The sequence below is a fragment of the Ziziphus jujuba genome, chromosome 10 (assembly GCF_031755915.1).
Source record: "Ziziphus jujuba cultivar Dongzao chromosome 10, ASM3175591v1".
In the NCBI taxonomy this organism is placed as follows: domain Eukaryota; kingdom Viridiplantae; phylum Streptophyta; class Magnoliopsida; order Rosales; family Rhamnaceae; genus Ziziphus; species Ziziphus jujuba.
This window is the reverse complement of record NC_083388.1, coordinates 16,544,671-16,616,759: the sequence shown is the minus strand read 5'-3', so window position 1 is coordinate 16,616,759 and position 72,089 is coordinate 16,544,671. Positions and strand designations below refer to the sequence as shown.

The 72,089-nt window shown below is 29.9% G+C and overlaps 2 protein-coding genes and 1 pseudogene across 2 annotated transcripts; 2 read left to right on the top strand and 1 right to left on the bottom strand.

Annotated features, from left to right (window-relative positions):
* Window positions 1-29,605: 29,605 nt before the first annotated feature.
* Window positions 29,606-30,818, top strand: LOC132799681 (uncharacterized). Its single transcript, XM_060812125.1, has 4 exons — window positions 29,606-29,723; window positions 29,920-30,012; window positions 30,247-30,363; window positions 30,424-30,818. The coding sequence occupies exons 1-4, from the start codon at window positions 29,606-29,608 to the stop codon at window positions 30,816-30,818; spliced, it is 723 nt and encodes a 240-aa protein (XP_060668108.1).
* Window positions 30,819-36,364: 5,546 nt separating this feature from the next.
* Window positions 36,365-46,446, top strand: LOC107404185 (ABC transporter G family member 28). The gene is made up of 14 exons (XM_016011129.4): window positions 36,365-36,757; window positions 37,070-37,146; window positions 37,955-38,230; window positions 39,506-39,569; window positions 39,663-39,809; window positions 40,047-40,081; window positions 41,326-41,399; window positions 42,019-42,911; window positions 43,320-43,616; window positions 44,223-44,714; window positions 44,844-44,992; window positions 45,168-45,457; window positions 45,558-45,691; window positions 45,785-46,446. The coding sequence occupies exons 1-14, from the start codon at window positions 36,531-36,533 to the stop codon at window positions 45,939-45,941; spliced, it is 3,312 nt and encodes a 1,103-aa protein (XP_015866615.3). The 5' UTR covers window positions 36,365-36,530; the 3' UTR covers window positions 45,942-46,446.
* A 351-nt stretch (window positions 46,447-46,797) lies between these two features.
* LOC107404184 (ATPase GET3B-like) lies at window positions 46,798-50,864 on the bottom strand (annotated as a pseudogene).
* Window positions 50,865-72,089: the final 21,225 nt, after the last annotated feature.

Sequence of the window (72,089 nt, the reverse complement as noted above, 5' to 3'; positions counted from 1 at the left end):
AAAATTCTTTTTGCCAAGTTTCGTTCCATTACCAAAATTATATCTTCATACCCACATATTATGAAAATTTTTAAAAATCAAGATTAAATTTTTCCTTCCAAACTTTATGAAAATTGTGGAATTTTTATTTGTGGGAATATTATTTATGTAAATTATTTGTGGAGATGTTATTTATATAAATTATGCTAAAACCGTTTTACACGTTATTGTAAGGATTTATAGCAGAATCTTGATAATACCCACACGCTATGAAAATTTTTAAAAATCAAAATCAAATTATTCTTTTTAAGTTGTATTAAGATTATGAAAATTTTCGAATAATTTTATTTCTGGATTCAATTTTTTTTGTAATGCTTTTGTAAGAAAATAAAATAAATATAAAGATGATATATGATAATGATTTTACAATTGTGGAATTTTTAGATAATTTTATTTCTGAATTTTAATTTTTTTTTAATGCTTTTGGAGGAAAACAAAATGAATATAAGAATGACATAAGGTAAAAATTTTTGCTCACTATCTTACTTTTATATATTATTGTATAGACTTTTGCTTGATTTCTCGAATTTAATTATCCACCTATAGCCTTCTATTAAAAGTGGCCTACATAAATTGATTAGAAAAATAACAACAAAATTGTTGAAAACAAGATAAAATTTGACAAAAGAAATATTTAGATAATAAATCTATTACAATATATATGGTAGGTTTAGATAAAAACTATCATATTAACAAAAAATTAAATAGATAATTTCAACTAGAAAATTTTAAAAATTTAACATTTGATCATAAATGATGATTTGATATTTACAATGTTAAACTAGAATAAAATTAAAATAATATTATATTTTCATAAAATATGAAAAGTGAACAAAGATGATGATGACTTATATATATTTGGATTTTGGTTTATTAGCTCTTATAATCTTTGAACTTTCGATTTTGGTTTATTAGCTCTTATAATCTTTGAACTCCGGTAAAACGTACATGAAAAATAGTTTAATAATCAAAACGCAAAAATATATATATTTTAGACCAAACTTCAACTAACTTCAACTGTCTTCAACTATTTCACAGTTGATGGTTGACAGAATTAATATTTTTTTTTTTAAAAACTTAAAAAGATATTTAATAATTGATCTAACAACTCTTAAATATTAAAAAAAATTTATGTAACTTGAGAAATAAAAGTATTTATGAAATTTTTAATAAAGACTATGTGGATCGTTGAATTAGATGAGATCGATAAACTATTTATATACAAACTGGATGAGATCGATAAACTAGATCGATTTAGATCAGTTAGTGCCCAAAAGTACAGAGGAGGTACCGAGAGGATAGGAGACGAGAGGAGAGGACCGGTAGATAAATAGCTCTCTTTGTTTTTTCTCCGGCCAAAAAAAGGTGTACATGGCGACAAGGAGGCTGAAGGGACGGATTTCCTCCTTCTAGCCAAATAAATACATGTCGAAGAGGAGGCTGATCTTGAAAGGGAAAAACAGGCTGAAGGTAGCTAACTGTTTAACTTATGTATTTTTTTTTTTTTTTTTTAAATTTATTTCTTCTTAATGTTTTATTATTATTATTATTATTATTATTATTTTACTTTATTATTATTATTATTATTATTATAAAAGCAACATATTCATAGTTTAATTTTCTATTTGAACATACGAATTTTCTCCTGAGCTAAAAAAATACATGTTGAAGGGGAAAAATAGTAAATACATATTGGAGGGGCAGATGTAGAAGGGGAAAAATTGGGGGCTGAAGGTAAGCGTTTAAGTTCTGGTCTGTTGTGTTTTTTATTCTTTTATTTAATCATGCTAATTTGAAGGTATGAATTTTCTCGGTCTACACAAAAAATAAAATAAAATAAAATAAAGAAAATAAACCAGTACTTTCTTGAAAATTTTCAAAAAGGAAAATTTTATTATAGTCCAGCCAAATAAATACAAGGCTGTTTTGTGTTTTGTTTTTGTTTTAGAGAAATTTTTTTTTTTTTTAAAATTTTCTACGTTGGGCAGTTTAATTTTTTATTACAAAAAAAAAAAAAAAAAAAAAAAGGTGAGTTGAAAACACGTTAATTAGCAGGTGAAGACAACCTAAGTAGACTACCGGATGAAATTGTTGGATCAATTATGTGTTGGATGACGGTGAAAGAAGCAGCGAGAATGAGTGTGGTTTCTAGGCGATTACAAAAGATTTGGAAGTCCACTATTCCGATCATGCCTAGGTTGATCTGAAATTCGCAGAACAGTTGCCTTCAAAGAAGTTGAGGGATTTTAGAGACAATTGCATAAATGAGGTGTATCAAGTATTGAAATTGCACAAGGCACCAACACTGGATGAATTTTCATTATTTGCTACCAGTTTAGTTTCAAAGGTAGATTCTCATCATACAAAGACATGGTTGGATTTTGCTGCCAAAAAACATGTCAAAAAGCTCTGTCTACGTCTTGACAATCCTACGAGTTACGATGCTAATTTTCTTGCCGATAATTTTTATTGCCTCATTGTATATAAACGGTTTATATATGACTCAGAACGTTATTAACCGTTTGTTCTCTAACTCTCCGTTTCTTGAACGGTTTTCTCTTTTACGTGCGGGTAAACTTGATTAGTTGAAAGTTATTTCGGCTCCCAATCTTAGATACTTGGAAGGGAGAACATGAATCTGCAACACCTTGAATTCTCCTCTGAAAAGAATGTTCTCAATACAATAAAAATAATTGGTGCTTTTCCTATGCAAAGCATTAACATATCTTCTGCTCCAAATCTCTCCCATCTAATTCTTGGCATCGACTGTGGGCATTTGAAATTTGACTCTTATCGAACTCCATTGAAACAAATCAAAAGACTTACTCTGCAGATTTTGGTAGGTTGTTGTTGTTGTTGTTTTTTATTTTTATTTTTTATTTTTTATTTTTATTTTTTATTTTTTATTTTCATTTTTTTTTGGTGTTTTTAGTTTTAATTTTAATTTTTTATTTTGTTTATGTGTAGGAATATAAAAGTTTAGGACTTTTCGGAGGAGTCTCTTCAATTTCTTTGAGTTGGTAAGTTTGAGCATGTGGAATTGATTATGAGTCTGGGCTTTCAAATATCAAGTCACCGTTTGCTGGTACCTAAAGGCTGGTCATTTCTTGAATACTTTTTTAGTCGAGGTCAGTACCAGTATACAAATATTTATTTATTTAATCTACAAATCCAAACAATAGGCGTGCATACTTTTGTTTCGCAAACGATAAATCTTAGTTCAAGTGAATTTATCCTTTTTTATATAATAAAATAAAAAAGTGATTTAATCTTATGCGATACCATGAGAAAAATTGTGAGTGGCATAACAATCTGTTATGTTTATGTTTATGGCAGTTCGACAAATTTGGACTTCCCGGTAAATTTTAATGGCCTAAAGGTAGTCGCCATATATTTTTAATAATTTGATATATTTATATATATATATATATATACGCGCACACGCACACGCACACACATCTTTACGGTGTGAACATCCTTACTTCTTTTTTAACAGTTTGTTTCGTCTTTCTAAAAGCCGCAGGATATCAGTAATTTTTATTTTTATTTTTGCTAAAAGAAACGTGTATTGAAACCAAAACCCAGAAAAGCTACAAACAGCTAACAAAAGATGAGGTGGTTTAAGAACCACACTCCCGGGAGGCTAAGGACAAAAAGACATGAGGAAGAATATTAGCGTCCACTGCACCAGAAACTCCATTCCTAATGCACCAGTTACAAACAAAATCTGCAATAATATTAGATTCCCTGGGAGACCATTATATATATATATATATATATATATGGTTAGTTTAAAAAAAAAATATATATATATATATATATATATGTGGTTAGTCTCAGGTCAAGATAACTTTATAACAATCTGATTTTTTTTCCATTTAGGTTTTGAATTCTGACTTTTAATTTTATAAATTTGGGTTAAAAAATTGTTAAGTGCAAAGGATCTAAAAAATCAGGTTGTGAGACAAGCTTTATTCTCTTTATATATATATATATATATATATTATATTTATTGTATGGAAAAATTTTGAAGTGATTTTTTATTTGAATATGGTTATGACAGTTGTTACATAAACATACTTCTAACAAAGCGAAGAACAAAGTGAGGGAGGTGAATGGGAAGCAATCATTTCTATGCCTTAAGGTGATAGAGTTTAATTGTTTTGGTGGGTGCCTGTATGAAATTGAGTTTGTGCTGCATTTACTCAAGTATGTATCAGCGGAGAAAATAATCATTCAGCTTATGCCTTCAAGTCTTCGGAGAAAAAGAGAAAGATGGTGCGAGGGTAAAGATGAATTTGATAGTCGACATGAAGAACATTGTCTCGGGTGTGCCCAGCTGATCTGAGAACCAAAATACTTGAGATGCATGGTAGTGCAAATGTAATTACAAAATTTTGATCATGGACAAAATGCGTTTTTATTATTTTAAACTAATTATCTAATAAGGTAGTTTATACGGTCTTTTGTTTATGCAAGGATTGAGATTTGTAGATAAGAGTATGTTTGGTATAGTGTTTTTTAGTCAAAAAGTACTTTTTGTTTGTCAAAAACTTATTTTTAAAAAAATTAAAATGTTTGATAATAATTAATAAGTATTTATTGATAAAACATAGTTTATTTTAAATTATTTCAAATCGATTAAAATTTTGAACTTCTTTAAAATGTTTTTTTTTTTAATTTATATGGAAAATCTAACAAACATTCAATGTAGTTTTTTTTATTTATAACTAAATATATATTAGATTTTCAGTAAAAGTTTTTCTTTTTTTTTTTTCAAAATATTTATTATGAAAAGCTTTACAAGGAAAAGATTTAATTTGATAAACTATATCAAGCAGATATGAAGTGTAAGAAATATAAAGGTTAAATTTTTTATTGTTATTTAATCAATTAATTACTAGCTTAACTATAGAAATTGAAAAAATATTGAATGTATATTATAGTTATTTTAATTAAAGAATTTAAGTGCTATATGATATTATTAATATTATTTATGAAAAAATATGCAAAAAAAGTATATATCAAATACTAATCTCTTAATAATTAATTTTTTAATCTATACTAAATATTAATAACATTTTAAAAAAATAAATTTAATAAATATTTTTGATAGAATTTTTGAAAATATTGATAAATATTATAAAATTGTTGACTAAAATGTAAATGTATAAGAAAAAAAAATGTGCTTTTAAAGTATGCATTGAAATCTCTCTTCTAGTGACCGGTATCCACAAATAATTGCCCTTGGTAGGAGAAATTATGCCAAATTTCGATCGAAAATAAGTTTAGGAATCTAGATTTCCTATAGTTGAAGAAATATGTTGGATATTATCAATATAATACATATGATACAAAGTTTCGGAAATTTTGATAAAAATTATAATTATTATTTTTTTGATCAATGGAAATTATGTTTTTAAAACAAGATAAATTATCCATATTTTTAAACCGTGGTTCAACAACTTGTCGTACACACAACACAAAATCCAAGGGTTTTGACTAATTATATATATATATATATATATATATATGTATAATATATTCGATGAGATCGATAAACTAGATCAGATCCAGCAGTCAAAGGCCGAAGGAACAGAAGAGGTGCAGAAAATATAGGAGACGAGTGGAGAGGGAAAGGTATATGATTGTGTTTTTCTCCAGCTAAAAAATAGTACCTGGTTGTAAGAATTGAAGAGGGAATGGAATGGAATGAATGGAATGAGGTATGGAATGAAATTAAAGGTGAAAGATATTATTTTGACAAAAATTATCCTTCATTGTTATTTATTCAATATAAACTAGATTAATTAGACTTTAATAAAAATGAATTTCCACTTTCTCTATCTACTTTCTCTCTCCACATTCTCTCACTATATTAAATCGCTACTTTGTCATTGTCTAATGATGCATCCTTGTTTTGATCTCAATATATATATATATATATATATATATCATATTTATTGAAATATTTAATATCAAATTTTTGTTTGGGGCTCTTGACAAAGGCTTGGTCAAACATCAACTAGACATTGTTGCCGGACCTACACAACCATATTCAAAATGGTTATCCCCATTTCATGTGATTATAAGAACCCAACTCAAGCTGAAGAAAAACTATGCACAAACAAATGATTCAGAGAAAGAAATTAAAAATAAAAATAACGATTCATAAGAAGGAAAAGAAAAAAGAAAACGAAAGAGATAAAGAAGAACCCAATTTTCAACTAGAAAGAACATTTACCAAAAAAAAAAAAAAGCAGAAAAAGCTAAATAGACAGTTTACATATAAAAAATGTTTATTTATAGGAATACAAACTTAGACAGTTATGTTAGATTTTTACGGATTTAAACATACATAATAAATTGCATAAATCATAAATTATTAACTTTCAAACACAGTCATTGATAAATTAAATTTTTAATCCTGCAAAATAGAAAATAATGTAAAATAGTGTATCTGGACACACTACTCTCAAATCACTCTCAGATCTTTAAAAACCCTAATATTAAAATACCGTATGGCATCTATTTGTTTGCTTGCCCTAGACCTTTTATAGTTTTTGCAAGTCACACTTACTCATTAATTTTAACACACACAAAATACCAATAATTTAATAATATAATACTACTAGAAAAATATGGATAAGTCAATGGGTTTATAAAGAGAGTTGGTCCTCCAGTCCAATAGACCAACTGGAGTCTTATAGAGAGTGTGTGACCAAGGGCCCTATTACAAAATATTCAAATAAGTCAGTCCTATTAATGACATAAATAGGTCATGTAAGTGAGTAATTGATTATGCTAAGTCCACAATTATTAATTTATTTAACATTCTCCCATTTGGACTGCATAGTCATCATCATATATATAATCCAAACTCACTTACTACAGAATCTCCCGAACCATAATGCCATTTCATCTAAATATATAGCATACCGATAGGGCACAACAATATACTAGACCAAGCAGTAGAGATTCTCTCAGTAAATCTTCCAAAACATGATACCATTTCAACTGAGCACTTTGCATGTCATAAACTCAGTCTAGGTAATAGAGATTTACCTAACCATGTGCGATCCCCCAACACACAATACCATTTCATCCGAGCACATTGTGTATCGACAGAATACAACAATATATCCAAACTAGGTAGTAGGGACTCACCATGGTACCTGTGGATCAACATACACATATATATAGACTAATAGTCTCAACAGGCCTGTAAACATAAGAGCAATAATATGTGTAATAAATCATCTTATAAATATATAATGATCCACATACATCAATGTATCAAAATACTCAAATAAATAAATAATACTTAACATGGATATTACTGCAGAAATTATAACAAACTCCCACTGACCCACAGCAGTCTCAGCTCTCTAACAATCCCATACGGGACACATGCTCCTCAAATATGTCTACGGGTAAGGCCTTGGTTAGTGGATCTGCCACCATGCTGTAAGTAGGCGTGTGAACTACAGTAATGAGGCCTTCTTCAACTTTCTCCTTAACCACAAAATACTTAACATCAATGTACTTTGCACCAGGAGTACCTTTTAAATTATTGGAGAAAGACACTGCTGCAGTATTATCACAATACATCATAATAGGCCTCTCAATGGATTCAAGCACTCCCAAGTCACAAAATAAAATTTCGAAGCCAAATTGCATGACTAGTAGCCTCATAACATGCCATATACTCTGCCTCCATAGTCGAGGATGTTGTCACTAACTGTTTGGCACTGCGCCAAGATACAGTACCTTCTGCCATGATAAATATATACCCAGTGGTAGATTTCTTATCATCCGACAGCCTTCATAATCTGCATCACTATAACCAACAACATCTAGGGAGTTGGTACGTTGATAAGTCAACATATGATCTTTAGTACTCTGAAGATACCTAAAGACCTACTCAACTGCTTGGTAATGAATAGGACCAGGATTGCTCATAAATCTACCCAGCACAACCACAGCAAAAGCTATATCAGGCCGTACACATACTTGAGCATACATCAAACTACCCAATGCTGAAGAATAGCGAACATTTCTCATCGCCATCCTCTCTTTATCATTCTTGGGACATTGATCCTTACAAAATCTTTCACTTTTTTATGATCGATACACTTCCATGAGAACAATTATACATATCAAATCTCTTAAAGATTCTATCAATATAGGCTATTTGAGACAATTGCAACACATAATTAGTACTATCTCGAACAATCTTGATGCCTAAAACAAAAGAAGCCTCTCCAAGATCTTTCATATCAAAATGGTTGCACAATATCTGCTTGGTCTCAGCCAACAAATCAATGTCATTAGTAGCTAGAAGTATGTCATCAACATACAACACCAGAAATATAAAATTGCTCCAACTAACCTTTATATATTTGCATCTATTAACAACATTCTCCTTAAAACCATTTTGGATGACAACCTCATCAAACTTAAGATACCATTGCCTCGAAACCTGCTTAAGACCATAAATTGACTTCTTAAGCTTACAAACCAATTTACTTCTCCCTGTTTACTGGAAGCCAACTGGTTGAATCATATACACATCTTCAAATAAATCACCATTCAGAAAAGCAGTTCTGACATCCATCTAATGCAACTCTCAGTCATAATGTCCCACAATTGCCATAATGATTCTAAAAGAATCCTTTGTGGATACAGGAGAAAATGTCTGTGTGTAATCAATTCCTTCCTTTTGGCTAAACCCTTTGGCTATAAGTCTAGCCTTATACCTCTCTACTTGATCATTAGAGTCTTTTTTAATCTTAAAGACCCATTTGTACCCTATAGGCTTGCTACCCAATGATAACTCAACCAAGTCCCAAACACCATTTGATGCCGTGGATTTCATTTCATCTTCCATTGCATCCAACCGAAAATTTGAATACGAACTGCTTATGGCTTCCTCATAAGTGACTGGATCTTAATCATCACTTATGTTAAAATCATGCTCCTGCAAGTAAACCTCATAGTCATCAGGAATAGCTGACCTCCTAGTCCTTTGTGACCTTCTCAAAGGCACATTAGCATCTACAATAGCTAGGATATTTTGCTCCTCAATGATGGGTTCATCCTGATCAACTACTGGTTTATCAGCTACTGGATTAATAATATCTCTATCAGGAACTACAACACTGGGAGTGAATACATTTTCTTCTCTAAATTGAGGCTCTCTTGGACCATTACTATCATCAAATCCAAAATCATCTTCAAAATAAACAGCCCTGTATGATTCAATAATTCTCGTGGTGTGAAATGGACAAAAGAATCTTGAACTCCTAGATCTTATACAATAGCCAACAAAATACCCATTTATAGCTTTAGGATCCAACTTCTTAATTTGGGGATTATAAATTCTTACTTCAGCTTTGCAGCCCCATACTCGAAAATGATGCAAATTAGGCTTTCTCCCTGACCACAACTCAAAAGGAGTCTTACGAATGGATTAACTTGGAACTTGATTCAAAATATAAGCAGCCATCCTTAAAAAAACCTCTCCCCATAAGTAATCTGGCAAGCTAGAATTTGCCAACATAGATCGCATCATGTCCAACAAAGTGCAATTTCTCCTCTTAGCTATGCCATTCTGCTGAGGTGTACCAGGCATTGTATATTGCGCATCAACGCCACACTCACGTAAATAAATTGCGAATGGCCCTGTGTTCGGTCCAATCTCATCATATCTGCTATAAAATTCACCACCTCTATCAGACCTCACAGCCTTTATCTTCTTATTCTTTTGAAGCTCCATCTTTACCTTAAACTCCTAAAAGCAACTAAAGAATCTAACTTCTCACGGATAAGCTCAACATGTCCATAACGAGAAAAATCATCAATAAAGGTAAATAAAATACCTATAACCACCCAAAGCAGTTGGAGTAAAAGGTCCACATACATCAATATGGATTAATTCTAAAACATCTCTACACCTTACTATCTTATCCTTTCTTACCTTGGAAGTTAATTTCCTTTTTACACATTCAACACAAGTAGACAAGTCAGAAAAAAAAACAAGATTATGAAGTATTCCATCCTTCACTAATCTTTCCATTCTATGCCTATAAATATGTCCCAAACGCTTATTACCACAACATTGAAGAATTATCATTAACTTTTGGATGTTTAAAAGCAACAATAGGGGCAACAATAGAATCGGCAGAATAATTAGGACTATTATTAAATAAATCAAGCCCATATATAAATTGCCACATAAAGTTCCCAAACCAACAACTTTTCCATCCTTATATACTTCTCAACTTTATTATTCCCGAACAAAAAATTAAAACCTTGATTATCCAAAAGTGAAATAGATAACAAATTCCTCCTAATTGAGGGTGCATATGAAATTTCTTGTAATTCTAAACCATATCCAGTGGCAAGCTTCAACTTGATTGTCCTATGATATCCACCTTCACTCTTGAGTTCTCTCCCATATAAACATGCTGCTCAAGATTGGTTGGCCTCCTTTGCCTTATCATCTCCTGTAATGAATTAGCAACATGAATTATTGCTCCAGTATCAAACCACCAAGTATTCATAGGCACATTACTAATATTGGTCTCAATCATTAAAATATTATCTTTCTTCTCTTGCTTTTCCTTTAAATTCCAACACTCTATCTTTTTGTGTCCAACTTTATTGCAGTAGCCACGCCTTTCATTGAAGTACTCTTTCCTTTCTCCTATCTAATAAGCATCATCATACTTAGTATTATTCAAAAGGTTCAAATAATAATGCTTCTCATTCATATCAAATTTGATAAATTTCTTTCCTATCTCCTCAAGAAGTTCCTTTGCTATATCAACCTTAAGAATACTAGCATATATAGCTTCATCCATGTAATTCTCCATCATCATCATGCAGCACTTGTTAGAATGCTTCTAATCCTCATAAGTTTCCTAATTAATGCACTACTATCATTAGTTAGTATCTTGGGTGAATCTATCTCTAAAAGCAAATCCAATTTCATAAATGTCCAATTTATAACCAAGGTCTTTTTCCACTTCTGATAATTTATCACATCCAATTTCATCATGGGAGTCATAGGTAGAACATTCGGGGTGCTACTAATTGTGAAAATAGTAAACACAATAAAACATTTAATACATATAAAACAATAACTATTTTCCAGCCCCTTAACACAAAACATAAAATATCAATATCGTTAGGGTCTTTATAGCACTAAAGATACCCTTTCGCGGGCCAGGGACAATCAACTGCATTGAACTGAATCACCGACAGCGCAATTCAGAACCTGCGATACATGGCATTTAATTAACTTTCACTGCCATTTCAGGCGTCATACAAAGCAGCTAAAACCACTGACAGGATAGTTTAGTTACCTGTATAAACCCTGATTAATAAGTGGGAGAAAATAACACATTGGCAATTTCATGAAATAGGTAAATAAAAAACATCTCATCCACTATGCCATCATACATTACATTGGTACACATAATGTAGACAAAATAAGTTTCACAACAGGTGAGTACCTAAAATTCCACACTACTATACCAATTAGACACAAAGCCTCTTTAGGGAAAGCTAACTTGTTCCAATTCCAAACATATATACTTACTTTTAATTCAAGCAAATTGGAATAGAATAATTAAACAAATAAATAAATAAACAATAAATAAATAACATTTTTTTTAATAATATTAAACAATAGATAAATAAATAAGCATACAAATAAATAAATAAAATAATATATCTATATATATTTTTTTTATTATTATTATTTTTATTTTTTTGAAATTTTGGCTATTGACGTCAGCAAGAGGATGCTGACGTTAGCTTTCTCCTTCCTTCAGTCTTGTCGTAGGTCGACCCGGTTTTCTGGTTAACGGGTCGCTTGACCCGCTTGACAAACCCGCCTATAAAACACAATTCCGATCACCATTTTCTACAATACCGGCGCCATTCTTCTCCTTTCGGTGTGGGCAACAATTTTAAAGTATCAATTTGGCTAAAGGAGAGCTTAAAACAAACACCCAAACTTAAGATTATAATCGGCCAAAACTAAAAAATAAACAACCATGGAATCACAAGAAATTCCAGAAAATTTTGAGCAAAATAGGTGCTTTTTGATTCGTCTCCTCTTGAGAAAGTTTTGCCCCAAATTAATTTGGTTCAAAAATGCAGAAAAATAAACACCCAACACAAGAATTATTTCAGCCAAAACTCAAACAAACACCCATGTAATTCCAAGAAAATTGCAGAAAATTTTTGGGCAAAATTGATCCCGTTGTTGTCATAGCATTGTTGGCATCAATTTTGGCCAAAAATTAACCAAAAACAATTCACAAATCCAGGTTGCATTCGGCCACAGTTTTCTCCAATTTTTTTTTAAGGCTTTTTCAGGTCCAATTCAAGATTTTAAACAATACAAAACACATTGAAAAACAATTTTCCACCATGCCCAGGTCTTAATTCGAACTAAAACGAAGTTTACATATTGTGCACAAATTTGATTTAAAACCCGATTACCACTAGTTTCGCAATCACAATTTTTTCTTTTTTTGTTTTGTTTTACAAATAACAATCGAGCATGTATTATGTTTCTTCACACATCAAGATTATAGCTTCACAGATCCATGCACACAGAAAGAAAAATAAAATAAAGAACATATATTTGAATCCCACATATCATTCAATGGCCACATACAGTTCAATCCGATCATCATAGATACAATGAAGACTAATCACAAAAAAAAAATTATTATGCATATTAACCACGCTTTGATACCAATTGTTACACTTTTATGGATCTAAATAAATTTCATAAATCATAAATTATTAACCTCCAAACGTAGCCATTGATAAATTAAATCTTTAATCTTACAAAATAGAAAACAATGTAAAGTAGTGCCTATGGACACACTACTCTCAAATCACTCTCAGATCTTCGAAAACCCTAATATCAAAATACTGTATGGAATCTATTTGTTTGCTTGCCCTAGATCTTTTATAGTCTCTATAAGTCACACTTATCCATTAATTTTAACATACACAAAATACTAATAATTTAATAATATAATAATACTAGAAAAATATGGGTAAGTCAATGGGCTTATAAAGAGAGTTGGTCCTCCAATCCAATGGGCCAACTGGAGTCTTATAGAGAGTGTGTGACCAAGGGTCCTACTACAAAATATTAAAATAAGCCAGTTCCAGTAATGACATAAATAGACCCTGTAAATGAATAATTGATTAGACTAAGTCTACAATTATTAATTTATTTAACAAGTTACATCAAAGAACAATGTACACAGGAGGCTTAGGCAAAGCAACAATTGTTCTTTGGCATGTTATCTTTCAGCTAGATCCAAAACAAAGAATGCCTGCCAAAAAAGCAGTCAGAGATTTTGATGTTCTTTTGAGAAGGATGTGGAAACAAAAAAAAAAAGGATTGAAGTTCGAGATCACGAATCATCAGTATTCCTCCGATTACTCCACATGCTCATTTTGTCGCATCCAACGCTTTTTCTTCTTCTTAGTCTCAAATGTGGGTAAATATAGATATTAACCACAAAAATATATAGCATCGTGATTTTACGAAGAGTCCAAGGGTTCCAAACATGATCAAGTTTGCAAGACATATGTGGACTGAGCACAATCTGAAAAGACCAGTAAAACCAGCCACAAGTGCATAAACCACAAATAAGGACTCAGACGCATGTAAACACTCACACCCATACACACGCAAACACATTATGTAGATAAGACAGCGGCCAAAGCCAAAGTGCCAAACCATATATCCTGTGCATTCAGCTACTTGTTCGAATTAAATTTGATTCATTTCCAGGTTATTAATGCAAGGTGTTGGTTTTGGATCTCTTATCTCACATGTCTCATCCCATCAAAATTATCGTATTATTTTGCTTTTTCAACACCTTCAACTATTCTTTACATCCTTTGAGCTCACTTTCCATTGCTCTGCTAATAAAGGAGATAGACAATTCTTGATAGCTGGAATGAAAATTCATAATTAAATATATTTCACAGCATTGCCTTCACTTACGAGATTACATGCTTTCACTTTATGCACATTCAGCATCTTAGATGCAGTTTTCTTAATAAATATTTAGCAGTTTATATAATATATCTCCAATGCTTGTGTTTTAATTCCCTAACCAAGTTGACCAACATTTGAGACATGCAACATGCAGTATTAGATACTATAACCTTGAGCTTGTGGTAATATTTCTATATGTATATTTATATATACTCTTTTGTTCCAAACAACCATTCAAATCAAAAAGTAAGCAAATAACTCCCTCCCTCCACTGCAACATATATGAGATTTTATAGCTTACGATTAAAGCATTTTAAAAAAATGCTATTACCAATATAAAACACTAGCATTTTTAATTAATTTTTTACATGTTAAAATGTGTTGGATAAAATTGTACTTTTCAATAACATTTTCAAATGCTATGAAAATCTATGGCATTTTCAAATGCTATGAATATACTTAAATAACATTTTTAAATGCTATCAAATATACTTAACATATCATTTATAGTTGCTATTAAATTGATTACTATACAAGAAAATCCTAATAGAATAACACTTATTTTAGCATCAATTTAATACAAAATGTCACAAATTAAATATTAATAACTAAGGTGAATTAGCCATAACAAAATACAAATGAGTCCACACTAATTTTAAAATTTCATAACTGATAATAATTTATCCTTTCTAAATCGGTTTCAGCATTAAATAAAAACTTAAGATGGAGTAATATCACTAAGGAGGAGAATAAAATGAGTACAAATATATGTAGAATAAATAATAAATATAATATTTGGTTTGTAATTTGAGCTCTAATAAAACAACATAGGAACCTATATACTTTATTCATATTCTCTGTAACAAGCACTCTACATATTTTATCTCTACCCTAATATATTCTCCAATACTCTTAAAAAATTCAAATTTCTTTTTCAATTTGCCTATCTATTCATCAACCCTTTGGTTTTTTTTTTTTTTTTTAATCCTTTAGTTACATTATATTTATGTCATTTCTATGAGTGTCATTGATTTATTAAATATCATTAAATAAATTATTTTATAATATTTTAAAGTGTCATTGGATTATTATTTTTGAAACAAAGTCATTGGATTATTATTTTTGAAACAAAGTTTTTCTTTTTAATCTTGTTAGTTGTATAAAAAGAAAAATAATATCAATTGAAGTTGTTAATTTTTCAAAACAAAAAATTTAAATCTTTTTCCAAAATTCTTTCCAAAATTTTAAAAATAATGTCATTTCTATTCTACCACTGTCGTTGTTGGGTTCAACTATGGTTCTCTTGGTACTTGTTTCTTAAATAAACTTCTTACTTGGATTTTTTTTTAAATTTTTTTTCAAAATTCTAAAGAAAATTGTGAAAATATATATAATTATTATGTTTCTATTTTTATTTTTTATTTTTATGGAATTTTGAAATACTCAGCTGGGGATGGCAAGCTCTTTGGAAATGTTATGTGGGATAGCTTTTGGTGCCAAGAAGTAGTATATGTTACACATATGTAGTATTCGTGGATTGTTCTATTTATTTGCTCTGCTTTGCTTTTACCTATGTATTTCTCTGCCTCTTGCTGTCCTTTCTGCTTTTACCTCTGTATTTCTCTGCCTCTCCAATTCTAAAGCTTATAGGACAGCTTTTGTTTTTTTGTTACTTGCAGGTCTTTTAAGAAGAGCAATAAAAGATGGAGTCATTAATGAGGATTAATTTTTTGCAATTGTTGTTGTCATTTGTGTTCCTAGATCAAGATTAAAAGATCGTTTTGTAATTGTTGCAGATGTAGGAAAGAAACTTGGTTGTGTAAATCTTTTTTTGTTTGCCTCATATATGTAGATAATTTGGATTATCATATGTACTTTTGTTTATCTTTTGAATGGTGATAACAATCTATTAAAGAAATCAATTATAAATTTTTTATTATTTGTTTATCTTTTTTTATAATTATTGTTTTTCATTATTATCAACTTTAAATTTACGATAACTTTCACTAAAAGAAAAAGAAAAAAAAGAAGAAACAACTAGGTGCTATCGATTAAATTCATAAAACATAATAAAAGTATTATTAAAATTAAAATTTGAAATTCTCTTATAGATAATGAAATTAATTTTTAGTTAAAATGATTTAAATTATTATTATTATTATTATTATTATAATATTTTTTTAGTAACATTTGAGAACTAACATAATCATATTTTTTGGTATTTTTAAATTTTTATATTAAAATTAATATTTAAAATTCAATTTAATATCATTAATTATTTTTTTTTATATTTTCAAATGTCATTAGTTGTCCTTTTTAGAGCTATTTTTAATTGTCACTATAATTTTTAATGATATTTGTAATGATTATCATTTGCTAATTAAATGTTACTATAGTATAACTTTAGGAACATTTTAAAATGTCATAAATTTATTTTTTTGTTATTGTGACATAGCATTTCCAATGCTATGAAATCTATTTAAAATAATATTTTTAAATGCTATAAAATATATTTAATATAGTATATTAAATGCCATAACATAACATTTATAACTATTTTCAAACACACAATAGTTTAAGACAAATGCTATTAAATGCTTATTTATAGCATTTAGTATGACATTTCAAAAATGCTATAAGAAGTTGGACTTTTTATAACATGGACTATCATGACATTTCTAAAAATACAATTATATATCTTTTATAGAATTTTTGACATGTTATAAAAAATAATATTTATTGTAGTGCTCTCTCCCTCTCTCTGTACTTTTTTGTTCCAGACAAACATTTAAACCAAAAATTAAACAAATAACTCCTTCCCTCCCTCGTTCCCTCTCTCTTCCCATTTCTGTCTAAGCAAGTTACAGTGAAATTATATCTTTATCTAAGGTATCAATAAATCTAGAAATTCTTTTGTTCCAAATAACCATTCAAATCAATAAGTAAGCAAATACTCTCTCTCTCTACCCATTTCAGTGAAAAGATATCTTCATCTAAAGCAAATACTCTCTCTCTCTCTCTCTCTCTCTCTCTCTCTCTCTCCCCGTTTTAGTGAAAAGATATCTTCATCTAAGGAATCAACAAATCTATCATTTCTTTATTCATTTAAGGAATCAACAAATCTGTTATTTCTTTTGTTCCAAACAAGTAAGAAAATAACTCCCTCGCTCCTTACGTCCCACGAAGGAATCAACAAATCTATCATTTCTTTTGTTCCAAGTAACCATTCTAACTAAAAAGTAATCAAATAACTCTCCTTCTCTCTCCCCCCCATGTCTAAGTAAGTTATCGCGAAAAGATATCTTCAATCTCAAATATCAACAAATCTATCATTTCTGTACTCTTTATTTTTTCTTCATTTCTCACTCTCTCCATTTTTGTCTAAGCAAGTTACGAAGAAAAGATATCTTCATCTTAGGTATCAACAAAACTATCATTTCTTTGCTCTTTATTTTTTCTTCATTTCTCATTTTTCATTTTTGTGTTCTTAACAATTGTTTTCTAAATTTCCAATATCAATCCTTTAATTTTCTTTAACAAAAAATCATTAAAATTATTTAAAAAAATGGTTCATAACCTATTTATATAGGTACTCATATATAGGTACTCACCAACTTTAGGATAAATTGAGCTGTAGTGCAACTCTGCCCAAAAGCTTAACCAAATTACTGCAAAAAAATCCATCAAATCATTAAAGTTTACCCCAGTTGTTTATGTCTGTACATCATGGATGACAAGAAGGTTCATGTCGAAAAGTGTACGTTATACTTTCTACCCTCTTTTACAGTGCACAACAGCTTAAATGAATTTCAGTAATTGCTTTCAAAAACTACTAGAAGAATGATTTAAGCTCAAAGAACATGGTCTTGGCTGAAGAAATTATGTTTTTTTTAATACAATAAATCCAATAACTGTTAATCAAGTTAAAAAAAATTAAGCCTTTAGCAGCCTAAAGGTTTGTTAAAAACTTTGTTCCAAAATTCCTATTATTGTAAAATTGGAATAAAACACTGCCTTGTCCATTATTTTGGCTCCATCTGGAGAAGTGAAAGGAAACTAAGAAGGAATGGAGGATAAGGAATAGAGGACATTAGCTATGCAGTAAAGATGAGGAACAAGAAAGGAACAAAATAGACAGGGGAGGAAAAAACTTAAAAGTAGAAAGATTTCTAGCTCGCCACTCTTTTCTTGCTGCTTTCATCTTCTCCAGGAAGTAAAAAAATATAGGTGGACTGATTTCCTTTCAATAAAACAAATGTATAGAAAAAAAAAAATAGCCCCATGTATAAAAAATGCGGCATAAGATAGGATGCTAGTCATAATGACTTAGACAATATATGAAAACCTTAGAAACAAAGAAAACATCAAAGCCCTACATATTCACCAAAAACTCAAGATAGAATAAGCAACCAAATGAATGCACAAACCTTTATCCAAAACTTTCGCATTCCAGAGAGCCAATGATGGACAAATTCATGTATCTACTAGTATTTATCCTTCCAAAATTTTCTAATTTATAGACATTGAGTGGATTTTCCAATTTTATATGAAGAGGATATAATGAAAAATAACAAACCCTATACATTCACCTTCAACAAGGACCCATTAAGGTTATTAAAATTTATGGTTTATTTAGGAATGTCTTTATCTAAGTATTAAGTGATGACATAAATTTTTGTCTTTCTTTTTTTAAGACAAAAAAGTGATCATAAACATCCTCATGCACCCAACAAACATGCATATCTAATAACTGTACTAGGTCAAGAACAATATTTAAATATTTAAATATTTAAAAACTAACAAAAATATCATAATATTATTTTCAAAAAAAGAAAGGTTATGAAAACATGAGATTGAAGCAAATGGATTATGCAAAGAAAGTTGGAAAGAATAATGCTTATACAATTTTATGAAATGGAAAAGTTCAAAAAATAACTACAATACCTCATATTAATCTTTCAACATCAGGTAGACTCCCAAGGTATTTAGTGTCCTTGAAAGATGCCATGACTAATATTTTGACTCCATACTACAAAAGATTGTGAACATGAGTAAGATGGCACACTTCATTATACCACTGATGCACAAAATATTATAAATAAAGCTTGTCGTATTCACAGTGTCATAACAGAAAAATTGTATGGAATTGACAAATTGAACACAGAATGTAATGCAACATTAGCCTAAAAGCAAATTATATATTCCGTAATATAAGATTATACATTCCATCTCAAAGTGGGATGCATCATGATCAATCAATATACTTCAATACAGATTTGACCATAGCATCCTATATCACAATTCTTCATTCGATCCTACATTGTGGAAAAACTTCAAACCTTTAAGCAATACAATAAGGGTCAATACATTCTAGTTCCACCAGTTTGGGCTGGCACTTTTCATTCTTCAATTCATTCGGGTTTTCTTTTTTTTTTGCTTCCAAAAAGTTGTTTTGAGAAAGAAAGGAAAATGTCTCATTTTTGTTTTCAAAATTCCCACCATCACCCCTTCTTCTTCTAAAACAATTTCTATGTAATATATATATATATATATATATATATATGTATACATATGTACATATGAATATTTTTAGAAAAGGAAACAAAGTGGAGAAAAAGTGAAAGGCTTTGTGTAACAATAAATGGCATGTAATACTTATTCCTTGAACGTGCCTCAAACATTCAAACATTTTTTTTTTTTCACTCCAAACCATGCCACCTGTGAATGAAAGAAATGATCAGGCTCTATAACATTGCATTTTAGAATTAGAGTGCATTTGCATAGCCTTTTGGTCTCACCGATAATATTTGTAAATATAATGCCTCCTACTTCACAAAATTTGATTTGAAAACAATAGAGGAATCTTAAAAAAGTTATAACCATTGATCCTTCAAGAGCATCAAATAAAATTGGAAGTTGGAACATTAATTTCCAAATATTGTTCCAATTAATCACTTGACATGTTTGGAAGAGCCTACATTATATATAAAGATGAGTGCACGGTTTAAGAGACATGGTTATTTTGTAATACTATTGGTCAAAGATCTATTCAGTTTTGTCCTAAAGCTAGTTAGCTGGCCAATGAAATGTTAAAGTCCTATGATCATCCATCAACCACTCAAATTTTCACTTATTAAAGGTGTAGAATGAACAAAGTTCAAATAAACTAAATAAGATCCAATTCCCAAATACCACCATGTAAAAACTAACTGGAACTAACAAGTTTATAAACAAAGCTACATCAAATAATTGTTATTATAAAGGGCAAAAAAAAAGTCATACTGGCAATAAGCATCTGTACAGCAAAATTAAAAAATAAAAGTAAATAGAAAACTCATATACTCAGCGATAAATACATACATGTATATACAAGGACAAAAAAAAAAAAAAAAGGTTCCTAAAACATACTGAATCTGTGGGAGCTTGCAATGTAACATGATCACCTAATCACCACTCTTCTTTTCATCCACGCAATTGAAAAAATATAAAAGCAAAATATAAGTTAAACCAACAAAATAAATGGTCAAGTAAAATTAGGAGGAAAAGAAAAATACTTGGATATCTTCTCCAAATAATCACCATAAGCCATGAGGGAACATATCCCTAATATATTTACGGGTATGATTTAAGTTGATCATGCAAATTGTCATCATATTTATATCACTTGCATCAAAATAGAAATAACAAACAAATCTGGAAACTAAAAAAAAGAATGCCTGCATAAAGGAAACTAAAATTTTAAGTCTCAAAAGCTAAGATAGCCAACTTGATTCACAACTTGTTTTCTCACAAACTTGTGTTATTCAGGAGGTCAATAAAATTGATTTGATAGAACACAAACTGGAAACATTGTACCAAAAATAAGACACCATGTCTTGTGTACAAATTATATTGATCAGCATAATATATAGAAGGCACACTAAATTTTTTTAACCTAGTGAAAAAATTTAACCGGACAGTTACCATCTCTTTCAACCTTACACTCAATCAACCCAAATAACTGCAACCTGAAGAAGAATGAAAAATGATTTATAGCATAAGTTTAGGCTGTAGGTAATATTTGCATTAATGGCATAATCATCTCTTCAATTACAATAAGATACTACCATGTACACTATTATGTTGACGACCAACATTTAGATATTCATTAAATTGTTCAATATCATAACATCTATGGATAAGTGACATACACTAATAGACCAAATTAGAAAATTGTCATGCCACTTGTAAGTAAACATCAAGAATAAAGACTTAGATATTTGGTTATTGGAGCACATTGGGAAGCTAAGATCTGTATTAACCATTATGTGCAACGCAATTGATTGATATATCATAAGTTTTAATAGTCATAACCTCAAAAAGCTTTCTGTAGTTGGCAAACACAACGATAGCTTATAATTTTTTTCAACACCAGAAAAATAGCAAGGAGACATGATACAGAGGGAAAAAAAAAGAAGAAAGAAAAAAGAAAAGGAAACGAAAGGGAGATGGGGTGGAAAACATCTAACAAACATTGGGTACTAGATGAACAGAAAACAACACCTGTCCAGAAGCCTTTGGTGATCCAAAATTGCTTCGTCAACAAAGGGTATTTCACCACTGATTCTAGGAACATGCAGCATAAAACCAAGAAAAACTACAGTCAAGGATGCTATAGTCCAGAAGCCAAAGAACTTCATAAATATGCCCCATCAACAGGAAAAAATAGTATGAAGTTACCTTCAACCATTTTATACTTAGTGCATGTACTGTCTCATTTTCTATTTTATTTTTATGCTTGATACATAAGATACTATTGGACTACTTAACAATAAAATGTTTAATATATACAACATAGAAAAATGTGTCTCCATAGTCTAAACAATTTTTACTAGAGATCAGAAGGATATAATGATATTAGGTCTACAATACATAACAATTTCAAATATGTTATGATTGCTATGATGAATATCACAGTAAGTCATAAAAAGTTCCTTGAAGAGAACAAATGACATTTCAATCTAATTTTTTAGGAAGACCAAACACTTCTTGATGCCACTTATAAGAATGGACAGCATCTGATTCAAACTTTTTCCCACTTCTCCATCGAGAGCATATCCATCTGTCAGCTTTAGAGAATATGATTCATCATCCCTACAATATGAATTCTCATCAGGGCTTGAACATGAATTAGAAGGTACCATAGCATTTGTTCTTTCATGGCCAGTCTCCTACCCTACAAGTTACATGCAAATGAAAACAACACAATTAAAGCGCATGTAACCTAATAAAGTAAACAAATTAGACACGATTTTTCTTCAACTTTGCAAGTACCAGAACCATAATTTTCCAAGGATTAATCCAGCCAATCTTGTGAGCAAACAGATAATCGAAAATTTTCTACTTCATTTGGAGATCCTGGTGCATTATATTGCAAGTTATGATAGTTTTTCTTCAAGAGTATGAACCATGAGTTCGTCATTCTGTACATTACTACTACATGTGTCATATGTATCTTCCCTAAAATACTGCCCATGATAATAATTCTCATGATTTTAGAGAATAGTTCCAGAGTACCCATAATTAGAATAAAGATCACTGTCAAACAACTAGAGACCCCACTAAAGAACATTAGGATCCATAAGCATTCCCAATATATATAACTTGATAGCTTCATAGGTATCCAACCAAATGAGTCTAACTGAAATAAAAAATGTAATAGTGGTGCTTAATGCTTCTGAAATCTATTATACTGATCCACATTCAACCATGGTCATCTTGCGACACAAAAACATCACCAAAAGCTTTTTACTTTACAACGGAATGCTATAACATGCACCAAATATTCAAGTGAGCCAATAAATTTTATCCATAAATTATTTAAATACAAACATAAATGTCCTTTTATGAAGTAATATGAATATACAGAGAGAGACCCATACCAAAGGCGGGAATTCATCACTTAAAAGTCAAACTACTATTACAACCCAACTCAATATCCACTTAGAAGGTTAAACAAAAAATAATAATAATAATAATCCAAGGACTTTTTGAAATATCTAAGTAACAAAAAAAAAAAAACAAAAAGCCGCAAAACCACTAATTTCTCATTGTTCGTTTGCTCAATTACATTGTTTATAACTTATAACTGCCTGATAAGGCTAGTAACTTGACACTCAACATATCAAGAGCTCAGTTCATGAATCAAATAATTTTTTAAATTGAAAAATTAGCATAAAACAGTAACTTGGAAAAAAAATCAAATTAATAAAATGATGTAACAAAATGTGCCTAATAGATTTGACTAATTCTAAGAAAAGTAAATTAATCAAAATGAGAAAAACAGTATTACAGGGTAAATTACAATAATCTTGCAATAATCTTTGGGATTGGTCAACTTTCTTATTACAAAATAAATTACAATAATATTTGGGATTGGTAAACCTTTCAAGGTAGAGTTTATGGAAGCTTAATTAGTGGGAGCTATTTGCCATCGTTACTTTCTTAATTTCATTATTTTTTTGTGTAGCAATTTTTATTTTTTCCGTATTTAATTAGAGGTAAGCTTGAATATATACCTACACAAGTTGTACAAAATGATATTAAGGAATAAAACAAAATTATTTTTTCAAATTTTCACCCTTCTTTTCATGGTATCAAAGCATAGATCTTTTCTTGTTTTTGGTTAATTATTTTTCTACTCTTTTCTCAAAGCCATACTATTCTCTTTTATCAAGGTCATACTTTGTTTTTTTCTTAAAGCCATACTCTGTTTTTTTCTCAAGGTCATACTTTGCTCTTTTTTCAAGGCAAGATATGGTTTCTTCTAATCCAAGTATTTCTAATTCAGATATTCTTTTCCAATCCATACACGTTGCATCACTATGATAACCCAAGTATTGTGCTTATGACTCCACCACTCAATGAGGACAATTACAGTACTTAGCATTGATCAACACGTATGACTCTGAAGGCATGAACAAATTAAGCTTTGTAGATGGAACAAAAATCTGCTCCGAATTCCAACTCTTTGACTTATCAACAGTGGGTAAGAGCCAATAACATGGTTACTTCGTGGCTTATGAATTCAATGGTTCCGGATCTTGCAAGAAGTATCATTTATGCCGATACAGCTCAAATAATTTGGGAGGACCATCAATAATGTTTTCTTAACCAAATTGCACAAGGATTTATGAGGTGAAAGAAGTAATTTCAGATTGTAAACAAAGGAATCTTTCCATCACTGGTTATTATACTTGTTTAAAGATTTTATGGGATGAATTGTCATCTTATATAACTATTCCAAGTTGTTCTTGTGGAGCTGCAAATGAAGTTTCAGATTTATTACAACGAGATCGTGCAATGAAGTTCTTACAGGGACTCAATGATGGATATTTTGCCATTAGGAGTCAACTTTTACTACCAAAGTCTACTTTTACTACAGGAGCATCTCCCTACTGTAAATAAAATATATTCTTTGGTATTACAAGTAGAGAGGCAGCTTTCAGAACCTGTCCAAAATTTCTCACCAGAACCCTAGATAAGCCCTGATCCTAGGGAAACCCTACCGGACCCTCCAATGGAAAATCCGGCAGAACCTCCCCTAAACGTTGGACTTACCACAAATTTCCTACACTGAAAACACACTTCTATATTCATCCCCTTATTCCTCCCACATTACTACAAGTTGATTCCATGAATTTACAGCACTCCAAATGAATAACAGTAATCCAGTGCATAATTAATACATAAATGTCCGAGACAGTATACAGAGCTTCATGAAGTACTATTAAGCATAGAATACAATAAGGATGGAAGAAATATTACAATTGAAATAAATGAAAACAAAGGTAACTGCTCGAACTAAGATAGCGACGGAGATTAGGTTCGCTCTGGAAGAATGTTTACCACCCCTTGCACCTAAGGGAACAGAATTTAAAAATATGATATGCTAATCATCTCAATGAGTGACCCTATCTACTGAACACTTTTAATTTCTCTCAAAACCCTCACTATTCACTCCGTTGGAAATGTTCCCTTTTTAAAACATTTTCACAAAACCCGTTATTCATATTTCCCGAAAACCAAGGGATCAATAAATTTAATAAATAATAATTAAATAATCCAAATATAAATAAAATGTAATAAAATATAATAAATAATTTTTGAACACTTTGGGGTTTGAAATTTCTATCTGAAAATTTATACTTGATGCACCACACCATATACCAGTGATGCCCTCCGATACCCAGCGTCCCAAGGACCGAATGGAGGGGAGATTAAAGAGAGAAACTTGCATACGATCGCTTCGGCGTCCCAATAGCGCCGCTGCTGAAACCGTCATCCCGACCACGGAGGGGGGCGGCTGATGCGCAATATATAAGACTTGCCTGCCCTCGGTCCAATGGCAACTCAAGGGAGACATAATAACTTGCGCGCTAATCCACATATACAACCAGAAAACCAATACTGTATGAGTGCGTCTAAAATAAATAACCCAATTTTCCAAAACTTTATTGTGGGAATTATACCATTTTTCGAACTCAACCTCCCACATTTTTCTTTAACATTTCCGGTACAAAACCATCGATAACAATATACAAATAATTTTTCTCGTATCACAAAGTCCATCAAATAATATTCCACGGGCATAATTATAAAATTTGAAACCACCAATTTAAACAAATATTTTTCTTAAAATATTTAAACCAATTATGCCCAAAAAATAACATAAAAATCCAGACACAATTAATTAATGAAAATACCTTGCTCATGTGTAATAAATACAATTAAATCACAATAATGATAAAAAATCCATTAACAAACCCAATTTTCATTTAGCAGCAATAAACATATACGTACTTATAAAATAATATTTTTCCACAATTATAATTAAATTTCCATCACATGAGCATAATTCCAGATATCAATTTAACACCAAATAAATATAATTAATCACCTCAAAATAGTTTTCAAGGTGGGTCACTCACCTTAAGCACGCATATGAATTAAGATCCTCCGCAGGATCAACTCCACTACCCACACGTGCACCTAAAACATCCGCAATACACCAAACCAAATATATTAATATTTTAATCGGATAACACCCAAATGGGTACCCGGAGAGTGAACACAAACGACAACCAAAATTGACGAGTAATATACCGAATCGAAGCTTGAGTGACGAGGATTACGAATCCGGTCTTACTTCCCGGAGATCAGATTCGAGGTGGCCGAAATCTCACCGGAAAGCTTTCGGGATTTAACTCTTCGATTCTCTCAAACCATCACGAATTGGAGGAAAAGGACATCGGATTTGGATTCAAGGGGTCGGAATTAGTGGAGAGGGACTGGAGACGGGACTGGGTACTCGCCGGAATAGGGATTTCTCCGGCGAGCAGTCGCGGTCACCGGCAACCGTCGCTGCCGGCGGTGCGTACGGTGGCTGGTGGCTGATATTTTTGGGGGTTTTGTAGATCGAAGGGAGAGGGTCTCAACGATACTGGCGATGACAAGAATGGAGGCCGGAATGTGGAGATCTCGGCGGTTGAAGGAATCGGCGCGGCCGCCAGAAAAAGCCCCGATCCGGCGCATCGCCGGTCGGTTGGCCGTGAAATTTTGGGGTTTGGTCGGGAATGGAGAGGCGCTCCTGTCTAGCTGGCGCGTGTGGCAAGAATCGACTGGAAATTTTCGCAACTTCGGTGGCCGGCGATTTTATCTCTCCTTCTCTCTCTCCTCTATCTCTTCCTCTCTCCTCCCCTGTCGTTTTGCCAAATAAAAGCCATCATGGGTGACATTGTTCACCCACGTGGACCTCTCAGATGTCGACACGTGGTATCACTGTGCACTTAAGCCAGATATAATAAAATATTACGGTATTCGAAAAACTTCATATGTCCATAACCTTTTAACCAGATGTCCAATTTAAGCGTGCCACTAGTCTATGAACTCGTATCGACGAGTGCTTTACAACCATATGAAAGTCAAAACAAAATTCTACAACTATAAAAAGTCAACTCCCGGCACCTTTTGGACAGTTTGAATCTCGACTTGTTTTGCCCATAACTTTCAAACTGTAGTTTCGTTTTCAACGTGCTACTAGTCTATGAACTCGGGGCATCATGTACTTCGCCACGATACCATGGTCAACTAAAAATTTCAACTGGAACAAAAAGTCAACTTTTGACCCACTCGATCAACGGTCAACCTCAATCAACTTACGAGAATTCCGATGTGGTTTGGGACGGGGTGTTACACAGCGACTACTCAATGCATTATCATCTACTCAACAAGAAGGGTCAGTGTTAATATCTTAAGGTACCAATTACTACCAGAGCATAAAATCAGGTTCTAATTTAAATCATTAAAGATCTAGAAAGAGGATTGGACAAAGACAATATTCAAAACATGATTGTAGTCACTATGGAAGAGATGGTCACACTATTGACAAATGTTACAAAATATATGGATATCTCTCACACACCACCAATAATTCAGAGGCTTCTCATTCTCAACCTCATAGTTTTATAACAACATCTATGCAGTCAACATTATCAAAAATTGAGCAACCTGCCATTGCTTCTCAACCTACTATTGCTTCTCCTTCTACAGTAACAAAGTAGCAATGTGATCAAATTCTAGCCATTCTCCAACAAGGTAGAAATGATGCCTTGACAAGTTTTGTAAGTATTACTTTAAGCTTTTACATAATGACACCTAGATAATTGATAGTGGAGCCACAAATCATATGTGTTGCTCACCACAATTGTTAGACTCTTATACCAAATACTTCTCTTTTTAGTGTCTAAATGGCTGATGGTTTTACTGCTCAATAACCAATATTGGTTCTACTTCCATTTATTCTCTCAAGCTTGATAATATTCTCCTAATTCCTTCTTTTAAATTTAATTTGTTGTCAATTTCACAAATCAAAAAAGGTCTTAATTGTTCAGTAACTCTTTTTTTCCCCCTAATTATTGCATATTTCAGGACCTGACCACCAAGAAAACGATTGGAGTGTGTAAATATTGGAATGTCAAATCAAAAAAGGTCTTAATTGTTCAATAACTCTTTTTTTCCCCCTAATTATTGCATATTTCAGGACCTAACCACCAAGAAAACGATTGGAGTGTGTAAATATTGGAATGTCTTTATCGTATTGTCAATTTCACAAATCAAAAAAGGTCTTAATTGTTCAGTAACTCTTTTTTTCCCCCTAATTATTGCATATTTTAGGACCTGACCACCAAGAAAACGATTGGAGTTTGTAAATATTGGAATGTCTTTATCGTATGCAGCATTCAAAAAATTCTTTATGGTAATGTGAGTCCTTCATTTGACATTTGGCACTAGAGATTCGATCATCCTGCTGCTAATCTATCCAATTATATTTCTGCAATTGACTCTAATGTTCCTTTTTTCCAATAAAATTTGTGATGTGTGTCCTTTGGGAAAACATATGAGAAATCATTTTCCTTCAAGTAACACAAAGACTACTTCACCTTTTGAATTGCTTCATTGTGATATTGGGGGAAATTTTGCTATTCCTAATAATTCTGGTGCACACTATTTTTTTTTTTTACTATTGTTGATGATTTTAGTTGTTGTACTTAGGTTTTTTTAATGAAGCATAAAAATGAAACTCAATCTATTTTGAAATTTTGTTTGTTTTGTTTCCACTCAATACAATACCAGGATAAGGAAAATACAAACTGATAGTTCTCTTGTTGAACCCATTAATGAATTGCATTCTGCTTTTCTATCAAAGGTGGTTGCACTAATAATGGAACAGAATTTCTTTCTAAAGATTTACAAGATTTTTTAAAAACTCATTGGGTCTTCATCAACAAAATTGTGTTGTCATTCCACAACATAATGGTATTATGGAGCAAAAGCATCATCATTTACTTAATGTTGCTCACCTTCCTTTGAACTTTTGGGGGGAATGTGTCCTTATTGCTATTTATTTAATTAACAAAATTCCATCACAAGTCTTGAACGACAAAACTCCATATGAAATGATTTTAGATAAACCTCATACTTACTCTCACCTTAAAGTCTTTGGTTGTCTTTGTTATGCCCATGATCTTTCTCCTCATTAAACTAAATTTGATGCTCATTCCAAGCCTGCTATATTCATTGGTTATCTTTTTGGACAAAAAGGATACAAAATTTATGATAGTGAGTCTCTATTCGGTCCTTTCATCATTTGGTTATACCACTGCCAATTTCTGAATATTATAATGATCCTCTTGTTGTTCTTCCAATTTCAGTGCATCATAATAAAACCAATGCAAATTTTTTTCCTTCGTTATCTCATTTATCTTCTAATGATGTTCATGATTCTAATAGTCGGCTTGTTCGCACACACGAAAGGCACTAGGATATTTGAATGATTACATATGCAACACTACTATTACAACTTCTTACCCACATCCATCGTCAACTTGTGGTATAGATACTTCTCATCCTTTATCCAAAGTCATTTTTTACACTCGTTTGTCTAATAACTAAAAAGTTTTTCTTATATCTCTTAACTCTAAGATGGAGCCAACAAATTTCTATCAAGGTGTAAAAATTCCGGAATGGAGAAAAATAATGTTTGCAGAAATAGGTGCTCTTAAGAAAAACAACACTTGGAGTATCACAACTTTACCACCTGGTAAGCACTCTATTGGTTGCAAATGGATTTATAAGATCAAATATATTTCTGATGGTATTATTGAGGGATAGAAAGCTCATTTGGTGGCCAAAGGATCCACATAAATGGAAGGGATTGATTATAATGAGACTTTTGCTCCCGTTGCTAAGATGACTATTGTTTAATTTTTTATTTTTTTATTTTTTTGCCATTGCAGCCATTAAGGGTTGGTCTTTGCATCAACTTGATGTTAACAATGTATTCCTTCATGAGAACCTTACTGAGGAGGTCCACATACAAATGCCTCTGGGTTATTCAAACAGGGGGAGTCAGAAAATTTTGTTTGTCGCCTTAAAAAATCCGTATATGGGCTCAAACAAGCAAGTCATAATTGGTTTTGCTAAATTAAGTCGTTTTTCTTTTTTTCTTTTTTTAATTTCTGTGGGTTATTCTCAATGAAAGGCAAAGTACACATTTTTTTTAAAATAGATAACATCTGGTCCTACCTTTGTTTTTATTTATGTTCATGACATTTTGGTGGCAGGAGATAACAAAACTCAAGTTGTAACCTTAAAGAATATTCTTAATGCTAAGTTTAGTATAAAGGATCTTAATTTACCCAAGTATTTTCTTAGGATTGAGATTGCACATTCATCTGCAGGTATCTTTCTTTGTCTAAGAAAATATCCTCTTGATATCTTACATGATATGGAAATGTTAGGGTGTCAGACTTCTATGACACAAATGGAACAAAATGTCAAATTTAGTGCTGAAGATGGAGACCTGATACTAGATCCATCTACCTATCAACTACTTATTGGTCGTTTGATGTATCTGAAAATCACTCGACCTGATATTCTTTTTACTGTTAATGTATTGAGTCAATTCATGCAAACACCACGACATCCGCATTTCAAAGCTGCATTATGCATTCTGCTTATTTCAAAGGGAGTATTGGCAAAGGCATTTTTTAATCATCTTCTAGTCAGCTACCACTCATGGCTTATGCTGATTCAGATTGGGCAAGTTGTCCTGATACCCGCCGTTCTACAAGTGGTTATTGTACTTTTCGTGGATTCAATCCTATCTCTTGGAGAATCAAGAAGCAAAGTGTAAATTTTTGATCTTTTGCTGAAGCAGAATATAGATCTATGGCCCAAGTTGCTTGTGAGTTACAATGGTTAAAATCTCTCTTAGCAGATTTCAGTCTCACTTTTCTGGCGCCTACAATTTTATATTGTGATAATTAAGCTGCGGTACATGTTGCCTCCAATCCCATATTCCATGAACGAACCAAGCATATTGAAATAGATTTTCATTTTATTCATGAAAAGATTCAAAGAGGGTTACTTCAAACTTCACATGTATCAGTAACAAAGCAAGTTGCAGAAATTTTTACTAAACCTTTGGTAAGTGACCTCTTTGCTCGTCTTCTTAGCAAGCTGGGCATGATTGATATTCTTGCTCTACCTTGAGGGGGAGTATTACAAGGTCAATTGCAATAATTTTGCAATAATCTTTGGGAATGGTCAACTTTTTTATTACAAAATAAATTACAATAATGTTTAGGATTGGTCAACCTTTCAAGGTATAGAAGCTTAGTTGGTGGAATCTGTCTGCCATCATTACTTTTTTAATTTCATTATTTTGTTACATAGCAATTTTTATTTTTTCCATATTTAATTAGAGATAAGCTTGTATATATACCTACACGAGCTGTACAAAATGATACTGAAGAATAAAACAAAATTATTTTTCCAATTTTTCACCTTCTTTTCAAAGAGGGAAAAAAAAAAAAAAAAAAGTCATCAATGTCCATGTGTGAAGAAGAGTGTGACTGGCCCATTACTCTCAACTCAAACCCACATACTCAAGCTCAAGTGAAGTTTCAATTCAAAATCAATTGACTATGGATGGAGTAAACTACTTAGGTTATATATGGTATTTAGCTCAAATGAAGTTCCAATTCAAAATCAATTGATTATAGATGGAGTAATCCACTTAGGTTATATATGGTATGCCCTTTATATTCCTACCCATATCGGACTTTGGCTTGCATACTAGACAATGCGCATATTTTTCTATCCTATTATTATACCATTTGAAACACTGTCATCAAGAGTGGATTGTCTCACACTTCATACATTTTAATATTCAATGAAGGAAAATGACCAAATGAAAGTCATGGAAAAAAGCATATGATTCTGCTTCATATCTTTCCTTCATTTTCTTCGCAACCAAAAATACCATTGAGAAAGCGGGGAAAAAAAAATTAAACACTTTTTTTTTTTTTAACTGCGATCCAATCAAAGAGGAGAGAAAATAAATGAAAGATCGAAACAGTATCATATCGATAAATGTTTCACCTCCGATTCAGATCGAGAGCAGGAGTAGTTGGGCTTCCAAATTCCAGTTTAAAAGAAGCTTGTTTTTTAGAGCATAAAATTTATAAAAAGGAGCAGTGAAATTAATACTTATTTATTTATTTTATATAACCCAAAAAAAAAAAAATATATATATATATATATATATTTATCAGAGAGAGCGGGTTCGAGAAGCCACAAATGGAAGGTAAATGTGAACAGCGTGGGGGAATTTGAGGGCTTAGCGGTGGCCCAAAATTGGTACTTGCTTGACGGACGTCACAAGGTTTTTGTTCAATGTTTCAGAGATGCTTTTTCTATTTTTTAATTAAACTCCTCCAGACACAAGAAACTTCCCATTCAAGAAAAAATGTTTCTAATTTTTTTTTTTATATCACACTAAAATATTAACAAAATTATTCCATTTAATATGTTATTAATAAATATATAGTTTTAACATTATAATTTTTTTTAAAAAGAAAATATTATAAACGGGATTTGAAATGCAATCATTATCATTATCTAAGTAAACAATCATTTTACAACAGCTTTTATAGATATTTTTTATTAATAAATGTCAGATACTATAAAAATAATATCCATTGTAATTAACTATATTGTATTTTATATATACACACACATGTTCGAGATTCAAAACTATTGGCTAAAAAAGGTGGCAAAGCCTCCTGTTTATTCCACATTGACAATTAATAACATTCACCAAAAAAATAAATAAATAAATTGAGAATTAAAATAATTGATAAATTAGCATTTTTTTTTCCAAAAAACAATAAATTATGAAGGGATAATTTTAACACCAAACTTTGGATCAAGAATTTAAATCCATCTAAATTGCTTCAAAAGGTATAAATTGTTGGGAGAGAGTGTGGAAATAATGGTCTACCAAAAGCATAGTCTTGTGATTAAAATATCTAGTTTAGATTAGACTACTGACTTGTCGGAGGTTTATTTAATTGGCGGTAATGACACTTTGTATGAGAATGTGACATATTTATAATAGGTTCAAGACCCTACCAATAGTGACCCACTAGTGATGCGCGAGTGCCTATCGGATTATTTATCCCTTTTGGGAAAAAAAAAAAATTTGTGAGTGTTTCTCCGCTCATGTATTTTTATATAATGTTTCTATAAATTTTTAACAAATAGTAAAATTTATTGATATGATTTTAAAATAATTGATATAATTTAATATTTTTAATTTTTTTTATTATAATTTTTAACACGTCTAAAAAATTTGTAAAGGGACTATAGTTGATATATCCTTTGAGAGAGAAAAAAAATATATTGTGATACATTATTATTTTAAAAAGTACAATTACTATTCCATAAAAACGTATAATTAATGTCTTTATACTCAAAAAATAAGATTTTAATACTTGTCTTCATTGATAATGGCTATCAGTGGAATCATGCAACTATTAATTGAGGACACTGAATTATGTTTTTAATTTTTTAATAGTGAAAATCTAATAATGAAAAAAGAAAATTTAATAATAGTTAATTAAATAGCCATTTATCACGTAGATTTTACTAATATTCCATCATAGATTTAGAGAAATAGTATTTTTGAAAAATATATGTATAAAAAGAAAATTAATGAACTATTTTTAATTTTTTTGGTCAATTAATAACATTTTTATCACTTATGCAAATTAGGAAAAAATTTACGTTGAGTGAATTAATGCAAAACCATAAAAAAAAAAAAAAATTCTATTTGTCATAATTGATAATCATCATCAAAACACAGACAATTTATTATTATTATTATTATTTTTTATAATAACATATGATAATTTAATTGATTACTCTTTACTGTTCTATATAGTTTTATAGATTTTTTTACACCAATGTCCGTTAACCTTTAAGATTAATGGCATTTTCCCCCTAATCTTTAAAACTGGCACTATAGGTGCCTCCTATAATGGGTAAATTATGTTGTTAGTTGTGCCCCAAAACATTGATTTCATTTGATTTCAGCATTAACTCGTTATGAGCTATGCACGTGCAAGCTAACTACAGAGAAGAAAGGGAGGCTTTTTGATCATTTAGCAAATTAAGATTTAGCCAAATTCCATTTTTTGGCTCATGGTTGAGACACTTTCAGTTAACATTGGACCACGGAACCATATTGATTACATAAAGCGATGACAGCCTACTGATTTTTTGTTTGTGCTGGTGAGAATTTATTCATTGGAAATGGCGATAGACAAAATAGGTTGCTTGGGTGAGTTTCGGATTGTTTGTTAATGTTAGTTTAGGTGGTTTTCACTGGGCTTGGATCAAAAGACGACTATGCATGGTTGCCTAGATCTACAATGTATAAATATCTTTTATGGTTATGGTAAGATTTTACACCTGAAGTATAATAATGGCCAGACTGCATGATTTGGTTGAGTTTTGGATTTGTTAATGAAGTTGGATCACAAAAGATGGTAGTGGTAGGGTCTCACTAGTCGAAAGTAAAGACAATCGAAATTGATAGTTTTGGATGAGTTTGGAGTTTAATTTTTTATTTATTGTTATTATTATTTTATGTTTGTTAAGGCGGTTTTTGATGGATTTTTCAAAGGAGTTGGATCACAATATTATTATGGCTACTTAGATTAGTGGTAGTGCTAAAGTCTCATTCGTCGTAAATGGTGGCTACTTAGATTAGTGGTAGTGCTAAAGTCTCACTCGTCGTAAATGGTGCTGGTTAGAGTTGGTGGTTTGGGTGAGTGTATGGTACATTCCAGCTAAACCATTGATAGGTTTTAGTATCATTTGAGAGTAAATGACCAAATTAACCTTGTCACAAAAGTTTCACCCTTACGCTCACAGCATGCACATGCCAATTTTATGCTCTCAAAATAAATAAAACCTATGTTGTGGGGCAGAAAAACACGGTTTCTGTAACATCTGTTGTCAAATTCAAAAATATTATCAATTTTAAAGGTTATGAGGCATCGATGCTACACAAAAAAAAAAAAAAAAAAAAAAAACCTAGTTTTGTAGGTTTCACAAAATCAGTAAAAATTTAAATAGATTAAAATTGTTATATCAATAGGGATCCTTAATCATCAAAATAATGAAAAGTAACAATTTTTTTAACATTATGCTTGCATGATGACCTTGATTGATCTTCTATAATAAAAATAAAAAAGGAAAAATGGGAAAAAAAAAAATCAAAAAGTAGGTGTAGTTTAGTAATGTATTAGTTTTTTATTTTTATATTTAATTATATAATAGACATATGCAATAAAATGATTAGCTCTGTTAGTTTTTGAACTATGTCTATAGTTACACTTTAATCCCGAAACCTTTTTTTTGACACATTGGTCTTTAATTACTTTAAGTCTACTATTTTTGCGACATGTACTGTGCATTGAAAAGCTTTAATAGTAAGTGAAGTTGTCTAATCTTGCAATTTTGTCTTTTTTTTTTTTTTTTTTTTTTGTGTTGCAATAAGTGTATGCATATCTAAAATAGTAGTGCTATAAAAACCAAATGATTTACTAAATAATATAGAATAGATGATGTATTATTATCTTATTAATTAATAAATAAATATAATTTAAATATAGATAAATGAACCAAAAATAATTATAACTCAAGATAAATCAATAAAATAATATCACATTATTTGGTAAACTATTTTGTGCTTTTAGTATTATTGTAGCTCAAAATGTTAACAATTAGATTAAAAATAATTTAAGGACTAATAATAATGCACAAAAAAAATTGAAGTTTCATGATTAAAATGTTATAAATATATATATATATATATATATATATATAAATATGTATAAGGATCAAATTTCAACTATAGGCATAGCTAAGGGGATTATATGAATATGGAGGAATGAAAAAAAAAAAAAAAAAGCAGCATGAAATTGTGTTTATTTTATTATTTATTTTTACCAGCATAATATTGTGTTTATTGAAATGAATAAATTATACACAATTACATAGAAAAAATTAAAACCAAAAATAAAAAATTAACATGTTATGGAACGAGAACTGAGTTACAAAAAAGGATCCTCTTGAAAACCAAGTGTCTTTATTTATTTATTTATTTTAAAGTAACGTGAGAAAGACCAATAGTTCGATTTGATCTGTTGCATTTTGAACTTCGATCCAACGATCAGAACCCCTCGTGCTAGACGACCAACTCCTTCCCTCCCTTTTACCTCGCCATGACTTCCTCCCCGCCATTTCTTGCTCCGGAAAAAAACCACTCCTTTCCATACCAAACGAACTCTCTTTGCTCTCTCTCTCTCTCTCTCTCAATACCCTCCCTTTTCTCCATTTCCCATTTTCCATCTCTTTCTTTCCATTTTCTCTCTCCCCAAACACTTCTCATTTTCTTTCCTTGTTTTTTGCTTTCTTACACATGTATTGCAAGTCCTTCCTCACACCCTAAAGTTGCCTCTTTTACCTTCTCTGGAGATCATCACAGATCGATATGAGCAGGAAAAAGGCTAACGCGTGCGAGGGTTTCTCTGTTCCTGTGTTGCTCGTCATCGTTTTGAGCTTGCCTAGCCGCGTTGCAAGCCAAAATGCCGAAGATCTCAATAATAATCACGCGGCTCTTGATATGTTCTCTGGGCTTATCAATTCCCAGATTTCCAACTTTACTTACGTTTTCTGGGACGACATCAAGGAACATTTCGGTTTCTGCATAACCGACGTGTGAGTCTTTTGTGTGTGTGTATATATATGTATATTTTTTTTATTCTTTTTGAATATGAAAATTCTCCTATCTAGAAATTTTTTTTCCAAGATTATTCGGGACAACGTCACACCAGAACTGGTGTCTTATTGAAATTTTGTCTGAACGTCATACATTATCGTTATGACAATCCCAGACAAAATTGTCCGGATCAGAGAATTGCCCTCTCTTTATATGTTTACACGCACACACACACACACGAGTGACTTCTTACTTAATCAGAGAGCTGTAAGGTTTAATTTTGTCTCTCCTCTATCTTTATTTTTCTTCAGGAATGCTGATTATAATGCTGCATTCAATTTCTCAAAAGATATTACATTTATTTCCAATTGTGCTAAGAAAAACAGAGGTACCAACAATTACATTCGTTATTGTCATGATTCTATCTTTTAACTAGAAGGTGAAAGCGGTTTATTTTTATTCTATTTTTATTTTTAATATCATTTAATTTAATTTTTCTAATTTAATTCAGGGAAAAAATTATTTTGTCCCCTACCCCTCCCTCCCAACTCCACAATTTGGGTCTGAGAAATCAGTTTTTCATGTTTAGTTTGGAAAGGAGTGTTTGAGAAACTACTGTAGATGTTTTATAGGTTATGATCATGTATCATACAAGGAAAACTTTAATGTAATTTCACAACCATAATTGTGGCAGAAAAAGGCAAAATAACAATGTTTTGCTTGAACCAGCGAGAAAAAAGGGCCCAAAAAAAAAAAAAACAAGAGGACAAAATTGTAAATTTTTGCTTGATTATTTTAATTTTCTGCAGAGAAACACGTGAGGAGTTTATTTTTGCCTTTTTGGTTTGGCTATGTCATTTTAGAGTTGAACATTGTGTTAATAAGGGTTTAAACTGTTGGGAGGGATAAAATTGAAAAGTCTCGATCAACTATATAGATATTAAAATTGAAAAAAAAATAAAATATAGCTCTGTATTTCATAGCTGTCTAATTCAGAGAGCTCCTTGTAGATTTAAACTTGGTTTACCAAAAATTTTTATTTCAATAGTGCTATACAGAACCCTTCTACCTTCTTGAAACTTGGTTTACCGAAAAATTTTCATTCAAACTTGGTATTTATTTTTTCAATCTACAATTTTATTATAAACTTATGACATCTATTCTGAGATTTCTGATGATGCTTTGGGTGAACCAAGATATTATGCAGCGGATGTGCACAGCAGCAGAAATAAAGTTCTATTTCAATGGTTTCTTCAGCAGTGATTCATCATCAAAGAAAACCAATTACTTAAAACCCAACAAGAATTGTAATCTGACATCATGGGTTAATGGATGTGAGCCTGGCTGGGCATGTAGTGCTGGTGAGACAAAGGCTGACCTTAAAAATGCAAAGGATATGCCTACCAGAAGTACTGCCTGTGCACCTTGTTGTGAGGGTTTCTTCTGTCCCCATGGTCTTACTTGCATGATCCGTAAGTATTTGGTAATTCTTCTAAATAATCATGTTCTATATACAAGGAGAGTTTCTGAAATTGACATCACTGGTTTATCCATTCTCTTGTTGGTTTTTTTCTTTAAAATTTTCTGTGGATATAACTTCGATGTAAAACTTTCTTCGTTTATTTCAATTCTTCCTATGTATTTGCGTTATGACTATAGAGGTTCTTGCTACTAGTTTAATCTCTTATATTCCATGTAGTAGTTATTCCTCCTTGTACCCTTCCAATGTAAGTAAATTTCATAACTGAAATTATAATGTTAGTTGAAATACAAGTTGCATTTTGCTGCTTAGGTTGTTTAAATAAGCTCACTGGTTAGCTTTTGGTAGACCTATCATGTAGCAACATTTCACTCATCCAAGATGCTGGAAAGAATTAAAAACACTAGTACTTGAAAGTAGAATTCATATGAACATTTTAATTGTAAATCCATGTGAATTAATTTATTTTAGGTTTTCAATTTCTTTTTAAAGCATTCCTCCCTTTATTGGTAAGACAAAGAAAATCATTATGAGCTTGTGAAACATTGTAAATCTAGAAGGACCTTGTTACAATAAAAGAATTATTGTTCTTCTTGATTATCATGTTATTGTCCAATTAGCATCTACTCTAGTCTTCTAGAAATAGCATTGCTTAAAGAATGCATTAGCTTCTCTTCTGGTCACTCTTGATGGTTTTATTTACCAAGGAGTATTCCTAAAAGTTGCCTGATTCTGATAAAAACTCTTGTCTTCCTCCTTTGTTTCGATCTTCATCAGCCTATCTATTAATTTTCAGGCTCATCAAAACAATTGAGTAAACTTTTCCTGCTGGGATAGGATTATATCATGATACACAAATTATGTCTACAATCATCGTAGTTCCACAGGAAATCTTTTGTTTATCAACATATTAAAGTTGGAAAGCCTGTGTTCAAAGGGGATAGCTTGTTGTGAAGGGCTCTGCTTTTCCTTTTCGTATTTCATAATGATTGGCAGCAAGGAAAGAATAGAATATATGAAGCTGGGACATTCTCCATAAAAGAAGCTTTGCATGTTTGCTTGTATTTTTTTTTTTTTTTTTTTTCCCCTTTACGTGGTGCCTGCTTACACTATAACAACATGATTTTTTCACAATAGACATACATATTTATAAATTGTTACTCAGATTTCATATTCTAGGCTAGACTTCACTATCATGCATTCTTCACGACTTTTTCCTAACTTATATCTTTTTGTTACTGCTTCTAATCTCATCTAATCTATGAAGCATGCCCTCTGGGTGCTTACTGTCCACTTGCAAAACTCAATAAAACTACTGGCATATGTGAGCCGTAAGTTCCTGTTTTGAAAACTTCTCTTGTTGCTTCTCGTTTTCTATTGATTTTATCGTGCATTAATATTTACTAGCAGAACTTGTTTTACAGATACCATTATCAGCTACCTCCTGGTGAACCAAACCATACTTGTGGAGGAGCAAACACTTGGGCTGATATTTTGAGTAGTAGTGAGGTATTCTGCTCGGCAGGATCATATTGTCCGTCTACTGTCAAAAAAAATCCTTGCAGTAGGGGGTATTGATAATTATCCCAGATCTTCTAGCAATTGTCCATAGATTTAGATGTTCTAACTTTATTTCTTTGCTGCATGTATCAAAAACTTGATATTTCGTGTTACATTTTGGTGTTTTATCATTATATTGTTGTTTTTCTTATTTGTTTTATTATCAGCATCATCATTGAATAACGTCAAATGAACCATATATTACTTATTTTTAATACTAATGCCATTTATTTTGTCTATTAATGCAGACATTACTGTAGGACAGGTTCTACATCTCAGCAAGGTAATAATGCAAATTCAATCATAAATATATAAGAGTATTTTCTCTTAAATAGCCATTCACTACGGGTGAAAATGTGCACTTTGGTTTTCAATTGACTATTATGTATATGGTTTGGAGTTCAGAAAACAATAAGGACATAGCTTCGGTATCAGATGCCCAAACAGGGCAATAATGTTATAATTAGCCTATCTTGTTCATTAGAAAAAGAAGTAAAAATTTGTAACATCAACTATAAAATCAAATCAACCGGTAGGACAGGAGCATTAATCCATGAGAATTAACCTATTGCCTTTCTGGTATCCTGTATGGAGGTAGTAAATAAAATTAATTTCCATTATTGACTTAAACTTCAAGTCATTGATTTAGTGGCTGTTTAAATATTCCAAGCATTGTGTTTCTGAAACTTAGCCTTTGTTTTGGCCATGTCCTAAAAATTATTTGATGATCATAGATAATTTCTTAAGAAATATTATTTTTAAGATCAAAAGATGGATATTTTACTTCATGCCAAACAATGACTTGCATTCTAGTTTCCTTTTGCAAACAGCCAAAGATTTCAGTTTAGGGTATAAATTAAATTTAATATGACTTTATAGTATTTTCTAAGAACTGATTTAGGACCATTTAGAGTACCTATGCTTCAATAGAGAGGAACTTTATGATGATACTGACTCAAGAAAGGTCATACACTGTGGTTGCCAAGAAAGGAGTCTGGTATATTTGCCAAGCTAGCCATGTCAAAGTTTCATGAATGCCATTTACTATATTGAAGATCAACTCAAACTAACAAACTAGTTATATGTCCATAGCATCGTATTTACAATTTTTTTTTTTTTTTTTTTGGGTGAATGTGCTTGTATAATTAGTATGTCAAGGAAAAGGACTTATTATTGCCTTATCATAGACTTTTGACAAGAAAAACTGAATCTTAAATTTTGAGAGCATTAGGATTTATAAATTGTGTTGTCAAGAATGAAGAATGTAGGTTGTATGATGCCAAAAAAAGGAAGGTACTGTTCTGGACCTTGACAATAGAAAGAGCTTGTAAGATTGAGAGATATTTTTGTTGATTACCTCTATTTCACTAATCTTGAATTATTGCCTTGTTGACGCATGTAAATCTCATCAATAATAGCATTTCTAATCAATAATGCATCCAATCTATATAACTGAAGTAAATTATCCTTTTAGAAGATGGTGGTTTCAGGGCGCTGGCACTAATAATCTATATTTTATGCTTTCAGAATGTTTTCGGATGGCAACTTGTGAACCAAAATCAGCAAACCAGAATATCACCGCCTATGGTGTCATGCTTTTTGTGAGTGTTCTTTACTATCTAATTTGTAACAATTTAAATGACAACAGTTATGAGCGGCAGTTCCATTATTGGTTGAGTTTATAAAACAAACTAATTTCTCAAATGACTGACTGGAGCCAAATATGGATATTGGCTGAGGCAACTCAGCTCTCTTATCATTTATAACACCCAAAGTCTCTATCAAAGGCACTAATTGAAAAATAACTATCAAAGGCACTAATTGAAAAATAATCTTTGCACTTGTGATAACATTTATTTACTTTATATCTTTGCTTGTTAATGTATAAAAATGTTAATAGAACTACAAAAATTCCCTTTATCATTTAATTCCATTTATATATGATGTAAGGATTCAGAAAATACTGGATCTCAACCTACACTAGCAAAGTTGTTGATAAAACTTCAAAAGTTGTATCGATTGTTTTTTTTCCTGAGCTTTCATTCCTCAATCCATTGTTTCCTACCTTCCCACCCATAAAAAGTATTATAAAGCCTATAAAACAACAAGTTACTATAATTTCTTCATTATAGATTGACATCTTCTTCTAACTTAAAGCACACCTCTGAATTGCATGCATGCATAAGATTGTCAGAATTGAACCTTCACTTGTCAATGCAGGCTGGATTGAGTTTTCTGCTTGTAATTATTTATAATTGTTCGGATCAAGTTCTTGCAACCAGGGAGAAAAGACAAGCAAAATCCAGGGAAAAGGCAGTTCAAAGTGTAAGGGAGACTGCACAAGCACGTGAAAAATGGAAATCTGCCAGAGACATTGCTAAGAAACACGCGATTGGATTGCAAACACAATTATCACGTACATTTTCTCGCAGAAAATCTTCTTCAAGGGCAGCATTTGGACTAGGTAGAGGTGGATCAGATTCATTGCCACCTATGCCACCGCAAAGTGCGGTAGGACCATCTAAAGGAAAGAAAAAGGAAAAAAACACTCTCACAAATATGATACATGCAATTGAGGCAGACCCAGATAGTCATGAAGGTTTCAATCTGGAGATAGGAGATAAAAATATCAAAAAGCAAGCACCAAAGGGCAAGCAGCTGCATACCCAAAGCCAAATTTTCAAGTATGCATACGGTCAAATTGAGAAGGAGAAGGCTTTACAGGAGCAGAATAAGAACTTAACCTTCTCTGGGGTTATTTCAATGGCCAGTGATATTGAAACCAGGAAAAGGCCAACAATAGAGGTTGCTTTCAAGGATCTAACTCTCACTTTGAAAGGGAAAAATAAACATCTTATGAGGTGTGTAACTGGAAAAATATCACCTGGCCGGGTTTCAGCTGTCATGGGTCCATCTGGTGCTGGAAAAACAACATTTCTTTCTGCTTTGGCAGGAAAAGTGAGGGGATGTACCATGTCGGGTTTAATTCTTATAAATGGAAAAGTTGAATCAATCCACTCCTACAAGAAAATTATTGGATTTGTGCCACAAGATGATATTGTACATGGGAATTTGACTGTGGAGGAGAATCTTTGGTTTAGCGCAAGATGCAGGTATACCTTCTTTGGGTCCATCCTTCATACATGTTGCTAATCTTTACTTCTCTTTTAAACTATATTTCTATTTCTTTCACATGATTTTGGGGTAACACATTACCAAAACAGCATGTCTGCGAGGACTATCGATTAGGAGTATTGGTTTATGTTTTATCAGTTTTCTTAGAGCCCATGCATAATGCATTCACACGTTCATACATAAATCAATAAGCTGGCTGGCATTCAACAGTAGGTTTAAACCATTTGTTTTAGTTTCAATTTGTTCTTTACAAATACTCTTTGATGTGCTGTAAACTTTGTGTACTTTCATTTGTTCTTTTTTTTTTTTTTTTTTTTTTTCTCTACTGTGACTATATCTAAGTGCTAAAAATAATTTTCCTCTTCATGGATCTCGGGCTACTATAGACTATCTGCTGATTTGCCAAAACCAGAAAAGGTTCTGGTTGTTGAAAGAGTTATAGAGGCATTGGGGCTGCAGGCTGTGAGGGATTCGTTGGTTGGGACAGTGGAGAAACGAGGAATCTCCGGTGGTCAAAGGAAACGGGTAAATGTTGGGCTGGAGATGGTCATGGAACCTTCACTTCTGATTTTAGATGAACCCACATCTGGTTTAGATAGTTCATCTTCTAATTTACTACTTAAAGCTCTTCGGCGTGAGGCTCTTGAAGGTGTGAACATTTGTATGGTTGTTCACCAACCAAGGTAAATTTATTATCCCTTATATTTATACATCTATGACATGCTTTTTTCTCCTTTTCTATTCCATTATTTAATTATAGACCAAATTATGCATCAAGTACTGTGTCCCATTCTATGCCTTGTGCTCAATCATGCTGACAATAGAAATTGTAACTATGGTATGTAAAGTAGGTAGAAATTCTTACATTTCCTTTTTATTTTTTTATTTTATATATATATATATATATATATATTTCATAATTTTCTTTGGAAAAAACAAAGAAATTTTCCTACCTTTTTTTCGTATAGAATACAAACACCAAGCAGCCGTACTGTTTGATAATCTGCATCTTTTAACTCTTCAGGCACATCTCATTCTCTTGTTATTATTAGAATTTCTTTCATTCTTGATTGCATGTGATCTCTTTCTTTTACATGTTTACACCTAATTGTTTGGAAAGAGCCTGGTAGTTACAACTATTAATCACTAAAATGATATGGATATTAAAACATTATACATTCATCTATTCTATGCACAGGTTGGGAATAGATGCATAGCTTATATGTCTTAAGTCTTAATTTGCTTCTTCTTCTTCTTCTTTTTTTTTTTTTTTGGTGGGGTTGTTTCAGCTACACCTTGTTCAGGATGTTTGATGATTTGATACTTCTAGCTAAAGGTGGACTTACAGTGTATCATGGCTCTGTAAAGAAAGTTGAAGAGTACTTTTCTAGCCTTGGAATTATAGTCCCTGAGCGTGTCAACCCACCGGACCATTTCATCGACATTTTAGAGGGCATAATAAAACCAAGCACAAGTTCAGGTGTAAACTATAAACAACTACCTGTTAGATGGATGCTTCACAATGGTTACCCAGTTCCAATGGATATGCTTCAGAGTGTTGATGGAATGGCTGCCTCTGCAAGTGAAAATTCTGCTAATGGAGCAAAAGAAGGTGATGCTGCAGTTGATGGACAGTCCTTTGCTGGAGAGTTTTGGCAAGATGTTAAGTGTCATGTTGAGTGGAAGAAAGACAATATACAACACAATTTCTTGACGTCTAATGACTTATCCAATCGAAATACCCCAAGTGTATTTCAACAATATAGATACTTCCTAGGGAGGTGAATACTGAATCTATTTCTTTTATATCTTGCCATATCTCCATTGATGAATGCCAAGCATCTTTATTGGTCAAGCAGGGTTGTAGTTTTGGTTATCAAACCTTATTGTTTATCGTTGGGACTTTGCAGAGTCGGTAAGCAACGATTACGAGAAGCTAGGACACAAGCAGTAGATTTTCTGATTCTGTTGCTGGCTGGAATCTGCTTAGGAACACTTGCTAAAGTGAGCGATGAAACTTTTGGGTCGCTTGGTTATACATACACCGTTATAGCAGTTTGTAAGTTAATATCTATATGCAGTTTATTTTTCATTCTTGCAATGCTTCTCCTTTAATCAAATTTTAACATTATGAATCTTGGATGTCTTGCTTCCTAGTGCCAAAGCATTATCTTTCTGGTATTGTAGGGCATTTTTCACTTCTCACCATGTCCACATTTTTGTTTCGGGTACAGCTCTTCTATGCAAGATTGCAGCTTTGAGATCTTTTGCACTGGATAAGTTGCACTACTGGAGAGAAAGCTCTTCTGGGATTAGTAGCTTGGCTTACTTCCTTGCAAAAGATACAATTGACCATCTAAATACATTCATCAAACCTCTAGTTTATCTTTCTATGTTCTATTTCTTCAACAATCCTAGATCATCTGTCACAGATAATTATGCAGTTCTCTTCTGTTTGGTTTATTGCGTGACTGGTATTGCTTATGCTTTGGCCATCTTTTTTGAACCCGGTCCAGCACAATTGGTGAGAATTTCTTTCTCACAAGTTAATTTGATTTCATTATACTGAAAGAACAAAAAGGGCATTCAAAGGAAAAGTCACAGGTAACTTTTATATTATGCAGTGGTCAGTGCTCCTTCCAGTCGTTTTGACTCTCATAGCAACTAATAATAGTGACAGCAAAGTTGTTGATTTCATATCTGACTTGTGCTACACCAAATGGGCTTTGGAAGCATTTGTTATAGCAAATGCTAAGAGGTTTGACAAAACCAACTTAATCTAATTGTGATTTTCTGTGCCATTCTTGATGTTAATTTTTTTTTGCTGCATTTTGTGTCCTTATACTTCTAGATATGATGGAGTGTGGCTTGTAACTCGATGCGGTTCGCTTATGAAAAGCGGCTATGATCTCAATCATTGGTATCGTTGTTTACTCTTCCTCCTTGCTTTCGGCGTGCTTAGTCGTGGGGTTGCATTCTTTTGCATGGTAACCTTCCAGAAAAAGTAGATTCAATACTTTGAAACTGGTCTTTTTGTACATGAATGAAAAATTCTATATAGAGGCACTTTAATCAGTTGTCGGCTCATACCCTTTGAAGATTTTTGGAAAATGAACATTCTCTAAGGGATTGACACTCTCAGAAACTGTAGCACAAAAGAAATATGCAGTGACAATCTGCAGGTCTGGGTCGGGATGAAAGCGGCAGTCAATATAATTATTTAAGACATTTCTTCCTACTTAGCGTTTGGTGTTACACCACTTCTGTAGGATCACTTGGCTACTCTTTGATTTGTACTTGGAGTTTCTCTCCAATATTGTGAATATTACATGTACCATTCTAACCTGTAAACTTAGGATTACAAAAACCATACCCTCTTCTTTTTACTTTTTTTTCTTTTTTTTAAAATTCTTTGGAGAGCTTAGTGGATGAGAATAGAACTTTTTCCTACACTACACCGGCAATTTATCACATCTTTCATTTTTTATGACATACAACTTTGGCTTCAGTGCATTTAAGTAGATCAGAGAAAACAAGCACCGAATCCCCCAAATATTGTTAACTACATTTTTTAGATCAATTTCTTGTTTGTTTTCTGTTCATGGGTTTTCTAGATGATAATGAGTAGATGATAAGTGAATTTGTGAAATCTCTCAAAAGTTTTGCCATGATGGGTGATGGTGCCCATCTTATGGTGTATATCTCACACTAGATTACATGTATCTTGAGATAATATACCCCACGAATTACCTGCAAACAGGCAACAGGCACCTAACATATGTGGGCACATTGCCCATCATAGCAGAACTGGTACATATATATGTGCTTCCTTGGAGCTATAGCTTGCACAACAACCCCAAAATTCCTCACTATTCATTTTCTTTCTGCATTTTTCTACCACTAGAAAAATACACCAAACACATCAACAAAGCACTGATTACAAGGTTTTAAAAAGAGGATAGTAAGTTTTACAGCACCAGTATAGTTTCCCTGGATGGCCTGAAGTGAACAGACAAATATCTAGAAACAGAGCTTCATCATCTCCATACCATATCCCTCAAAAATTTAAGAGCCGGGACGCCCCTTATCTCTACATCTACCAAGGGTGCCTAAATTTGTCTCAAACAGCCAAGCTCTATATCATTTTGGATCATTTCAAGGGCACGCATCTGGTCCTGCAATTTTTAGCAAGTAACGTCCATGAGGCAGAACATTTGGGAAGGTAAGGAGCAGGCTTTTTTATTCAGCAGAAAATCCTCTTTTTTCCCATCATATTTTGAAATAGTATTATGGAAGGAAATATTTAGTTAGTATTTTCTCGTTCTGACCTATAAAACCAGAATTGAAATATTATTGAATTTTTACACCTATTAAGTACAACAAACAATTTCTATTGTAAGAAGTCATTTATATTTTATGTTAAAATTTTCAAACCTTACAAAACACAAAAATTATATACATATAACATTAACAAAAGGAGTCAATAGTCATATATAACAACCAAACATCCGAAACTCTAAGAACCACCTTGAATTGTAGGACTGTACTACTAGACTAAAAATTGTACGGTTAAGTTCTGCATTTCGAGACAAAGGCCAGATTAAGGTTATCATTCTTATGATATATAAACCTGCTATGATCCCTATTGCATAAAAGGGAAGGAAAAATAGTATATGTACCTTTCTTCTCATTACACAAAACTTGCAGTCGGACACAGATGGAGGTAGAACCTGATTTATAACAAGCCTTTGAACTGTAACATTTTCCTTCCTCAAGGACGTTCTCAACCTTGATGACTCACTTATCGCCATAACCTTAGATGGGTGCTAACAAATAATCAAATTTTATGGCATTGTAAAAAAGCAACGACCTTCAATGTTCAGCTCTAAATTTAGGATTTTTCAACAAGCATTTCTGTTGGACTGGTTTTATCATATATGAAGACAAATCAAGTAATGTGGATAATCATGTACTTGAAAAACAAGCAAACAAGATTTTTAATGCTTCCATGTTTAAGAACTGAATCCAACTAAACATAAAAATATTGTTGCAGTTCTCTCAAATATGTTTAATGTAGATAATGATATGGACCAATGTAATAATTTTAGGTGTAGACATAACCGCATATGAAATAAATTTATTAATAAGCTTTAGTTTAGCCTCAAGTGTCTAATTTAAATGGCCAGCATAACGGAAAACTATGCAATATACAGCATAAACTGTTAATTATGTACATGAACCAATAGATGATAATGCAGATTATCATGTTTCATATTATCGGTATCACTTAGAATTCCACATTCTGTTTTATAAATGCAAGGAACTCAGAGCATTACTATAGGAATGGTCACTATAACAAACTCTGTAGTATCTGAGTTGTGGAAAAGGTCTCGCACTTTTCCCATCCTCTCCTTTAGTTGCTCCAGTTTGTCTGGCTGTGGAATTAATGTAGAATATGTAAGAATTTAAAAGTAGCAGACATTTCAAAAGCAAATGCAAGGCTTACATAGTTCTCTTGTGTTTCTTTTTTCTTCCCCAAAACAAATTTGATAGCTGAAGTTGCTGAAACCATCTTCTTTTTTACCTGAATTGTTTAAATGAATTTGAAAGTTGAACGTAAGTAAAGTAGTATACAGTAATAGCCACTACATAAGAAAGTATAAAACTTGAAAACAGAGCTTTCCTATAGGAAAATTCATCAAATTACAATTTAACCCGTTGTACATGGAATAAAAATCACTAAAGGTCCAATACGGAGTTAGTTCTTCTATTGGCTAAAGAATTGATCCAAAATTCAAATATTCTTTTTTATTTTACTTGCATCTACTGTTCACACTCTTTGCAACAAGAACAATTCTTGTTTTTCTTTTATTTTATTTTTCTAAGAATGACCGGCTATATTCTCATAGAAAGCTTTGATTTGAAGACCAGATTTAGCTAGTAACCCATGCAGAGAAATAGATGAAATTCATACCTTCATCATTTTGCCAATAGATGCATCCATAAAGTCGGGCAGGGACAGAAGCCGAAGTGTATGACCCTAAAAGCCCAATTCATAACAAAATTAACAAAAATCAATAAAAGGAACTTCTGAAGCAGGTGAAATCTCACTCACCGTGGGTGCCGTATCAAAAACTATGCGACTAAACATACTATATTCTTCTGACTGAAGAAATTGCATGACCTGGGTGCAGCAGCAAATAAAGGAAAAATGAATGAAATCTCGTACAACAAATAACATAAAGAAGAAAAAGGAAAAGAATAAGAAGAACAAAACATTCAATAAAGGAGATAACACATGCCTTGGAAATTGCAATAGCTTCATCCACACCTAGAGGAGGAGTGTCCAATAACTCTCACATCCAAATCCTCTAGCTACAAATGAAAATGGATAAACATAAACCGTATTGGACTATAATTCTAAAATTGAACCAACATGCCTGGTGCAAAGAGAAAACTTTATATTTTGCAATACACCAAATGTAGAGAAAATAACATAATTCACTTCAATTTCCAATTCCATAATGTGATCATAGACAACTTTCTTACTTATCACCTAATTAAAACATCAAACCAGCCTTACAAATTTAACATCTTTAGGGCATAATGAAAAAGTGATCCAAAAAGGTGACTGGGGATTTATAAACAAATATCATAAATTTGGAAAGGTATTTACACAAAGTTTATATTGATAGGTAACATTTAGCAACAGAATCAATCACCTGATCACCAAGCTTTCCAAGTCCCATGCTCCTCATTAATTCTTTAAAACCATTGCTCCCATATTTTTTAGTAGCACAATGGAATTCTTCTCTAGCTTTCTCTAGGTTCATCTATCATAGAACTTAAGGGTTGAAATCACTAACCAAACTGTATGTAGATGAGGCAACTGACCAATCATGAAAGGTATCCCATTGTAAAGAAAAATATATACACACTCACTACCTCCAGTGCAAACAATGGAGAATCCACTCCTTCAACGCGAATGAGTCTCCTTCTTGCCAAATCCTGGAAGAAAAAGAAGAATCAAGAAATTGTAGATACCAAAATTATCCTCCACTGTGAATTAAGACAACAAATCTAAGAATTTAGCAAGAATATGAGGCAATTTCAGTTTCAAATAAAATAAGTAAATAAATAAATAAATAATATTAGAGTGACCTGAGCAAAAGAGTCACTTAAAGAGTAGGCAGGGTCAGTAGAGACGATTAGGGTAGGGTGTCCATGGTTTGCAAATTTGAAAGCAAGGGAAGAAGCATAGCTCGTCTTTCTCATACCACCCTTCCCACCTAGCATGTAATACTTCCTCTGGGTCCCAGCAACTATCTCATCAAACCCAGCAGTAGCTTCAGCATTATCAACTACTAATCTTCCTGCAAGAAATCAAGGTGGGCCAAATAATATCAAACATGGAGTTGTGCTGTTAGGATTCATCTTCTATGTTAAATTAATCTATTCGAAAGGATTTACTCTTCCAGTTGGACCAAAGTAACAGCCTTTGTCTCTGTAATACTGTAACATTGTTCTTCTCCTCTTATTTTATTTTCTTCTTATTTTTCTGGTTCAAGATAGTATCAAAGCCAACAGCCTCATAAATTTGATATTTGTGCTATGTAATGGGCATTCCGCACTACTTTAAACTGATAGAAGCTGGTTTTTACATTCTAAAAACACCACTAAAAATATTTAAAAAAGAAAAGAAAAAAAAAAGTGATTGAACATGATAGTCATTGCATGCTTAGAAGCTATATGGGCTTATATGCACTTATACAGAGAGGGTATGAGACAGAGGGGTTTGAGTTACCTTGAAAAGGAGTTGCGAAGAGTTTTGTAGAGATTGGAGAAGTTAGAGAAGTAAAGCCTCTGGTAATATGGAGAAGTGAAGCTTTGTCGAACTGGGTTTTGCATTTCCAAAGGACCACGCCCGCCATTGCCATTCAACTCTCTGATGAAAGAGGCACGTAGCAGTTTTTCATCAATTTATGAGTTCTTTGTTTGTTTGCCTAATGTGATACAACCAAAGGATATTGTTTTCATGAAACTTAAAAGGTAATCTTGAGTCTAATGGAGTTAAATTCATACTTAGAATGAAAGCTTTATACCCTGCATTGCTTCTCGAAATAACCTTGCCTTCTTGAACATGATTCCCTAGTTTTGTATGACTAGTCTAGTCCCATTGCACAACCTTAAAGAATTATCAACATTTCTTAATAGTATAACGAGAATACCAACCTTCAACTTCAATTGATGATCAGGCATCCCTGAGTATTTTGTAACATTTAAAAATTCTTATATATAAAGATCTCCTATAAGATCAATGTTGGGATTCAATATGCAAGTTGCATAAGAATTTAAATATGTTCTTTTCCTTAGTTTGATTACGGAAACCCATGTAATCATTTACCGGTTCAATAATCTCAAGAGTAAGAGCAAGCATGACTCTTTTTTGCAAATATGATGGCTCATTAACATTCTTTGAGAAAAAAGGATACGTGTTATTTACAATAGATGCAATTGAATCTTCTAGATCCTTTACAAAAGGATGATTGGGTATATCAATTGTTACATGACTATCATTCGCATGTCATTGTTATATCTTCAATACTTGATATCCATTATGAAAAAGCCTTTAATTCATTATTATCAATGTTTGAGTGACTTTGAAGTCTCTTGTTTTTTGTCAATTTCATAACTTTATAATATTTCAAAAATATGATGAGTTGATAGTTACGAGTACAATGTCTTGCCCACTTTCTTTTGGTATGATAGGTAAAATATGCCTGAAATTTCCTCCAAATATGACAGTTTTACCTTCAAAAGCTTGATCCAAACTTAATGGATTGCTAAATCTTAAAATATCTATCATCCTTCTACCCAATGCTTCAAAACAATATATATTCATCAAAGGAGCCTCATCCTAAATGACAAGTTCAATTTTTGACAATCAACTTTGCAAGATAACTACCTTGTTTAACATTACAAGTTGAATCTTCTTTTGGAGTAAGAGGTACAGCAAACCCTAAATGTGTTATCCTACTTCCTAGCAAAAGAAGAGATACTATATCATTCGATGCTATAGTTAATACAATTTTCACCTTCGACCTCAATGTTGCTGATAAAGTTTCTAGACAAATTTTTTCCCCATACCTCCATATCCGTATAGAAAGAATATGACACCTTCGATAACAACCATAATTGTTTCATACAACATTCTTTGCTCAGTTGTGAGATTTGATACAAATTTGTTGTTTTCTTCAGCCAAAGCAATTATATTGTAATATAGCTCATCCGTATAAACCTATTTTGATGGATAAAAACATCGACAATATTAAGGAAATGCATGGTTGGAAAGTTAGAAAGACTTTTTCCATTGCTCTATAAGATCTTTTCAATCTCAAGAAGAGTATGATTTTTTTATCTTTTCTTTAGTTAATTTCAATCTGTGAAGTGGAATAAATAAACTAACAAATTATACTAATCATTTTATTATGTAAATAAAAACATTAATGAATGCATAAAACCTTGGTGATGCAATTTGCCTGTAGAATATATTCACTGATAGATGCCACCTACTTTGTCCCCAATCATATTCAGGTCTCATCAATGAATCCAATAACAACAAAATTGCAAATAGATTTCTCAATTATGCATATTCCAAATGCCTTGCTTTAGCTATCCAATAAAAATATTTTTTATCATCGTCTAATAAACCAAGTGCATAGCAGGCATCTCTCAATGAATTATATTGAATGCCATTTATATTCATTATATTTTCAAAATTTCTTGGTCCCCAAACTATGTTAAGAAGTATTCTTAAATATTACATGTCACAGCATCCTGAACGCACAATTAGCATTCGTTCAACTGAAAATCCATTCTTCTTCGGATGCCACTCCCTTTCTGATACAAATATAGTAGGAAATTCTGTATAAGTCAGCTCTCTCACTTCAATTTGCATCCATCCATTCTTAAAACATCGAATTGCTCATAGTATTCCGATTCATTACAGCATCAATCAAATTAGTATTTAGACTAAGAATTCAAATTCAGTATTTTTTATGAAATTCAAATCCAAATATGTTTATCTATTTAATTTTTTCCACCAATAAAATAAACTACATTATTTATGGAATTCTTTTGGTGGAAAAATTATACATATATTTATTTATTATCCATATAAACACGTTTGAATATGTAGAGATATTAAAAAAAAAATTTAAATAATGTTTATTTAAAGTTAATAAAAGAAAAAAGTAATAATTACAACAATATTATCCTACGAGACAACAGTTTTAAATAATAAGGGAAAAGAAGGAAAATTCAAAATAAGAATGAAAAATATATAGTTGAATTTTTAGTCAAAAATAAAAATAGTTAATTTTTCCAAAATTTCATATCTATATTGTACATGAAAGAATTCAAATTTAACTAATATATCTCTTATTTAACTAATATTATAATTTTATAAATTATAATAATATTTATTTTTCCATATATATTATATCACATTTAATACTTATCAAACACGATTATGCCTTTTTTTTTATTTTTTGGGAATATTTTCAAACATTTTGCCAAACATATTTTTAATTTCTAAAATATAAATTCATTTTACCATTTTTATTTTACAAAAATATTGCAAAAAAAAATAAAAATAAAAAGATAATATGTATTATTGGATAATATTGGATTATTGGAAACATTAAGTGCAATGTAAATTGGAAAACATTGGTTTAATGGAAATATTCAAGGCAACATAAATTGGAAATATAAAAAAAATATATTAAATAAAATAAAACCATGATTTTTAATTCAATCCAAATAAAAACAAAACATTGGTTTTTCAAACACAATAGATTCTGACAAAAAAAATATTATAAGGAAGAAAAAACTAAATTGTCAGGATAAACACTTCTTATTGCTTCTTTTTCAATACAATTGTTGAAAACTTCTGAGAATTCTAGTGCCACTTGACTATGAAAACAACGATCTTGTTCTTTCTTGCACATATTCGGCCTAAAAAATCTATTGCGTTTTCTCCTTTTCATATTCTTATCCTCTCTCATCTTGATAATTTGATACATAAAGTCAAAAATTAGTGAGGAATCTTTCTCAAAAATCTTTTTTTTTTTTTTTATCAATTTTGCAACATATTCTAATTTAGGATTATCAACTTCGTTTTAAGATTTGTAACTTCAACCAAAGATTTATAGCATGGTTTATGTCCATATTCATGATTCGGATGATCATGATTTGGATCCACCCAATAAAAAAAGTAAATTAAAATTAAACAATAAAAAACAGAAAAACACTACTAACAAAAACCGAAATATGAAAGAATTAAAAAAAAATGTTAAAATAAAATAATGTAAAACACTAATAACCAAAATATTAAACATAGAAATTTTAAACAACCGGAAGGTGACACTTACTGATTTATAGCTAAATGTATTTGACTTATTTGGTAAATAAAATAAATTCAAATAATTTGTTTTATATAGAAATCCTATTTTGCCATGTTTAACAATTATATTCTGAAAAAAAAAATTTAATTTTTTTTGGCAAAATTATGTTGTATATGTAGAGATATGTAAATTTAAAAAAAAAAAGCTTAAAACATAAAAAAAAAAAGGAATAAACTATATATATGTATATATTTTATTATTCTTGTCCTCCATATATATTTATATATTTAATATATATGTAGACATAAATGTTTGAATACATTTTTTATTCCTTAATTAAAGTTTACAATATGGAAAAAATGAATAATTACAACAATATGATCCTCAAGAGTCACACTTTTAAATAATAAGGAAAAAAAAAAAAGAAAATTCAAAATAAGAAGGAAAAAAACATAATTGCTTCATGGATGATTTTTTTTTTTTGTTTTTTTGTTTTTTTTTTGGTTGATGATGTTAAAGGGAATCCAAAATTATCTCATGGTGATGTGGCTGCTTTATTTACTAACTATTCATCTTTTATATGCTATTAGTATTGATCCCGTACGATGCACGGTATATCTATTTACAATTGATAATTTCGAAAATAATCTATGATAATTAATTATATTTAAATTAAATTAAATTAAATTAATTATATTATTTTTTTATGAATAAAGATCAAAGTTTAAATTTATTATCAATTTTATAATTGTCATTAATATTATTTGATAGTTTTGCAAGAATCAAACAGTTTGGACATCTTTTTTTATAGGTGTGGGCATATCACTCTAAATTCAACTAGAAAAATAAATAAAATATGATACTAAAATAATAAAAATTATACAACATAAATATAACAAAATTTAGATTATTTTACTAATTTGTGGAGAATAAACAATTTAAAAATTCTTAAGTGCCTTATAACAAAGTAGATTTTAAATATAAATTTAGTCAACTAACTGAGACAATAGAAAATAACAATTTTTTTATAATAAAAATTGAAATGAAGGAAAAAATATTTTTTAATAGTTGTATATCTGATTGATTATAGATTGAAAGATCACTTGCTTCATTGCCAAATTATAGGTGAAAACATTCAAAAATTGATAAGAACACAAATATTATTTTAAATCAAGAAATTTTCTCTAATTCCTAAAATTAAATAATTAATCTAAATCAAGGTTTTTTGTTTCGTTAATTGAATCAATTTTAAAAATGACCATATATGGTCATCACCTTTCTCATCTAAATATTATGAACTTAACCTTATTTATACCCTCATTTATGCAAGGAAAAAAAGTTATTTATTTTCAAAATAAATAATTAGATTTATTCAAGCATTATTTTGCTCCAAAAAATAATTATTATTTTAGGGTATCATTTACCTTATTCAAAATCAATTATTACATCCTAGAAAATGAAAGCAACTTTATTTGGACTTTTTGAATTACATGATTAATTTTCAAATTTATTACAATTACTTTTAAATTTATTATTACTATTTAACAATTATAATTTGGATATTTAGGAGAGAAAAAACGTAATTTGGGTTTTTTTTTTTTTTTACCAACATTCCTCAAATAATTAGTTATTTTTATGTTTATTTTTTCCATATTTAAAATCCAAATGAAATTAAATATGACTTAGTTACCAATCGTAATATTTACTTTACATAAATGACATTTAATTAATATTTATTAAGTAATTGGATTTTTTTAATTTATTAATAGGAGAGTATTTGTCCATAATTTATCATCCTAATTTTTACTTGGTTAAAAAGATTGTTTTTAAAGTTCTAGGATTAATAACACTTTTTTATTAATAGAAATTTTTAAATTTTAAATTTTGATATCTCAATATCATAATTGATATTTTTATATGATCTTCTTTTATTGTCTACATTAAAAACGCATTATAATAGTATGTCCATTTAAAATTTGAATGGATTTATATTGAAATTGTCCATTTTAAATTAATAAGGCTATTTAGTATTGGTAAATTATATCCATAAATAATTTATGTGAGCCAAATTTTTAAATTTTTAATTTTTAAAAAATCTTATATTAAAAATTTAAAATTTTAAATTAATGGACATTCAATATGGATAGTTAATTTCATAATTTAGGAAATAAAAAATTTATATAGGTTAATATTTTCAAATTTTAAATTTTAAAATTTAAAATTAATAATTAAATGACTTGTGCTTATATAATGTCAATGTTGTATGTAAAGTAGTTTGATTGGCAAATTGTATGATATAATTCTTTTTATCGATTAAAGAATTACATTTGTGTAGATTTTTCATAATTTATTAATATTTTATTTTCTTATATGCAAAGTATTTTTTCATAATTTGTTATCATATTTTTCACTTGATTAAGAGAATATATTTTTAAAAATAATGAAATATCTATATAAATGACAATCAATTAATATTTAGGAAGTAATTGTATATAATATTAGATAAATAAACATAAACAAATAAATTAATTTTTGATGTAAGTAATTTTTTTTATTTATGTTTAATTGCATTACTTATAACACGTATTATAACATTTAATAGAATTATAAAAATAGCTTTTTTATTTTTTTTCAATATATTCATCATTATAACTTTTACTTGAGTTAAAATTTGTTGTCATGTATGGAATTCAAACAAATTGACATATGCATAGATTAAAATCTCTACTATTAGTTTTATTTTAAAAAATTAATTTATATTGAATATCACTTTTCAAATTTTCAATTTAAATTCTTTAGTTTGCTGCTATATATTTTTAAATATTATTTTCCATATAATATATTACATTTAATACTTATCAAACACAATTTTACCATTTGTTTGGGAATGTTTTCAAATATTTTGCCAAACATGATTTTAAATTTTAATATATAAAATTCATTTTACCATATTTATTTTGCATAATATTACAACAAAATTTGGAAAAAGACAATATACATTATTAGAAAATATTGCATTATTGGAAACATTTATGACAATGTAAATTGGAAAATATTAGATTATTGGAAACATTTAGGATAATGTAAATTGAAAATATTAAAAAAATAGTAAATAAAATAAAAGTATTATTTTTATTTCAATCCAAATAGAAATCAAAATTATTTTTTAGATACAATAGATTCTACAAAATAAAAAATGAAACATCATAAAGGAAAAAACAACCAAATTATCTACGATAAACACTTAATACATATACGCTGTTTCTTGTTGATAAACACTTAATATATATACGCTGCTTCTTATTTAATGCAGTTGTTGCAAATTCCAAAAATTTCAATATCACATAAGCGCCAAAGCATTAGTCTCATTTTTTTCTACATACCCTTGACATGAAGAATTTCTTACATCTTCTCCTTTTCAAATTCTTGTCCTCCATCATTTCGAAAAAATTCATACATAAAGGTAAATTAAAAATCAATCAGGAATCTTCCTCATAACCTTTTATTTTTTGGGATTAGTTTCTGCAGCGTATTCTAATTCAGTATTGTCAACTTTATTATTAGATTCATCATCTTTAATGAAATATTTGTAACATGGCTCATTTTCATGCTCATGATTCCGACGATTATGATGAATATTCATTCAATAAAAAAAGTAAATTAAAATTAAGTAATAAAAAAATAGAAAAAATCTAATAATCTAAATTGAAATATGAAAAAATAAAAAATAAAAACACCAAAATAAAATAATATAAAACACTAATACCAAAATATTGAACATTGAAATTTTAAACAACTAAAAGATGGCGCTTCCTAATTTATAGCCAAATGTATTTTGCTTATAAATAATATGTCTTGAATAGAAATCCTACTTTGTCATATTTAACAATTATATTCTGACAAAGAATATTTCAAATTTTTTCTGTTAATAAAATAAAATATTATTTATGTAATTTTTTTAATGGCAAAATTATGTATATCTTTATTACTTTCTATACAATGCTTATCCAAATAACTACTAATAATCTTATCATAATGATTATTATATAAAATATTATATATATATATATATATACATATATACACACATATATATTATTGTAATACACAATATCAATTGATTTTATATATGAAATGTCCACAATCGAATATTCATTCCATAATTTTTTAATTAATTTTACCCAAACTAAATAAAATCAAATATATACAATATTAATCGATTTTATATATGAAATATTCATAATCAAATATTCATTCCATTAATTTCACAATCAATTTTATCAAAAATTAATAAAATCAAATATATATATTTTTTGTATGACAAAATCTCATTATGGTTATTTGAAAACATAATAATAATTAATGAATTTTTTTTTAATATTTTTGGAGGGAAACTTAAGTATTCATATAATCACACGTATTAGAATTTTTTATATAGACTATCTTACTTTTATATAGAATATAGATTGTTATCAATATCAATAAAAAAAAAATATGTTTATTTTAATTTTTTTTCAAAACAAAAATTGATTTTGTATATTTTTTAGTACAACATAAAAGATAAAAAAATATCATACTTATTCAATCAATTATATAATATTACAATATAACAATAAAGATATATATTAATTGATAAATAAAATAAGATCAAATAATTTATTTTGAATATAAATTTTATTTTCCTATGTTTAACAATTATTATTTATGATATTATGGTTTTTTATGTACAAATAAAAATATATCTTTATTAATTTCTATATAACCATATTTATATATTTAAAATATACAAATATATTTTAGATCATAAAAATATTATAAGAATAAAAATATATATATTTTTATTCCTTGATTCTAAACCCAAATCTATTATATTAAAAAAAAAAAAGAAAACATATATAATACTATAAAAATATTATAATATTATAATAATAATATTTATAACCAAAGAATGATTATTATTATGCTATCATAACTCTCAAATGATTCAAAGGTGCAATGCTATCTGTAATAAAGACAGCAATTTTGTGAGTATAATAGTGTACCATTTTTTATTATTTTCAATTTATTGTTATCGATATTTTTAAAATAATATATTTTTTAAAATTTATTTCAAAATAAAAATTAATTTTATATATATTTTGGTACAACTATAAAAGGTAAGATCATAAATATAATTAAAATAAAAAGATGATTTTACAGGAAAGTTTGAATGATAATATGCCAACACGTGGTGCTCACTCTTCTTCTTTTATATATTATATAGATATAGCTTAAGGGATAAGACTAACAATTTTTTACATTGTTATATTAAACTTTTATTTTTATATATTTCATTTGTCTTTTATCTATTAGAAAATATTTAATTTTATATCCTAAAATGGAAAAATTAGAAAAAATGTAAGAATTACCGGGGAGCTAGAGTTCAATTGATATTGATATTTCATCCTAAGGGCAAAGTGTGATTATGTTTTTGTATAAATGAGTGGATAAATATAAAAAAATGGTAACTAAAGTAAGTAGAAGGACATATAACTAGCTTTTTGAAGGAATAATTTGCTAGAGTTTGTAAAAGAAATAAATTAAACTCTTTTTGGGTGAAAAATTTTTTTGCTTAAAAAAATTTAAACTTTTTTTATAATATATAAAATTTAAATTTCAAAGGTAACATTCCAATTTCACAAATCCAATATATACATATATATATATATATATATATATATATATATATATATATTGTAAAACCGTGCACCATCCTCTGGTCGGAGACTCTTTAGTGATGTTTCTTGAAGGGTAGTATGTCAAATTTATTTACAAAACTTTAGATATTAAATAATAATAATAATAATAATAATAATAATGTTAGAATTATGAAAATATTTACCAAAAGATATGATTATATTTAATTGATTTATTTTTTTTATTTTACTTATCTATTTAAGGGGTTCACTCTTTCATATTTAGGTTATATGAATATATTAACTAACAATATTTTAATATATATCATTTCATATATAAATTTGGTGAACATTTTAATACCTATAACGTTACTAATTAAATAATATGATATTTCATCAAGTTTTATAGAAAATAAATGTTTATCAAAAAAAAATTAATAGGGGCAAAATGTATTATTACATTATTGACCACATTATGGTGAATAAATTAATTGGATAACTATTAATAAAGGGAAACTTAAAAAAAAAAAAAAAATCCACCCTTTGCAACAAAAAACTAATCAAACACTTCTTTTACAACAAAATAGAGATAAAAGTAGACCATATATGGTGTTTCATTGGGAACAAATCTGAAATATCCATATGCATACTCCAGAGTTTTAATGCTTCCATCCAACATTATTGGCTACTCACCCATGCATCCACCAGCATCATCGGCTTTATTTTTTTCTACCTTTTTTCACTGGTGCCATAATTTTATCCTCAAGCTGAGTTGCTAAATATATATAAATTTTCTAGTATAGGTTTACACATTTACCATAAAATGAGCATGGTTAATCCTTTTTTTTTTTTTTTTTTGGAAGAGACTTCTAATTCTACATGAATTATATGTAATCAAGGATCCATACACAAAATAATATGGGTATGTGAACACACTAAATGTTGTCATTCTCTAATCACAAAAAAAACCAAAAAATAAAACATAAAACATAAAAAATAAAAAGAAAAAGATATATTATTTTTCTTTGGAAATCTACAGACAAAAAAATTCTCCCAAAACTCTTTTATTGGGGTCTCTAAAAACTCTACGTTATTTGTGATACAAGATTGAAAAGCATAGCACCTATTTGTAAGCTTGTAAGGTTATATTTTTTACGAAACAACTTAAATGCTAAGTAAACCTATACAACAAGTAAAAACTCTAATAAGTTGAGCTTGAAGAATTCTCCCCCTCCAACCGCATTTCAAAATTGATGGTCACATGCCATTTATTTCAGTTATGTTTCTATATAGTTTTAACTTCTTTAGTGCTACAATTTTTGTAAATATATTTGTTAGATTCTCCTTGGTATGAATCTTAACCAATCTAAATATTTTATTCTTTGTCACATTGCATATCCAATTATAGTGAATATCAATAATATGCTTCCTCTAAAAATGATATTGTGGAGTTGTTTCTTGAGGATCTAAGAAGCAAATATGTATTTCTTACTCTACAATGAAGTATGAATTTATTGCTTTGGGAGCAGTATGTAAATAAGGTGAATAGCTTGGAAATTCAATTATGGACAAAGTCAATTCAATCAATTAATATTTATTATGATAGTTAAGCAACATTGGCTAGAGCAACAATTAAAGCATATAATGGAAAAACAAGACATATCATCTTGACATAATTGTATTAAACAACTATGTAGAGATGGAATGGCTGGTTTTACATATGTTAAGTCCATTGAAAATTTAGTAGATCTTGTAACTAAAGAACTAACTTTAGAAGTGATAAAAACGACATCAAAAGAAATGAGGTTAGGATCTTTAAAATATCACCACCTTCAATGGAAACCCAACCTAGGTTTTAAAATATAGGCTAGATTCAATATGAAAAACAAGTTGATAAAGTGATTAAGAAAATATCTTGTAATATAAATATTTTTTACTTCATTTTGTCTATGGCTTTACAAGCAATGAGGAATGCCTTTTATTTGCATAGGTTAAGTACAAACTCATAATAAATCTATATTAATGAACAATTAATTATATATCGGTTATAGCGATGTAAATCCAGAATCTATATACATACATATATTGTATTAGATGTATTAACCTTTTTTACACAGCCATTGATTCATTAAATTCTTTAAATCTTTCTACCTACAAAACAAACACAGAAGTAACACAGGAGTAGTGCCTAATGGATACATTTCTCTCTAACATTTCTCCCTCAGGTTCATACCAAATAAGTATTGTAGACGCATCAAAACCCTAATCACTCCATATGTGTATCGTACATTATCACTAGTGACTTATTCCCAATTTATTTATATATATACAAAATAAATAATAAATAATAATAATAATAATAATAAAAGATAATATAATAATAAATTAGGGAATAAGTCAATTGGGCTTCTAGAGAGAATAAGTTTTTCAGTCCAATAAGTCAACTGAAGTATTATAGAGAGTATATGCCAAGGGCTCTTTTGAAAAGCTCAATAAACAAAACAGTCCCATTATTGGTATAAATAAGCCCTGTAAGTGAATCACATGATTATGACTAGTCTACACAGAATATCTAACAACCTCCCACTTGAATTGCATAATAATCACTAATATCAATAAACTCACTTATTACAAAAACTTCCAAAACAAAATACCATTTCATCAAAGTATATAGCATGCCGACAAGGCACAACACTATATTAGACTACGTAATAGAGATTCTCTCAGTAAATCTTCCAAATCTAGATACCATTTCAACTAGGCATTTTGCATATCATAAATTCAGTTTAAGAAATAGAGATTTTCCTTACCACATGCAATCCTCTAACACATGATACTATTTCGTTCAAACACATTACATACCGACAAGGTACAACAACATACTCAAACTAAGTAGTAGGGACTCACATAGTATCTATGGATCAATGCACACATATACACAGAGATTAAAATCTCAAACAGGTTTGCTAGCACAAGGAGCAACAATATGTGTAACAAACATCACATTATAATGATCCACATACATACATGTAATGCTCATAAGGTAATACTCAATGAGTTACAATATACAACATGAAAATTATTACAGATTATAAGAAATTCTCATTGAGCTATAGTAGTCTCAATTGCTACACACCCATACAGAGATATATGCTCCTCAAACAAATTTATAAGTTAGCATTTGTTAGTGGATCTACCACCATATTGTAACAAGTGTGTATACAACAAAAATGAGACCTCAGCCAAACTGATACAGTCGCAAAATTACCATAGCACTATTATTAGCTATATTACAAGAGCGCACACAAAAGCATATATCATAATCTCAAACATGCTATATACCTTGTTTCAACAATCAATGAAGCTATAAGTGTTTTTCCAACACTAACTTATAAAATAGCTTTTAATGCCATGATAAATAATATTTTCAATATTAAACATTTAAACATTTGTACAACCATTATAATTAGCTCACTAAATCTCATTGCATCAAAGTAGTGGTGCTCTATTCTTAAAACAAAAATGGTTGATTCATAGTACACATAATCGGGACTACTCAAACATTTACAAGAACACACCTACAATATAAATAATATTCAATAGTGTGCAATCTCAAATGGACAACAAACTGCTAAATACAATAGAATATTGGACCATCATAATTGGTTCCTTTTATTACTCTTTCATTCTTAGGACACAGATTCTTAGAGAGTTTATCACCTTTACCACCAATACCATATTAGGAGAATACTGCGCATATTAAAACTCAACACAATCTTATCAGCATAGGCTCTAACTAAGACAATTACAATGCACAATTACCCTTGTCTAAAAGAATCCTTAATTCTGGTACCAATGAAATCACTTTAAAATTCTTTATATTAAAATGGCTACAGAAGAACGGTTTTGTCTTAATCAATAAGTTAGTATCAATGAAAGCTAATAGTATGCTTTCAACATACAATACTATAAATATTAGATTGCTCCCACTGACCCTCAAACATATGCACCGATCAACAATATTCTTCTTAAAATCATTTTAGGTGATGATTTCATCAAAAATTGAGATACCACTACCTTGAGTCTTACTAAAGACCATAAATAAATATTTTAAGCTTACAAACCAAATTCTCATTCCTCACTACTTAGAAGCCAACTGGTTGAACCATATATATACACATTTAAATACAAAGTTCCATTTAAGAAAGCATTTCTGACATCTATACAATTCAACTTCAAATCATAATTAGCCACAATTACCTTAATGATTCTAAAAGAATCTTTTGTGGATTCATGAGCGAACATCTCTATATAGTCAATTTCCTTCTTCTAACTAAACCAATCAGTAACAAGTCCAATTTATACCTGTTCACTTGATCAAAGGAGTTTCTTTTGGTCTTGACCCATTTGTACTTAAGAGTTTTGCTATCTTTAGGTAACTAAATAAAAAATAAGACACTAAACTACTTATTGGCTTCCTCATAAGTGTCTAGATCCAACTCATCACGTATATTAAACTTATTTTCTTACAAATAAACCTCATAGTCATTAGGTATAATAGATTTTTGAACCCTTTATGACCTTAAAAAGCACACATTACCGTTAGTTGTAACTAAAATATCTCATTCTATCTCAAGGGGTTTAATCCTGATTGACAACTAGTTATAAAATTATTGGATCAATAATACCTCTAGAAGGAACAGCAATAGTGGAAATCAATGCACTTTTCTCTCTAAAAAACACGAACCTTTAGACCCTTGCTCTCACCAAAACTGAAATACCATTAAAATAAATAACCATGTTTGGCTTAAGGATCCTGATTATGAAAGATGAATAATAAAAACCAGAAACCCTAGATCCTTTACAACAACCAACAAAATAACCATTAAAGGTTTTAGGGTTTAACTTTTTAATATCGAAATTATACATCATAACATAAACTTTAGAACCCCATAAACAAGAAAAATTGTAAACTAGTTATAACTTGTCATGCACGAGGAAAATTTGCAAATTAGATTTGCCAACACACACCGCACTATATCCATCAAAATATAGTTCCTTCTTTCAATTATGTCATTTGCTAAAGGGTGCCAAGTATTGTAAACTACACATCAATACCACGCTCAAACAAATAAATTACGAAAGATATTGGATTCTATCCAATCTCATCATATCTACTATAATATTCATCATTTTGTTAAACCTCATAGCCTTCAACTTATTATTCTTTAAAAGCTTTGTTTTCATCTTGAACTCCTTAAAAGCAACCAAGAAATATAATTTCTCACCAATAATCTCAACATATCCATAATAGAAGAAAGTTAACAATATAGGTAATGAAATATATATAGTCTCTCAAAGTAGGTGGTGTACAAAATACATAGAGATTAATGTCGTAATATAAACAATTATTACAAATTTTGGCTCATACTGGTGCAACTATAGAAATAACAACAACAAAACAAGAAAGTTAATACAACCAACAACTTATAAACCAAATTATCACAAAATACCATATAAAGTCTCAAGCAACTTATCATTCTTTATCATCTCCTATTAAGCCATCAATTTCTAACAGTTGATATTTCTTACTAAAATCTTTATGAAGGTCCATGAGATCGATATAATAAGAGGAAAGTTTTAAGATAAGCTCTTTCACACCACTAACTTCATCATACGCAATAGAATTCAATAAATCCAAATAATAGTGTTTCTCAATTTATTAAAATTGAAAAATTTCCTACTAACATCAAACAGCTTAAGAACAGTATTCATAGAACGTAATACGTATATTATATATATAGAATAGTTCTGTGGTGTGGACTGTCCGCACCATAGAATTTCCCTATATATATATAATCATAAATGTAATTTTCCATAACCATCACTTAGCACTTATATAAGTACTTGAAATCCTTATACAATATTTAACCTCAATAGTATTATAAATATTCGATATCTCTGGTGGAGCAAAATTTAAAGCTAAATCTAGCTTTACAAGGTCAAACATTGTTTCGGAATCTTTAGCAGCTTTTGATAATTAATGTATTCAATTTTATCATGGCATTTATAAGCAGAGTATTAGAGTGCTCTAGATGTGAAATAACAAATAACAAGAATGCATTACATCACAAAGTACTATGCAAATGCTATCTTCCCAACCCTCTTACCACATCCAAACACATAATATCGCTAGGGTCCTCGTAACACAAAGGATATCCATATACGATCCAGGGACAACCAACCAAATTACTACAATCAAATACATTGAACTAAGTCACCGATAATGTAACTAAAAACTTGCGATTCATGGTATTCAGTTAATCTCCACTGTCATTCCAATTATGCTACCAAGTAATTAAACCATCGACATGATAGCCTAACCACCCGTATGGACCCTAGTTCAAAAGTGTGAGAGAATAAGAATTACATTGGTAATTTTATGAAATAGGCAAGCTAAGTTTTATAACAGGTATATATACTCAGCATCCTATCTACTATACCAACTCCAAGTTGACACCCATAAATAACATAAACTAAACCTCACTATAGGTGAGTGTATAAAATTACATTTATTATGTCAACCTTTATTACATTGGCAATTTTATGATATGGATAAATTAAGTCTCACGATATTTGAATATTTAAAATTCCACACCACTATGCCAACTAAGTACTAAGCCTTGTGATAATTCATGATTTAGACATACCAAATCTTACATCAGGTAAGCACTTAGTCAATTCTCACCACTATGCCAAACATAGCACAAAGCTTTTCAATGGACAATTTAACTAAAAACTATTTAATTTGGATGTTGGTCCTTTAATCAAATAAAACTGAGAAATTGAAACTGAAATATAATTTCCATAAAGCAAGAAATAAATAAATAAATAAATAAATAACATAAAGCTTCAGAATAACTTAAATAAATTAATGAATTACCTTATTCATTTATTTATTCATTTTTATATAAAATAAAAATAAATAAATAAAAGAAAATAAATCAATTTTTTTTAAATAGTTGCTGCTGAAGTCATGCTAATGTCAGCATATGACGTATGCTGACGTCAGCTTACCTTTAACCTTCAGTCGGATCGCGGGTCAACTTGCTTCTCCAACTCGGTTGGAAACCTCATATTTGGCCATTGTTCTCTGTGAAATGGGCATCAATATTCACATTTCAATGTGGGCAACATTATTAAGAAAGCTCAAAATAAACACTCAATCTCAAGATATATATTTCAACCAAACTAAAAATAAACACCCACAGGATTGCTTGACATTCCAAAAAATTTTCGAGCAATATGGGTCCCCCTGTTCTCATCTCAATGTGGGCATCAAAATACCCAAACCACTTTGCTTAACGCAATCCCTAAAATAATAATAATGAAAACAATGCCCACTCAGGGTTTAATTCAACCATGGGTTCAATTCACCTTAGTTCAAGAGTTTTCAGACTTAATTGGAAGTTTTAAACAATTCAATTAAAAACAAGAAACAATTTTCTGCAATGCCCCGTTTTGATATCATCTAACAAAAGTTTGACAAAATTTTGAATAAATTCGATACCTATAGTTTCATATGCATAATAAACCCACATGAGTACATCTAGTTTCCATCTAAATTTAAACAAATCAAAACACCCAAAATATTTGAAATGCAATATATCACATAACATAAGCCGTATATTATTTTACAGCACACAAAATACAGAAATTAATGAATCCATATATAAAGATTATGTTACATGTGTGTAATCTTGGCTCTAATACCAATTGTTGGTGCTACCATAATAATGAACAATTAATCATATATCAATTGCAGCATTGTAAATCCAAAATCTATATACATAAATATATTGTATTAAATGTACTAACATTTTCTATGTAGCCATTGATTCATCATTTTTTTTTAATCTTTCAATCTATAAAACAAAACACAGAAGTAACACAGGAGTAGTGCCTAATAGACACACTTCTCTCTAATATTTCTCCCTCAAGTTTACACCAAATAGGCATTGTAGATGCCTCAAAACCCTAGTCAACTAATATGTGTATCTTATATTATCATTAGTGACTTATCCCCAATTTATTTTTATATATACAAAATAATTAATAAATAATAACAATATAATATAATAATAATAATAATAATAAAATAAGGAACAAGTTAGTTGAGCTTCTAGAGATAACAGTTCAACGGACCAACTGAAGTATTACAGAGCGTGTATGCCTAAGGGCTCTCCCGAAAAGTTCAGTAAACAAGCTAGTCCCATTATTGTAATAAACAAGCCCTATAAGCAAGTCATATGATTATGATTGGTCTGCACAAATATCTAACAAGACATAATTTTATTAAACAACTATTTAGATATGGAATAGCTAGTTTTACATATGTTAAGTCCATTGAAAATTTAGCAGTTCCTATAATTAAAGGACTAACTTGAGAAGTGACAAACAAGACATTGAAAGGAATGAGATTAGGATCTTTAAAATATCATTACCTTCTATGGAAACCCAACCTAGGTTTTGAAACATAGGTTAGATTCAATGCAAAAAACAAGTTGATAGAGTAATTAAGAAAATAGCTTGTAATATAAATATTTTTGACTTCATTTTGTCTATGGCTTTACAAGTAATGGGGAATACCTTTTATTTGCATAGGTTAAGTACAAACGCATAATAAATCTATAAACTCTTTAGTTGAAATGTTTGATAGGAACATTTTTGATAAATTTACCCAAATAAGTATATGGAAATGAAATTGCTTCCTTCGAGATTTAGCACTCGTGCTAGTTGGGATATGCACCAGGCCATGAAAGTGCGAGAGTTTATAACTTAAAATTTATTGAAAGTAGATATGTATAAATATAACCAGTTAGTCATAATGGTCCTTGATTTAAAATTACGATTATCATCGTAGTTGGCAAAGCTTTGTTCAAGTCCAAAAGACATCTACCATTACCAAAAAAGAAGTCCACAAGACACCTACAGTTATACATCTATTTCTTAGAATGCCTTACATTTTTATTTTATTTTTTTAGAAAAGTTTATCTATTTTTGAAATAGAGAAGGATTGTTAGTTATTTAAAAATATAAATAATAATAATTTGTTACTTTTGAACACACACACACACACACACATATATATATATATATATATTTGTGTGTGTGTGTGTAAACGGTTACAACTGCTATAAATAATAATAGCATGTTACTTTTAAATATATACATAAATATATGGCTGTAATCATTTTTATTTTTTATTTATTTATTTTTTAATAAATGTATTTTATGGAAGAGATGTATATGTATAGAATTTATTTCTATACAGAGTTATAACTTTTGAGGAGATATAACTTTACGGAGAATTTTTGTACAAAGGATTATAACTTTTGAGAAAATATATTTACACAATTGTATCCATTTGAAAGAATACTATAGCTATATTTTAAATGGAAAGGCCTATTTGATGTCATTTGAAGCTTTAAAAATAAAAGTTGTCCAAATATAGAAAACACACAATAAAAAATTCATGTTATTCTATACTATGAGATTCTCTTTATTTGGACCATTATTTAATTTAAAAATAAATTTTTATTAATTTAATATTTAATTATTCAAATATTATGTTACTTATTGGATAAAAAATAATTAGATTTTGAAAAAGAATGGATTGTTTTATATGATTTAAAAGTGAAAAGTTTTAAATAGTCACAACTATAAATGAGATTTGTTAAAAAGATGCAAAGTGAAAAGTCTCACATTGAAAATACAACAAGCATATGTAGGAGCTCCTTGCTTATATATTGAAGTTCTATTACTTATTGAAGACGCATAATTCTTTACATACAACTACAAGACTCTAGACTATTTAGTTTTATTCTTTTTTAAAATTTACTTTCATTAGTCTATTGTTTTTAGTTGAAATTTTATTTTTTAAGATCCCTTAATTATATTAAGGTTAAAGTCCTTTTAATTAAATCTTGCGATTATTTTGTTCTCCATTCCCAATAATCAATATAATTGTTTGAGTAGTTTGCTTCAATAGGAGCATATTTTTTTTCTTTCTTTAAACCATTATAAGTGTCCTGGCGCATATTTTTCTTTTTTTCTTTGAATTGTTGCAAGTTTAAACCGACATGCCTTGGTGCGCATTTTCTTTTTGTTGCAGGTTTAAGGTAGTATGCCTTGGCATACATTTTTCTTTCTTTTTGAAGTGGTACACCCGCATATTTTGGAGACGACAGATTGATGGAGAGTTTTTCAATAATTTTCCAACACTCTTCTTCAAATAATATATATTTTTTTGTATATTTTGTGGGCATTCTAATATTCCAAATATTTGAAGTTGAGATTGTTTGTAGGCGGTGCAAATCTTATAGTATATATGGTCCATTTTATTCTAGAGGCATTTTATTAGAAATCCCAGTTTGCACTCGTTGAAAAGATGGTAAAATTTTCTTAAATATACCAAACCACATCCTCAATAATTTAGGTGTCATTTGATAAACATGATTAATTTTTAGTTTCAATTGTTTTATATCTTTTTTTATATAATTGTGTGTAATTTGTTTATATTAAGTATTAGTTAATGATAATTATAGTTTGTTAGATATATTAAACAACTAAAAAACTTAAGGAAAGAGTGAAAAAGTAAAAAATTAACACAATTTAAGGTTATGTTCAAAATTTTTTTTTCTCCTTAACTTTAAAGTTAATTTTGATACCTAATAAACTCTAACTACCACTATTTAACACTTGATAAATGCTAATTACCCATAACTAAAAAGAGAAAAATAAAAAATAAAAATAAAAACTATGTTAGCAAATGACATCTTAATAAGGCATGAAGCATTTTTTGTTTTGATTAGGTGGTTCTTATAAACATTTGATAATGTGTTTTTTGGGCACTCACCAATATATTTTGCTTCCTTTTATAATAATAAAAAAAATCCCATGTGTTTTTTTGGCATTCACCGAATATATTTGGCTTCCTTTTATAACAATAATGAAAAAAAAAAAAGCCCTTCTTAATTTCTAGCAAACGGCTTATAATATCTTCTTCTTCTTCTTTTTTTAATTATTGAAAACCATTTTAGCAATGAAAAAAAAAAAAAAAACACTTCAAAACATGCATCTAATCATCCAAGCTTTTATATTTATTATAATCATCCAACTCGATTTAAAAAAATAAAAATAAAATAACTTATTAATTTAAAAAATAATGAACAATAGAATGTAAAACTAGTTGAGAATCTAGAATATGAATGTGCATCAGATTTCAGTCCACCACTGCACCCACTATCTGCTTAGCCCAATTAGGTAACTTATTTTTTATCGTAAACTTGTACAAACTTTTATTACTTGGTTGGAAAATTGATGTGGCTGGAATTTTATTAATTGTCGCTTTTTAAATTAATAGGGAAATTCATGAATCAATTCAATATTCACCAACCATCACCGTCCACCCCATTTCACTGTCTCCCAACAAAAAATTGAAAAAGACGATAACACAGAATTTAGTTTAAACGGTCAATGGTAATGGATCTGAATATGGTTTTCTTATAAGTTTGATATTATTAGCTTATGTTTAAAATAAAATATAAGAAAAAAAGAATAAATTTTGTTATTTGTTTTTGTTGATGAAAATATTTGGAAGTTAATTACCGGAAAAATTATAATTACATGTTGGATATTGTTGTAGTGATAACTAAATCAAGCTAAATTTAATTATCAATTGCATTTTATTATTTTTTTTTAAATTTTGAATAGCATTTTGGTCTTCCAAGTTTTGTGATCAATTTAAAATTTTAAGTTTCAATTTATTATATTTTAATGCAATTAAATTTTTTATACCATTAAAATATGCTTTTTAAAAATTATTCAAACATTTTTAAAATATACTCTTTAAACTTTAAAATTAAAAACCAAAATTATTATTTCAGAAGCCATAAGAAACAGCATCATTCCAAAGCCATACCAAAATTTTGAAAGTATAAATTACAAGATCCCAAACTAAATATATCAAACCAAAAATTAACCTTAACCTTTAAACAATAATAATTTCTTTTAT

Bases quoted from the DNA above. Each gene is read 5' to 3' on its own strand.
- LOC107404185 (XM_016011129.4), top strand. From the start codon at position 36,531: ATGAGCAGGAAAAAGGCTAACGCGTGCGAGGGTTTCTCTGTTCCTGTG. The intron at 36,758-37,069 runs GTGAGTCTTTTG...ATTTTTCTTCAG, and splicing joins GGTTTCTGCATAACCGACGT to GAATGCTGATTATAATGCTG. The intron at 38,231-39,505 runs GTAAGTATTTGG...TAATCTATGAAG, and splicing joins TGGTCTTACTTGCATGATCC to CATGCCCTCTGGGTGCTTAC.
- LOC132799681 (XM_060812125.1), top strand. From the start codon at position 29,606: ATGGAGCCAACAAATTTCTATCAAGGTGTAAAAATTCCGGAATGGAGA. The intron at 30,013-30,246 runs GTTATTCAAACA...TTTTGGTGGCAG, and splicing joins CCACATACAAATGCCTCTGG to GAGATAACAAAACTCAAGTT. The intron at 30,364-30,423 runs GTATCTTTCTTT...TGGAAATGTTAG, and splicing joins GATTGCACATTCATCTGCAG to GGTGTCAGACTTCTATGACA.